Source organism: Chiloscyllium punctatum, chromosome 42, assembly GCF_047496795.1.
Source record: "Chiloscyllium punctatum isolate Juve2018m chromosome 42, sChiPun1.3, whole genome shotgun sequence".
Lineage (NCBI taxonomy): Eukaryota > Metazoa > Chordata > Chondrichthyes > Orectolobiformes > Hemiscylliidae > Chiloscyllium > Chiloscyllium punctatum.
Window position 1 is genome coordinate 5061157 of NC_092780.1, and position 72089 is coordinate 5133245.

At 41.7% G+C, this 72089-nt stretch overlaps 1 protein-coding gene across 1 annotated transcript; it reads right to left on the reverse strand.

Annotated features, from left to right (window-relative positions):
• Positions 1–2333: 2333 nt before the first annotated feature.
• Positions 2334–42806, reverse strand: LOC140465519 (uncharacterized). The gene is made up of 13 exons (XM_072561059.1): positions 42726–42806; positions 41654–41784; positions 38581–38737; positions 36036–36179; positions 30417–30502; positions 27403–27628; positions 26235–26416; positions 23399–23587; positions 20797–20962; positions 14837–15940; positions 10179–10662; positions 7635–7887; positions 2334–2343 (listed from the first exon to the last, which is right to left on the reverse strand). Exons 1-13 carry the CDS (start codon positions 42744–42746, stop codon positions 2334–2336), a joined length of 3153 nt encoding a protein of 1050 aa, XP_072417160.1. The 5' UTR covers positions 42747–42806.
• Between the last annotated feature and the right edge of the window lie 29283 nt (positions 42807–72089).

The window sequence follows — 72089 nt, forward strand, 5'->3', positions numbered from 1 at the left end:
TAAAATGACGCGACCAGAACTGCACACAGTACTCCAAATGTGGCCTTACCAAGGTCCTGTACAGCTGCAACATCACCTCATGACTCTTGAATTCAATCCCTCTGCTAATGAACGCTAATACACCATAGGCCTTCTTACAAGCTCTATCCACCTGAGTGTCAACTTTCAAAGATTTATGAACATAGACCCCAAGATCCCTTTGCTCCTTCACCTTACTAAGAACCCTACCGTTTACCCTGTATTCCGCATTCTTATTTGTCCTTCCAAAATGGACAACCTCACACTTGACAGGGTTGAACTCCATCTGCCACTCCCCAGCCCAGCTCTGCATCATATCGAAGTCCCTTTGCAGCCGACAACAGCCCTCCTCACTATCCACAACTCCACCAATCTTCATATCGTCTGCAAATTTACTGACCCACCCTTTGACTCTCTCTTCCAAGTCATTAATAAACATTACAAACAGCAGAGGACCCAGAACTGATCCCTGCGGAACTCCACTTGTAACTGGGCTCCAGGCTGAATATTTACCATCTACCACCACTCTCTGACTTCGACCGGTTAGCCAGTTCTCTATCCAACTGGCCAAATTTCCCACTATCCTAATGCCTCCTGACTTTCCGCATAAGCCTACTATGGGGAACCTTGTCAAATGCCTTACTAAAATCCATGTACACTACATCCACTGTTCTTCCCTCATCCACATGCTTGGTCACCTCCTCAAAGAATTCAATAAGACTTGTAAGGCAAGACCTACCCCTCACAAATCCGTGCTGGCTGTCCCTAATCAAGCAGTGTCTTTCCAGATACTCATAAATCCTATCCCTCAATACCCTTTGGGTAGTGCAAGCAGTGTATTCCAGACCTTAATTACTCAGAGTGATAAATATTGGCAAGGTTGCCAGAATGAATGACTTCTGCTCTTTTTCAAAATTAACAGAACTATTAAATCCCTCTGAGACAGTACAGAGAGTTATATTTTAATATATAATCCAAAAAGCTGAACCTCTAACAGTACATCACTAGACTCAGAATCTTCACCCTCGTCACATGTGCCTTGCATGGCAGTTGAACTCAACCTGCAGACTAGACAAGAGCACCCTCTCACCCATACCTGCACAGTCAAATACACTGCTGACACCTCTTATCATCCACATGTTGGAAAAGTCTAGTCGGGCAACATCCCATAAAAGGGAGAAAGATAAAACGAGAGAGAAAGAAAGAAAAAGAAAGACAATGTGAGTGGAAAGAAGAAAACTATGTTTAAAAAAAACATACATGATTCGGCAGAAATGTGACAGTACATTAGGCAGTGATCAGAGCCCTGTGTGCGCACAAAACTTACATTCTCAGTTAATTACAAAGGTCTTAACTGGTGCAGGTTCCTGGGTTCTGTTATTTGATCCTTTCAGAACTTCCCTCCGACTGTTTGCATTAAGGGCTACATAAAGATGTACAATAAAGATAATACTTCACAGGTAAAGCAGAGATTTACTTCAGTAGTCGGACTCCTTTCAAACTATCCTGCTGTCTGGAACTATACTTCAATCATTGTTTGATTTTCTCAGACTGAAATCAAGCCTACAGTTAGTTTGGCATGGGAATGAGTTTGCATTGCCTCTCTGATCAATAGTGCCTATTAAATGACTCCATTCTCATCTTCAACAAACCTTGGAGCTTGTATTGATGCCAAGCCAGATTGCCACTGGCCATATTAACAGCAGACGGTCTAGTATTTTGTATCGTGTTATGGTAATTTCTTAAATGGTAACAGTTTTGGAGACAGTTGGATGCTAAACTAAGCTCCAGGAAAAAATACATTCTTATCAAGTTTTAACCATACTGACAAAAAGGGCAATTACTCATCTAGAAAGCAAACTAACACAATTTATTAAATAATAACAATATAAACTTAACATTCCAGTGTTCGAGGCATGACACCATGCACAAATTCAAATATCTGTCTTTCCAATGGATCACAGAATTTTTCTTGTTTTTCTTAGCTCATTGAACCTGGTACCTTGACTCAATATATCCTGTGATATGTTAAAGTTGTTAGCTAAGCTAAAATATGTATCTACTTTAAATGCTGAAGCTTCTAATCTACTGTAATATCTGAAGTTACATATTGTACAGCTGCCTACTGCTGAGTCTCTTTCTCTGCCTCTCTTCCTCTCAGCTAAAAGCAACTCGCTAATAAAGACTGACTTTACAGGAAAGCCACACACACCGACCAGATACTCAACTATAGGAGCAATCATCCCAACACCCACAAACGAAGCTGCATCAGGACATTATTTAAACAAGCCACAACATACTGCTGCACCCAGGAACTACGAGAAGCTGTGGAAAAACACATATATAACGTATTCAAAAACAATGGGTACCCAATAAGCACAGTCCACCGATTCCTACACAACAGGCCTAAACAAGAATTCTAGCCCAGAAACTCTAGCCACACTGCCATGCATTAAAGACATCTCGAAGATGACCACGAGACTACTCCGGCCCCTAGGCATCATGGTAGCCCACAAACCTACTACCACACTGAACCAGCTCCTGATGAATTTAAAGGATCCCATACCAACAACCAGTAGAACAAATATCATACACAACATACCCTGCAAAGACTGCAACAAACAATACATTGGATGATGGAGCAGGAAACTAGTCACCAGGATACATGCACCAAAAGACATGACCAACTGTCATTAGTATCCATACACACCAATGAAGAGGGACACAAGTTCAACAATACATCCATCCTGGGACAGGCTAAAAAAATACATGCACGGGAATTCCTCGAGGCCTGACATTCAAACTGGAACAGCTTGAGCACAAACTCTTGGCTGCCCAGCCCAGCATTAGAGAATGCTGCATAGTCTTTGGGTGGTCTTTTGCAAGTGATGTTAAACCAATGCTCTTGTTACTACATCAAAGACGACCAGGCAGGTTGTCCCTGTTGTCCTGGCCAATATGTACCTCCCTCTCAACCAACATCCCTAAAACTGACCATCAGATGTTTGTGGATCCTATGGTGTACAATTTGACTACCACTTTACCAACTGCACAACAGTGGCCACACTTCAGAAAGCATTTCAATTGACTACGAAGCACTTCGCAGTGATTTAACAAATCTCTGCTGGCAAAGCAAGGAGACTAGAACTGTTCAAAGGTAACCTGAGTTAAATAAAAGGTCAGTTAGGTGCACACCTAATCATTATCCATTGAACACTGGCATAAGTCCTTTAAGAGTTGAATTTCACTATGCCCTTGATGTTTCAAGTGAACAGGGCACAAATTGGCTCCTGACCAGGTGACCATGGCTTGTGTGGGGCCAATACAGCACAGAAACCTCTGGACTGCAACATTTAAGCCTCAACAAATCTCTATCTCTCTTGTTCTTTCTGTCAATTGTAGAGGTACCAAAAAGTTTCCATTAAGAGCCAACAATTTCAATTCGCCTTTCTTTGCAAATCCCTTGATCAATATTGCTCTTAGGGCTAAAGGGATCAAAGGGTATGGGTGAAAGTGAGAACAGGGGACTGAGGTGGATGATAGCTAGGATCAGTGAATGGTGGAGCAGGTTCAAAGGGCCAAATGGCCTACTCTTGCTCCTATTTTCTGTGTTTCCAAGAATAAGGGGAAATCACCTTCAGAGATTTTGAAAGGGGCAAATCTTCAACCAGTAAATGAAAGACGACACCAGTGTGCAAAAAACCTTGTGTCAATAGCAAAGGACTAAAAGGAATTGGAAGAAACCAAACTTTGACTACTGTGGGGTCTGGACTGGTGCTGTCAAACCATGTTTCTTTCAGTTTCCTTTCTTTTCCCACCCTTAGTATCTATGTCTTTTCTGTCTTTGTATATGTGTCTGTATGTGAAGTGTAGAGTTTAAGTTAGAGCTATCACAACAAATTATAAGTTGGCAATTTATATTTCCCTAATTGTCAAAATTATGTAGACCTAGTGAGCATTTTCTTTTAAGCAGGTTTTATCAGCCAGGTAAATTGTGGACTTTGGATAGTTTGATTAAAACTTTTCACATTTGTGATAACTCCAGAAATATTAGCTTTTGATTTCCAATGTTACCCAAGTGATTCTGACACTAGTGCAATAGAAAGGATTCTTCTCCCAAGTTTTGCACATCATTATGATGTACGAGTTTTACTGATTTGCCAATAGTGAATCTGGACAAACTGCAAGTCTGACATAACGTGTGCGAATATGTGCGTGTGCACACACACATGCTCATAAACTCTCTTACTCAGACAAACACATACACACATTCATGTATACATGCTTACATATACACAAACATGTTTGTTTCTAACAGAATGAGCTGGATGATCTGGAAATTCCAAAAGACTTTATCATCCTTATAGTTAAACATACTACTGTACAGTCTGAAGCCTTTGTAAAAAAGCTGACTGTGCACTGCTGTTTTACAGTGACAGGACAACAAGCATGATGACATATTAAAAGCTTTTCAATGTATCATAATTTATATCATATGGGTGCAACATAACCATCCCCATGTGCCTTTGAGGTATTTCTGAAGTGTACTAGTTATGAGTTTGCCAATAGAAAATTCTGACTAGTGAGAATGTGACTACATCAACATCTTTTTGGTTACATTTCCTAATTTTAGTAGAAACCAACTTACACAAATGCAGGTAAATGTACTTCATGTGTATTTATTTAACAAACATCTGTTATCATTCAGTAACCAAGGATGTAAATTCACTCACAATGATCAATAAACACTTGTGTACTCTGATTTTCATCTTACTTTTTTTAAACCAAATGCACACAAAAGGGTTAAAGTTCACATGCATATAACAGTTCAGATGTGATTATTGACATCACGGCCCAATGACTGAGTCTATTACACATTTCTTATTTACTAATCAGAAATGCAATTTTCTACATCTGGAAAGGTACATGTGGTGAGTGGCTAATGTATTGGACAATACTGCTTTATAACCCACACTCATTGTGTCAAGTCTGTTATTTTCCTAGCCAAGGATTTTCTGTGCTAATTGTGAAAATGCAGTTGAGGAGGGTGTGAGGGTGGTCAGACTTGCAGGAATATAATAGGAAGGAGGGTAGAAGAATTCTCAGCAAGAGGAGTACACAGGTGCACTGTGAGGTCTTCTTTGCTGTGAAGTTGAATGAAAGCTTTTGTCACATCAAAATAACTTTCTACGCAATGTATTTTAATAGCTAAATTCAGTGAACTCAGAGCTCAACATTTAGCTGGACTGGCAAGCCATGGCTGAAGGTTTCTACTGGTCTGCTAATGTGTCGCATGATGGTCTAGAAGTTAGACTAGGCACAGCTTTTGGATCAATGCAAATGGTTGTCAAGCCTCACTGAATTTAGTTGTGCTCCCAATATGCAGACATTGTTATAGGGTAGAATTGGCAACTTTGCAGATTTGGTCTGGAGTCACTGACAATTAAAGACCTAACACAGTGCAGTCAAGTAGATGTTTCATTTTCTTTGAAGATTTTTGGTCAATGTATCATAAATGGTTGAATTTTAACACCAGACAACAGATACGCTGGCATCAGGTCAGATGTTCCAGTCCAAGAGCAATGATTGAGTGACAAGGGCCGAGTAGTCTTGCTTGGGATCTAGATAGCAATACAACAATAGGCATTAACTTGACTTTAAATGGGGAAGGTGGTACTTTGTGATTGATCCATTATTGCCTGCTGCCATTTCTGAAAATAAGCACCAGCATGAGAAAAAACAATTTTGAAAGTCAGTTGTGGCTCAGTGGACAGTACTCTTGCTTCTCACTCAGTTGATCATGGGCTCAAGTCCCATTCCAAAGGCATAAGCATATAATCCAGACTGATATTCTGAGTACTGGGAGGTGCAGTGAATAGCATCCCTGCCTCCGAGCTAAAAGTTCTGAGCTTGAATGCTACCTCAGGACTTGATGGCTGAAGAAGATACATTCAAAATGGTGGCCAAGCATGTTGGACCTTCAACTATTGCAATCCATAGCTCCAAAAGACAACATGCATGCAGCCAGAGTCACCCAGACTACTGAATGAACTCTAATGCATTATCACTGAGGCAGTCTCTAAATAACTGTGCTTATACAGAATCTTAAAATATCCTACAGATATTTGAAAGTGCTCCACAGTCAACGAATAATCTTTAAAGTGTAGGCAGAAGTAGTTTAACAGTAGAGTAATGTTATTGGCACTTACTATTCTACACACACATAATAATCTCAAGGGGGTATCTGTGAAACTCATAATGAGCAAGTGCCTTCAGGTGAGAACAGGAGAAAATGGATGTGAGGAGGAAGGTAAATTGCAATGTCTGGGAGGCATAAACTGGTTCATAACTGAAGATGTGAACCAAAATGAGTAATGTTAAGTATTTTGCAAACAAACAAATTAATGTAACAATGTGGTATTTTATAATCTTTAAATATATTTAATACCTTTTGTAACAAGATACATTTCTAAAAGCACAGGGTGATGATGAATAAATGCCACTCACTAAATCAATTTGTTATACAGTTTATGGTCTTTAAATTAAAGCAAGTTGCAGTGGGTTTGAAGTTGTGGAGGATGACTCTCAAGGGTGAAACATTGCAGGGCAGAAACAATTGAATATTGCAGAAATGATGGATAACCCAATGAAGTAAATCTCTCACAGCTCAACGTCAAAATGGTCTGATTATCTCCTGGAGAAAAGAAAGGAAGCTTCCATTGTTACAGAGAATAGGGGGATTTATCCAGCTATATTTAAAACATCACTTAAACTCATTTTAGAGGGCAAACAGCCTGTTTTTACACCTGATCCAAAATGACCTATTTTTCGCAAAGTTTTTGAACAGCGTAAAGAAAGCAATTTTCCCTTTTCTTTCTCAGTCATACACACAATCCCGGGCTTTTCTTCTTGCGCTTTCACCAGTCTTTTCTCGCCCGCACGCACTCACCCTTCTCCTCTCTCTCTCTCACACACACACTCAGCCCTCTCCTCCCTCCCTCTCATGCACTCATCCCTCTCCTCCCTCTCTCATGCACTATCCCTCTCCTCTCTCTTACGCAGCACCCCTCTTTTCTATCACGTACTCATCCCTCTCCTCTGTATCACACACACATCCCTCTCTCTTCACTCTCTCACATTCACACCCCCTCTCCCTCTTTCAGACACACACCCTCTCCTCTCCCACTTAGGCCTGACCCCATCTCTCTTTCTTTCACACGCCCTTCACTCTCTCTCCTTCTCACACATCCCCTTTTCATTCTCAATAGCAAACAAACATCGACTACTTCAATCTCTCATAGATATTTATACTGCCTTAATCTCTCTCACAGCTTCAAATAACATGCCTACCATGTTCTCACGTCTTGGCCTGAAGACAATAAATCAGACTAGGTTACAATCTCATCTGCATTGGCAATCTCTTTATAATTAACCTGGTGTTCAGAGTTCATGGATCAGGGTAGACAGTATCAGTAGACTATTGGGCTATAGAGGCATCATAGTTCAATATTTTCTTCCCCTCACTATGTGCCTTCCAGCAAGGCTGTCTGCAATGTGCTCTCCAGACCACTACCAAGAGGTTATTAAAAAGTGCATATGACCAGCAGTGCACTTACCTGCCAATATTATTTAGATCCTTTTGTCTTATCGTAGGTTTGGTAAAATGAGCACATCCAAGTCTCTGAATTGTGGGGGCCTTAAAGGACACCACACACAAGTTCCGTCTGCTCCTGTCCTCAATAACCTTTTCTGGATTAACAAATGTGCTATGAAATGTTTCAGTAACTTGGTTTCTCTGCAGCTCGCAATGGTTTGTAAAGCAAGATTTCACATCATTACTTCGTAATCGGCCCATGCAGAAGATCCTATCTATAGAACAAGGAAAGATTGTTGCTTAACAAAGTTGACAATCTAATGCTTCTTGATTTATAGAGTTCTGGATTTACAGAGTTTTAATAAAATGTGCTTCTTTGCAGCAAATATGCCAGAATTCACTATGCCAAAATGCCATGGTACAAACGATCATCTAACAAGATGAAAGTCTGCCACATAATCAAATTAAAGTTTAACGCAAGTCAGCAGAGTAAATGTTTCTCTATTCCATTCCTAAACAATGTGTCTAAAACCACACTTCAGAACAGCATTCCCCAATTGTATCAGAGGGTCAATGTATTTCTTCCATTAGCTATTAATACACTTATTCTGGCTGAGAATTACAGGTGGAATTTCTGCTGCGTGAACATGGCCATTTCAAACAGTTTTGAGGGATTAAAAATTATTCTGTATCACAACAATAGATTTAGTGAACATAGAAAACTTTCAACTCATCTGTTAGACATTTTCAGCCCAGATGCCAAAACTCCAACACATCCACCCAATTTTTAGTTTAATAGGCAATGGAAGAAAGTGTTTGATTCACTTATTTGAAAAGCAAGATTAAGTAATGACCATGAATCCATAACATTCATTGGCTATGGATCCACCATTACCATCTGCACCTGAAAATGTCAAGGATGGTTCTCTAATCTCCCAATTTACTTTGTCAGAACTTCAATGAAATTTTTACAAAGAATATTGCTGAAAAATGGTAATGTTCTCTTGAAGCTTGTTATCTTGCTTTTCCAAGAAAACCCAAGTAAAGAGAATCAATACTTTATACTTTATGAAAAGAGAATGCTTATTAGTTGGCAAGTAAATTCTGATTGGTAGAGACAATGTCAAGCAGTTAGATGATGCATGACAGTCAATTGTCATGCTTTGTTTCAAATTAACCCAAACGAGTGTGTCCATTTATTAAGTACTGCCCTGACCAATAAAGCAGAGAACAGCCATCACCTTTACTGGTTAAGTTGAAACAGGCACAACGCGTGTTCATGTTTTTTCTTTCTGCATATAGCAGGTTCCTGTACATTTAGATCCGTAGCTTCCAATATGCACAAGTGTGCACATGGTAATTAAATAATTGTTATTTTCTGCAGAAATACCCGCACAGCAGTGAGACTGGAGAAAGGTAAATAAATAAAAGTGACAGTTAAGTAAGTGATGGTTAAAAGTTACTTAACTGCGTAATGAAGAGGCTATGTACATGCTGTTCAGTGTAGGAAAGGTTTTGGACCGACGGCGGCAACAAATGTTGGAATGTTGACAGCAGGGTGACAGCAGGCAAGAGGTCCTGTCTGGGAGTCTCCAGGAATGTGTCCAAGCAGAATTAGTAGCCCTGCTGCAACTAACCTAATTCCTGATATCTCCTGTTCCTATATCTATCACACTCAGAGTTAAGTAACTTGAGAGTTCAGTTTAGGAGCAGCAAAGGACTATAAGCATTGTACATCAGAGAGCAAGAAAAAGAAAGAGTATTAATGACAATAAAATATTTTACCTACAAATTTAAAGCTAAGCCTGGGAGAAAAATCAATAGGTCATACTGGGTATGTCAATTTGAGAATTATGATAAACAGGGAATCTATGTGCTGAAATATTTAGACGAATGAGACATGAGCTCATGGCAATGTACAAAATTATTAGAGGGCTTAACAGGGTTGATGTGGTGATGCTATTCCTGCCTGGCTGAGGTTTCTAGAATGAGGGACACCATCTCAGGATAAGGAGTTACCTATTTAGGATTGAGATGAAGATAAATTTCTTCACACAGTGTTGTAAATGTTTGGAATTCTCTGTTAAGGTTGTTGAGTATCTTCAAGACAGATATTGCTAGAATTTGGACAATTAAAGTCCAAGGATATGGATTTAGGATAGGAAAGTTGAGCAGGCGAAACAGCCATTTGAGGTACTCCAACCCTTATTTCTTATTTTCTTATTAACTCACTTTTTTTCTGTTTTCTCAGGAAACCAACTGGCTGATAAAATATTAATGGGGTCTGACTATTAAAATCAACAGGAGCTCTGACAAGAAACACCATCTGGCCTCTCTCAAATCCTTTTCCATTTGAGCTCAAATCCTATTTGCATCCCTGCACTGGGAATGCATCTTTGGATTAAAGCATGGCTTCCACTTGTTGTACTGAGTCCTAACTGAGCAGGCCAGGTGGCAACAGACTCACCAACAATTTATTGACTATTCTGTAATGTATGTTTTTAAAAAAATGAAGTTCCATTTCTCTTCAGCTCAAAAACAAGTTATACATTTTTATCACACTTACTTGCGTTCCGTTTCCAACAGCTGCAATTGGAATTGTGTTGATCTCTTGCTGCATTGGGAATTTCCTCCATCATATAGGGACTTTGGTTTAAGGCCTCTGTAGTGTCTGTCTGCACAAAGTAATTTACATCACTTGGAGGACACACCTGATTGCGATTGCGTTTCAGAGCCATAGACACCCTCTTGATCATTTGTGATGTAAAGTAATGATTGCCTACAAGGCCTTTTCTAGCCTTAAGTCCCACTTTTGGAAAGACCTGGGTCTCAGGCTGGTTTTGGTTGGGGAATTGTAATTGGTAGGTAGGTGGGTACTGGATGTTCGGATGGACCTGGGCCTGCAGTTGGAATTGACTTGAACTCCCAATTTGTTCCATGCTTTTTACTGATGTGATGCTACACGTGTCCTTGGGCCTGAGCTCCTCTTCACTGCCCTGTGATGACGTACTCTGGGTGTCCAGTTCTTCAGGGATCTCCAACTGGGTATTCTGATGAGAAAGTCAACATTTGAGGTTATCAACAGGACAGAAGCAATGAGCTGACAAAGCTGGAACACTTTATAACAATAACATCAAATGTATTGCACATTATCAATTACTATCAGCTATAACCATAGAAATCTCCTTATTGTAACAGTGTCGAATGGAGTGGCAGTGTGAGCAGTTTTACAATCAAGGCATTGCCACTACACAATTTACACTGTGCCCCATGCTACCTGGATTATAAGTAACATGACAAATGCAGTATATTACAGTATTCCAGTGTGTAAAGATACAACATATCACTGTACCGCACAAGACCATCGTGCTTATAAAAACATTTGATTAAATTTCATGCTGCACAGACATATTATGCCCATTATATAAGTAGATAATTTTTAACTATTTATCAAAGAGTTGAAAACACTTAGTGGATTGAGGCCAAGGTCCTGGTCAATTCAATCCCTGTTTACCGACTGACTGTGTGGAGTTTGCACATTCTCCCCGTGTCTGCGTGGGTTTCCTCCGGGTGCTCTGGTTTCCTCCCACAGTCCAAAGATGTGCAGGTCAGGTGAATTGGCTATGCTAAATTGCCCGTAGTGTTAGGTAAGGGGTAAATGTAGGGGTATGGATGGGTTGCGCTTCGGCGGGTTGGTGTGGACTTGTTGGACTGAAGGGCCTGTTTCCACACTGTAATCTAATCTAATCTAATCTACCAAAATGTGTACTAGCTCTGACTGAGGTCAATTAAGTCAATAGGGAGTGCAGAACTAATGTGGGAACATTTTTGACAGTGATTGCTCTCTTAGGAGAGAGGCATGTTGATCAGTGGCCACTGGACAACCTCTCTCATTTTAGAAATGCATAATAATCCAGCAAAGGAGGAGGACCATTCAGTCCATCAAGTCTGTAGCAATCCTGACTTCATCAGAATGGCGAAGAATCATACTGGACTCAAAAACATTAACTTTGCTTTTCTCTCCAAAGATACTGCCAGACCTGCTGAGTTTCTAAAGCATTTTCTCTTCTCTTATGTTACATTGGTTCTTTTGCTAATTGTGCTTAATTCTGTGTTCTTTGGTTATTTACCTGTCAGCACTGAGAACAGTTTCTCTTATATATTCTATTTAACTACTTCATGATTTTAAACACTTCCATTGAATCTCTTTTTACTCCTTTCTATGGAACAGCACTAACTCTTGCAGTCTATTCCTCATTAGACTTTTGAGAATGAAAAATTTATCATTATTTAGTTTGTTGCACAAGTTCAATATATAAAAGGAAATAGAAAGGAAGACATAATCGAGTACCTATTTATGTCTGTGTCCAAAGCCCATAAAATTAAGTTACACTGAGAGGGAATTACAGTATTAAACATTACCGGTGGCTCAGTGGTTAGCATTGCTGCCTCACAACTCCAGGGACATGGGTTCAATTCCAGCCTTGGGTGACTGTCTGTGTGGAGTTTGGACATTTTCCCTGTGTCTGCATGGGTTTCCTCTGGATACTCTGGTTTCCCCCCACAATCCAAAGGTATATAGGTTAGATGTGCTAAATTGCCCATTGTGTTCAGGAATACAAAGTTAAAAATCACACAACATCAGGCTATAATCCAACTGGTTTATTTAGAAGCACAAGTTTTCAGAGCACTGCTCCTATATCATGTGGCTCTGAAAGCTAGTGCTTCCAAATAAACCTGTTGGACTATATAACCTGGTGTTGTGTGACTTTTTACTTTGTACGCTCCAGTCCAACACTGGCACCTCCAAATCGTGTTCAAGGATGTGTAGGTTAGATGCATTAGTGAGGGGTAAATGTAGAGTAAGAGGGTAGGGGAATCGGTCTGGGTGGGTGGGTTACTCTTCGCAGGGTGGGTGTGGACCTGTTGGGCCAAATGGCCTGTTTCCACACTGTAGGGATTCTAAGATTCTGTGATTTATAGTTGATATACATCAAGTTATGTTATATGTACAGCACATGAGAAGGCTACTTGGCCCATACAGACTGTATCAGCACTTGACCTGTCCACCTAACTTTGTTTAGCAATTTCAGTATACAATGTGTGATTTTGTAGGTGCTCATATTTGTATCATATCCAAATAAGGTCTTTGAAAAGAGAGTTTGGTTTGAAATCTGCATAGTGGTAGAATTCAGATCATTTAGACTCTAGATGGGTGAGAATTTCATATCAGCAGACTTGAAAAAGGACTCATTAAATTATCTTCACAATCCACGAAAAGAAACTGAAATGTGTCAGTTAAGTAAATACTTAGAGTTGAGCTAGAGTGCAATTTTTCTAAAACCCTGACAAGGAAAAAGTTGAAATGTCATTTTTCTGCAGATTTGAGGAACAACCTCATTGCCTTCGTTGTAGAATTACAGAATCCCTACAGTGTGGAAACAGGCCCTTCGGCCCAACAAGTCCACACCGACCATCTGAACAGTAACCCACCCAGACCCATTCTCCGACCCTATTACTCTACATTTACCCCAGATTAGTGCACCATATATAATCCCTGAACACAATGGGCAATTTAGCATGGCCAATTTACCAAAAATGCACATCTTTGGATTAGATTAAATTAAATTAGATTACTTACAGTGTGGAAACAGGCCCTTCGGCCCAACAAGTCCACACCGCCCCGCCGAAGCACAACCCACCCATACCCCTACATTTACCCCTTCCTAACACTATGGGCAATTTAGCATGGCCAATTCACCTAACCTGCACATCTTTGGACTGTGGGAGGAAACCGGAGCACCCGGAGGAAACCCACGCAGACACGGGGAGAATGTGCAAACTCCACACAGTCAGTCGGCTGAGGCAGGAATTGAACCCGGGTCCCTGGTGCTGTGAGGCAAAAGTGCAACCACTGTGCCACCGTGCCGCCCCATTTCAATCTTTCAATAGCTTGGTTTTAGTTTTCATTTATTGTGTTTTTGTTTAACAAAGTTCTCTTCTGTTGTTAAAGAAAATCTGCAACCTTATTTGACTATGCTTTAGTGACTAATCATCACATTAACCATGTCCAGTTGTATCATCAGCTAGAATTATAACAATATTGACAAAAAAATTATTCAGAACGAGCTGTCAGATTAATTTGATTTGTCAGAAAGTGAAATGCAGTATAACACAACAACAAAACACTGAATATTTGATGGATTATAAGCTGGAAGATGCCATTCGCTATTCGAATAAAAGGAAAATACTGTGGCTGCTAGTAATCTAAAATACAGCACCCCCTCAAAATGCAAGAAGCTAACAGCATGTCTGGCAGCAACTGCAGAGACAGAAACAGAATTTAGGTTTCAGAGCTTCTAATCAATTTATTAACTGTTTCATCTCTCTCGCCCCCACTGAGGATCTCCCAGCATTTTGTTTCCATTCATTATTTAACACTTGATTCAATACTGAAAAATCAAATGATGTAGAAAAAGGAAACATAATAGACTTGGAATAAAATGCTTGTTCCTTAATAAATGGTCAGGATACTAATAGTCAATAAAATACAACACAGGAGGTGGTCATTCGGCCTATCAAGTCCAAGCAGCTCTTTTCTGCTAGCACCTGTAAGTCTACTTTTCACTTAAGCACTCACTCAACTTCCTTACAAAATCATCTGATCTATTCAGACCATTGTAGGCAATATGTTCCAGATCAAAACCACCTGCTGCAGAAAAACAAAAGTCCTTCTGCATTTCTTGTCCAAAATCTTAATTAGGTCAGTGTCCCCCCAATGTCAAAAGCACCAGCTAAAGGGAGCAGCTTTCAACTCTATCAGAGCTCTTGTCAATTTCTATTACTCCAAGGAGAAAAGCCCCAGATTTTCCAATCTAACCTTGCAACTAAAATCCCTCATCTCTTAAACCATCTGAATATAGGCCATGCTTTGCTCTCTCTCAAGCCTTCTCAACCATTACAGTCTTCAAAACCATGATGACCAGAACACAATGCAATATTCAGATCATATGACTGTTAGATTGCTCTTTCAAAAATCATTCAATTAACTAATGTCATTTAGGGAAAGAAATTGTCATTTTTACCTAGTTTGGCCAACAATTGACTGCAGACCCACAGCAATGGTTGACCTTTATCCACCCTCTGAAATGGCCCTAGCAGGTTATTTGGTTGTATCAAGCCAGCACAGAAACAAGATCTTGGTGAAATATCCTTGATACTTACACAGGATGCAATCTCCATAGATGAATTGGGCACGAATTCGATCCATTGCTGTGTTTCTTCTTTGATCTCTGTATCTAATTTGTTCTCCATCTGGAACTGGCTTTCTGCTTGGTCCTCTGGCTCAACGCAGGCTTCTGTTTGAGATTCAGCATCTGACATGAGCTCTTGCTCTTCATCATGTGTCTCACTCTGCCATGTCTCGGCTTTTGGCTGGATTGCTGTTTGTGCCTCTGGCTCAAACTGGACCTGATCCCAGGCTTCTGTTTGAGCCTGGTCTTGTGCCTCCTGTTGTGCTTGGTCCCAAACCTCTGAGAGAACTGGGTCTAGGCCCTGAGGCTGAGCTTGCTCTGGGGCCTGGTCCTTTGTTTGAACCTGGTCTTGAGCCTCCTGCTGAACATGTCCTTGGCCCTCCTGAGCCTGGTCCCAGTTGTCTGGCTGTACCTGATGCCAAGTTTCTGGCTGAACCTGTTCTGGGGCCTCGCGATGTGCCTGGTCTGAGGCCTGTAGTTGAATCTGATCCTGGACCTCTGTCTGTGCCTGGTTGCAGGTCTCTGCTTCAACCTGGTCCTCAGCCTCTTCATGAGCCTGGTTCAGAGGTACTACTTGAGCCTGACCCAGATCCTCTGTTTGATCCTGGTCCTGGGCCTCATGCTGTACCTGCTGAACGGCCGCCTGAATCTGGACCATGGCTTCTGACCAAGCCTTGCTCTGAGTCTCCTCTGAAGCCATTGGTTGAGCATGGCCCTCAGGTTGAGATTCTGACTGAGTTCGGGGCTCCATTTCAACTTCTTGCAGAGTCTCTGATTGGGCCTCAGGCTGAGGTTCAGTGATTGCCTCAGTTTCAGACTTGACCAGGATTTCTAACTGGTCTAGGGTCTGGTCCAAATCCTTTGCCTGTATTTGAATGTGGCTGTTGTTTTCTGGGGTTCTATCAGGGCTGTCCACGGTCGCCGCACACAGTATATCAACTTGCTCCATGACATTTAGTCCTGGATCAACATCAGTACTGTCTGGAGGTGTTTCTTCAGTCTTCTCCACATTCATATTCTCAATCTCACTCATTCCCTGGATTGGGCACCTCTCTGTTTCTGGAACAGGGCTGGTCTGTGAAGAGACATACCCAGCTTTAAAGATCGAATTTTAAAAGGTAGATTTTCTTTGCCAAATATTAATAAATAATAATCTGCAGGTATTGCCGGATGAACTCTATGCATGAAAAATGACCATCATCATTGGTTCCTTCCTCAAGGAAAGATGTAATGAGCTTGGAGAGACTATACATAAGACTGCCTGGAATATCAGGGCTGAAATTGTAAAGAAAACTTAGATTTATCTCAATAATTTAACGCAGATAATTCAACTATATTACTATTCCTGGTACCTGAACAGCTCTAATAGGATGACACTGCCAAAGAACTCAGCACGGTGGGCCAAATAGCTCTCTCAATGCTGTATCATTCTATGATTCTATGACCACATTAAAAGGATTTCCTATCCCTCAGCTCAGACCAATCAAACACAACATTTCTCCATACATCTGTTGCTGAGTTGTGAAGCAAAGTTGAGAGTTCGGCTTCCCTCATGGGTGGGCCTCCTAATGAATGTTAAATGACAGTAACAGGGCTCATCTATTCCTCACTGCATTTGTACACATTCAAACAGAACTCACTGACAAGCCAGGAGGAACTAGAGACCCTGCTGACTGTGTCCGTCCTCTAGCTCAGGTTACCGGCAGTAGGAATTGCCTTTGAAATTCAGAACACTTCAGAGGCTTCGAAATCCCCCCAATGCCAAAACGTATTCATTAGCCAATGAGCAAATTAAAATAAAGTTCTCTTTGTGATTGGAATAAGTTGTCTCAAAACTGGGTTCACTTCAGTTCATTGTTAAATTTTGTACATGTTTCTCCAAGCTGATTACAAGTGAAAGATAGTAAATGTGGGCTCAAACTTAACTCCTGGGCTTGGACCATGGAGTGCAAATAGCAGAACATCTATCCCTCAACCAATACTACAAAAAAAAGCAGGTTACCTGCTAATTACCTCATTGATGTTTGTGGGATCTTGTTCTTAAACTAATTGCAGTGCTTTATTTCCATTATAATCTCCTCCTCTGGGTGGAGACTGCCTGGCTGCTGGACTCCCATGACAGCTTGCAGGGATCCATGAGCAATGTCCTTAGCACATGGTTCCAGGAAAGGGGAGAGGTGATGTGTTGGAAGGTAAGATGATTCTGGGAGTCAGAGGAAGCCCAAAGAATCCATTCCAATTTCCGCTGGAGCTTGCCTTCCAAATAAAATTCTACACATTATACTATCCACAAGATGCGCTACTGCCAGGATTCCTTTTTCAACACCTTCTAAGCCTGCACCTTTTTACCATGTGGAAAGCACAAGGACAACAGATGAATGGAAACAGCACCACAATGTGGAACTATATTGTCATTCTATTGCTGTAACTGTATCAAAAGCCTTGCGCTCCCATCTTAACAGTATTGGGTATGTCACAAGTTCAGACCATGAACTCCGTCATCTATTTTAATGTTAAAAATCACAACACCAGGTTATAGTCCAACAGGTTTAATTGGAAGCACACTAGCTTTCGGAGCGATGCTCCTTCATCAGGTGATAGTGGAGGGCTCGATCGTAACACAGAATTTATAGCAAAAGTTTACAGTGTGATGTAACTGAAATTATATATTGAAAAATTGATTGTCTGTTAAGCCTTTCATCTGTTAGAATACAGTGATAGTTTCACTTCTTTCATGTGTAAGTCACAAAACCTTTTTTTTAAAGTTGCATTCTCGGGTTAGCTGTTAACAATGGTGATAGCTAGACAATATGTTGAAGGTGTTGGCCCCCTGTGTTCTCTGTCTATGACCTGATGTTTAGATTGATTCTAATCTAAAAAGCGAGATAACAGAGTTTTACATCAATTCATGCAGTTTTTGAGCAAAGTACAATGTAACTCTGCAAGTACAAATTCACCCCACAAAATATATGTGTGCATGTGGGTCTTTGTCTGTGTCTGTCTGGGTTGGGGATTGTGAGTGTGAGAAAGTGTATGTGTGTGTGTGTGTGTGTGTGTGTGTAGTGAGTGCAGAGTGTCTTAAGTCTGTGAGGGGGTGCATGTGAGAGTGTGGGAGTGTGTGTGTCTATAAGGGTGTGTGTGGGTGTCTGTGTGCACCTGTGTCCGTGTGTGTGTGTCCGTGTGTGTGTGTGTGTGTGTGTCCGTGTGTAATGCAATGGTGATCACCTGTAATGTGACATGAATCCAAGGTCCCGGTTGAGGCCCTCCCTATGGGTACCGAACTTAGCTATCAGCCTCTGCTCGGCCACTTTTCTCTGCTGCCTGTCCCGAAGTCTACCTTGGAGGATGGTCACCCGAAGGTCCGAGGCTGAATGTCCTGGACCACTGAACCTTGGGTTCATGTCACATTACAGGTGATCACCATTGCACTACACACACACAGATATTCCTACACACACACACACACACACACACACACACACACAGACGCGCACACACGCCCTTATAGACACACACACTCCCACACTCACATGCACCACCTCACAGACTTAAGACACTCTGCACTCACTACACGCACACATACACACACACACTTTCTCACACTCAACCCTCACCCCAGACAGACACACACACAGACAGACAAAGACCCACATGCACACATATTTTGTGGGGTGAATTTGTACTTGCAGAGTTACATTGTACTTTGCTCAAAAACTGCATGAATTGATGTAAAACTCTGTTATCTCACTTTTTAGATTAGAATCAATCTAAACATCATGGCAAAGACAGAGAACACAGGGGGCCAACACATTCAACATATTGTCTAGCTATCACCATTGTTAACAGCTAACCTGAGAATGCAACTTTAAAAAAAAGATTTTGTGATTTACACATGAAAGAAGTGAAACTATCACTGTATTCTAACGGATGAAAGGCTTAACAGACAATGAATTTTTCAATGTATAATTTCAGTTACATCACACTGTAAACTTTTGCTATAAATTCTGTGTTACGATCGAGCCCTCCACTATCACCTGATGAAGGAGCATCGCTCCAAAAGCTAGTGTGCTTCCAATTAAACCTGTTGGACTATAACCTGGCGTTGTGTGATTTCTAAGTTTGTACACCCCAGTCCAAAACCGGCATCTCCAAATCTATTTTGATAGATTTTACCTCCAAGAGTCTATAATGTTTTCAGGTTTTGGCTTTCAACAGAGGTGACCTTTATTCTGCTATCAACATCTACTATTAATACCTAACACTGATCAACTTTGCCCCTTCCCTACAACCGTTATTACTCCCTTTGCCCTTTGTTTTTGCGACATCTTTAATCTCCAATCTCCCTTGTCTTCTAATCTTTCCCTGACCTTTCTTTCTGTTCCATCTGCTTCTTCCAACCTTTCCAAAAGAATAAACCCATCCATTTTCCACCTCTCTTCAATTTCAAAGAGGAGGCGTATTGGATTGAAACATTTCTCTCTCTATAGATGCTGCTAGATCTGCTGAGTTTCGTCAGCATTCTGCTTTTATTTCAGATGTTCTGCATCTACAGTATGTTGCCTTTGCTGTATTATTGCGGGCAGAGTTGTACCAGTTGAACTGTAACAGTTCAAGAAGCTGGCTCATCACCATCAGCATTTGGCCAAGTAAGCAACGACAGTCTCATCCCACAAATGAATTTTTAAAAAAGATATTGTTCAATGATTCTATGACCATATTAAAAGGATTTCCTATCCCTCAGGTCAGGGATTTTTAAAAATGGAAAATTTGTCCCTCTTCTGGCCCTGGTTCCTGACAGACTTGATCCCCATGAGGAGACCAATGTTCTCACTCACACAGACTTCACATTGAATGAGTAAATTGCGGCCCATTGACTATCACTTTTTATTAAAAATAAACAGGACTCTGCTGAAGAGACTTTGGGCAGGTGTCTTTGTGACTGAAATTTGCCACCACATCTACTCAGCCAAGTGCTGAGTCAGTCCTTCATTCCATTTAAACTGATCACTGCTTAGATGGAAATGAATTAATATCAAAATTAAAAGATTAGAAAAATGAATTCTTTCCGTTTTGAGAACCCAGGGTCAAGAGGAAATACCTGCAGGTTAGGTGCACAGGATAGCTATCCACACTTCCCTGATGAGGTTCATTTCCTCTAATTCTTGAACAGTAACCAGTCACTCTGCTGTCATAGTGGCACACATTCCTGTTGATGCACCAACTCTCCAAGAGCTATTGTGTGCAGCAGCAGTTTCATTCTTATAGTTTCTATTGCCAGTGAAACCTGAGTAGGACAACCCAAACCCAATTCTTAGTGGAGAGAGAAAATTACTTTGATGATCTGGGTATGGCTTGAATCCAGATTCTAAATGGTAATCTCTAACATAGAGCATGATACAGTATTTTGCATCAATGAATTCAGTATAGAATGTGAAGTAACATTGGTGCATTCTGGATGCCAAGAGTTAAATAGACCTTATCATGATCTTTGTCATTCCAAAGAACTCTACAACCAATGAGGTACTTTCTGAAGTGTCACTTTGTAACAGGAACTGAAGCAGCCCATTCGCACAAAGCAAGTTCCAAAAACACTAATGTGATAATAATCACTATACTACTATGCAGGAATGTTGGTTGAGGGTTAAATGTTGAGCAAAGCAACTTCCCTACTCTTCTTCAGTTCTGCTGACAGACAGGACAGGATCTCCGTGTATCATCTCATCCAAAAGATGGCACCTCTGACACTCCCTTTCAGAGTATCAGCCTAGATTTTAGTCCTCAAGTCTCTGGAGTGGGAATTGAACCCTCAATGTCCTGACATAGGGATGAGATCCTATCCACTGAACCACTGCTGAGACCCAGCATGGTTTATTAATAAACTGAGATTTGTCCCATCACAAAACAGTGAGTCAGGAAAAGTGACGTAATTACAGCAATGGGGGGTGGTGGTGTAGGCAGTTTCTGCTTCATCAAGGCTGTCAATGAGAGATTCTTCTGGTTCTGAGACTCTCCCCGTAGGTTTCTCTCTGGATACTTCCGCCCTTTCAGCAGTAATTCCTTCTGTTCCTGCTTCTGCCGAATCTCTTGACGCATCTGCCTGGAGAGACAAGATGTGGGAATTGCTCAGTAAGAATATTTTACCTCATGTCTCAGTCCACCCCTCAAATTTTCTACCCTGTTATCATCATGAAAGGAGACACTGTTCTTGCTCTGGGCATGGGCAGCCAGAATTTTGCTCACCCCATTATCATGGCTGAGGCCACTTTGCTTAGTGAGTGTTGGGTGGTCTGTTTGAGAGGAGAAGGGGTGGAGGGGCAAACAAAGCATCTGAACAGATCCCAATACTACACACATCCAAGATCTATATTCCCACACTTCTCACAATGGGCATGGATAGAGATTACTAAGTTATTCCCTTTTCCCTAGTACATGAAGCCTTTTCCCTGGGGTCAGGGAGTCCAGAACTTAGAGGGCATAAGTTTAGGGTGAGAGGGGAAAGATATAAAAAAGACCGAAGGTGCAACCTTTTCACGCAGAGGGTGGTATGTGTATGGAATGAGCTACCAGAGGAAGTGGTGGAGGCTGGTACAATTGCAACATTCAAAAGGCATTTGGATGGGTATACGAATAGTGTGTTCCTGGAAAAGCACAGCAGGTCAGGCAGCATCCAAGGAACAGGAGAATCGACGTTTCTTCAGGAATGGCTTATGCCCAAAATGTCGATTCTCCTGTTCCTTGGATGCTGACTGACCTGCTGCGCTTTTCCAGCATCACATTTTTCAGCTCTGATCTCCAGCATCTGCAGTCCTCACTTTCTCCTGGGTATATGAATAGGAAGGGTTTGGAGGGATATGGGCCAGGTGATTGCAGGTGGGACTAGATTGGGTTGGGATATCTGGTCGGCATGGACGGTTTGGAATGAAAGGTCTGTTTCCATGCTGTGCATCTATGACTCTATGGCATGAGATGTTTTATCAATGGTAATGTTATCATCTCTGTCCCACCAAATTCAGCAAACTCAGCAGAAAATAAAGGATATGATGGCGCCTGTTCTGGTACACATTCAAGCAGGAGAAAGTGAGGACTGCAGATGCTGGAGATCAGAGCTGAAAATGTGCTGCTGGAAAAGCACAGCAGGTCAGGCAGCATCCAAGGAGCAAGAGAATCGACACTTTGGGCATAGGCCCTTCTTCAGGAATGAAGAAAGTGTGTCCAGCAGGCTAAGATAAAAGGTAGGGAGGAGGGACTTGGGGGAGGGGCGTTTGAAATGCGATAGGTGGAAGGAGGTCAAGGTGAGGGTGATAGGCCGAAGTGGGGTGGGGGCGGAGAGGACAGGAAGAAGATTGCAGGTTAGGAAGGCGGTGCTGAGTTCGAGGGATTTGACTTAGACAAGGTGGGGGGAGGGGAAATGAGGAAACTGGAGAAATCTGAGTTTATCCCTTGTGGTTGGAGGGTTCCTAGGCGGAAGATGAGGCGCTCTTCCTCCAACCGTCGTGTTGCTATGGTCTGGCGATGCAGGAGTCCAAGGACCTGCATGTCCTTGGTGGAGTGGGAGGGGGAGTTGAAGTGTTGAGCCACGGGGTGGTTGGGTTGGTTGGTCGGGCGTCCCAGAGGTGTTCTCTGAAACGTTCCGCAAGAAGGCGGCCTGTCTCCCCAACATAAAGGAAGCCACATCGGGTGCAGCGGATGCAATAAATGATGTGTGTGGAGGTGCAGGTGAATTCCATATCCGCCACAAATTCACCTGCACCTCCACACACATCATTTATTGCATCCGCTGCACCCGATGTGGCTTCCTTTATATTGGGGAGACGGGCCGCCTACTTGCGGAACGTTTCAGAGAACACCTCTGGGACACCCGACCAACCAACCCAACCACCCCGTGGCTCAACACTTCAACTCCCCCTCCCATTCCACCAAGGACATGCAGGTCCTTGGACTCCTGCATCGCCAGAACATAGCAACACGACGGTTGGAGGAAGAGCACCTCATCTTCCGCCTAGGAACCCTCCAACCACAAGGGATAAACTCAGATTTCTCCAGTTTCCTCATTTCCCCTCCCCCCACCTTGTCTAAGTCAAATCCCTCGAACTCAGCACCGCCTTCCTAACCTGCAATCTTCTTCCTGATCTCTCCGCCCCCACCCCACTCCGGCCTATCACCCTCACCTTGACCTCCTTCCACCTATCGCATTTCAAACGCCCCTCCCCCAAGTCCCTCCTCCCTACCTTCTATCTTAGCCTGCTGGACACACTTTCTTCATTCCTGAAGAAGGGCTTATGCCCGAAACGTCGATTCTCCTGCTCCTTGGATGCTGCCTGACCTGCTGCGCTTTTCCAGCAACACATTTTCAGCTACACATTCAAGCAACCCATTATTCTTTCTCAATCAAAAATGACTCAACTCCAGGAGCCTAAATAACATACAAGGAGAGCAGCAAATAGAGCAGTGGACTGCCAGTGAAGGGGCAGTGAAAGATATCCAGTGAACTGCAGAAATGAAGAAGACAGCCACAAATCAATATAAAATTTACCTGGCACATTCTTCCCGAGCCTTGGAGGCAATAGTTTCCTGGAAAAGCGAATGTTTGTATTTCAAGAATTTATCATATTTTTCTGAGCCAGGAACGGGATAAATTCTTCTGAAGTTTCCCATGTTTTCATCTTCATACTTTTCCATCTGCTCCACCCAGGCAGCCTGATTGCTTTTTATTTCATCAGCTCTAATTTGAAGAAAAAGGTATCAATTATTCCTTCTGTTTTCTACACTTGAGACAGATCTTGACCTTTTCATTCTTAAATTGCCCAGTCTTTAACTCTTTCATCCCTTCTCTAAGACAGTCAGAATTTCACAAGAGACCTCTACAGCCAAAGAAGTGGTGAGAATGTGGAAATCGCAATGACAAGGAGTTATTGAGGTTAGTAGCAGGGACACATTTATGGGGAATCTGGAGAATCAAAGGAAGGAAAATGAATAGAAGAATTTGTTAAAGGTTTGATGCAATCACAGTTCATTCTCTGGTACATTGATTACATCATTAGTGCTGCTTCACTCTGGTTTAGAATTGGAAAAAAAAATTCATTGATTTTGCTTTCAATTTCCACCTCACTCTCATCTTCACCTGCTCTATGGCTGACTCCTCCCTTCTTTTCCTTGATATCTGTTTCCATTTCTGGGGATAGGCTGGCCACCAATATCCCCTACAAATCTGCCGACTCCCACAGTTATCTCCATTATACAATCCCAAACCCTGCTTCCTGTGAAGACTCTATTCCATTCTCCCAGCTCCTCCAGCTCTGTCACTTCTGTTCCAATGATGCCAACTTCGACAAGTGGACCTCTAAAATGTCCACCTTCTTCCTTAACCAAGGATTCCCTAACACTGTAGTTGACAGGGCCCCCTGCCTATTTCCTGTGCTTTAACCCTCACTCCCCCTTCCCTCCACAACAGTCATAGGGTCCCTCTCATGCTCACCTAACATCCCACCAACATCCACATCCAAAGTGTCATTAGCTGCCATTTCTGCTATCTCCAGTGAGATGCTACCATCAGATATACATCCCCTTCCCCTCCCTTGTCAGCATTTTGCAGGGACCATTCCCTTTCAGATGACCTGGTTCACTCCTCCTCCATTGCTAACACCTCCATACGCCCCATGGCATCTTCCCTTGCAACTGGAGAAGATGTATCACCTGCCTGTTTACTTCCTCCTCCTCACTTTCCAAGGTTCCATACATACCTTCCAGATAAAGCAGTGATTTACCTGCACTTCACTCAATCTAATCCACTGTATTTGCTGCTCACATTGTGGTCTGCTCTACACTGGGGAGAAGAAGTGCAGACTGGGTGAGTGCAAAAATGAGCTTCCTGTTGCCTGCCATTTCAATTCGGCGGGTTCCCTGGCCAATACCTCTGTGTCAGACTTGCTACAGTGCTCCAGTGAAGTTCAATGCAATTCAGTTTCCACTTGGGAACCCTGCAACCTCTGGATTTAATATCAAGTTCAATAATTTTAGGACTTGATCACCTTCTCCCATGTCTTTACCTCAACCCCCACACACCAGACCTTGTCATCACATGGGCTGCTACCACAAAAAAACCCATTGTCAGCCAACAACAGTTCCCATTAGCAGCTATCCTTTCTCCCAGACTGACCTTTACCCATTCCTTTGTCTGCCTAACTGTTTATATTTCTCTGGGCTCCATCTCCACGCATTGTTTACTGTTTCCCACCCCACCTTCCCTAGTGCATTACCAACCCTTTCCTAACTACAATCAGTCTGAGGAAGGGTCACTGGACCTGAAGCATTGACTCTGCTTTCTCTCCACGGATGCTGCCAGACCTGCTAAGATTTTCCAGCAATTTCTGTTTCAGAGCCTTATCATCTGTTCCACAATTCACTTAGACGTGGTCGACCTGTATCTCAACATTATATATGCATCTTCACTGCATATTCCTTGACGTACTTACCAAACAAATAGTTCAGTCTTGAAGGCTCCAGCATATGTTAACAATGAGTTGTGCAATAAAAATGCTTCCTAAATTTGTTTCAGCTTAGCTCTGACATTAAGGTTGTGTCCATAGTTCTTAAATTTCTCTTCTGGTGTGAAGTAATGTTCAAAGAGCAGTCGGCCAAAAGTACATATCACTGAATTCTTTCACACCAATAGACAGGTAACAATGGACTGGGTTATGGTCGCCAAATCAGATGAGATGCATTCTGGGAGGTGTCATCATATAGCCTCAATTGTAGACACATGACACTCACACTGATTGCCACTGTATACACGAAGTCCTGGTTAAACCACATCCTGAGCCTGTGCTCAATTCTGGGCATCATTTTCAAGGGCGTGTATTTGCCGTGATAGATTTACCAAAATGATGCCTGAATTCCAGGGGTTAAATTACAAAGAGAGATTACACAACAAGGTTGTAATCATTGTAATTCAGAAGGTGATGGGGGGTGATTAATCAAAACCTTAAGATATAAAGATTAAGGGAGTTGTTAGAGTAGCTGAATACAAACTATTTCGTTGGTTGGAGAATATTGGGCCAGAGACAGTCTAAAAGCTTACAGCCCTTTCAGCTGTAATTTGAAAATATTTCTATTTGTAAAACATGAGTGTTTTGGAACTTGGCCACAAGTGCAATTAATTTTAATATCCAAAATTGACAACTGATCTAAATTATTCATTTTATTCATCAGTTATTTTGAGTTATAGAGCAAAGGCAGATGTATGGACTTGGGTCACAGAGTAGCCACAGTGTCTTTGAATGGCAGAAAAAGCTAAAGGGCTTATTCCTGTTTCTATATTTCTATTTGTTAATTGAATTATTTCACACACTGCCTCTCCAACGCACTGTTACCTGTCCTCACGAGACTTGTAGATATGAAGAAGTCGCTCATTTGTTCGACGTCTCTCTTCTTCTAGAACTTTACGCCGGTCACAAGCACCGAGATTTATCATGCAAAAAGTATCGTAAAGAAGGTTATCTTTCACTTCTTGGTCAAGTTTGGAGTCAGTAGTAAAACTTGGAGAATGATTAACCTGTAATAGTCACAATAAAATTTACTCAAGAATAAATAGCAGAGAATTGCAGCTTGTAAGGAATACATCCTGCTAAAAGTAACTGACTGTTAAAGGGGCACTTGCCAAATAAGTTGTCACCAACACCTAGAAACACAACAAGCAGATAACAGTACAAAGAAGACAGGTTTAAGTGGCAAAAGAGTCAGAGGGCAGGTGTGAGGAATTACATTTTAAAATCAAATGAGTTGAGATGTGCTGGTTGGATGGACAATGGAAGCAAATTCAATCCCATAAAACAAAAAGAAAAGTGTTTTGAAGAAGGGTCACTGGACACAAAACACTAACTCTGCTTTCTCTCGTGGGCGGCACGGTGGCACAGTGGTTAGCACTGCTGCCTCACAGCACCAGAGACCCGGGTTCAATTCCCGCCTCAGGTGACTGACTGTGTGGAGTTTGCACGTTCTCCCCATGTCGGCGTGGGTTTGCTCCGGTTTCCTCCCACAGTCCAAAGATGTGCAGGTCAGGTAAATTGGCCACGCTAAATTGCCCGTGTTAGGTAAGGGGTAAATGTAGGGGTATGGGTAGGTTGTGCTTCGGCGGGGCGATGTGGACTTGTTGGGCCGAAGGGCCTGTTTCCACACTGTTGAGTAATCTAATCTAATTCACAAAGATGCTGCCAGACTTGGAGATCTTCCAGCAATTTCTGATTTTGTTTTTGAAGAAGGGTCACTGGACTTAAAATGTAACTCTGTTTCTCTCTCCATAAATGCTACCGGACCTGCCAAGTTCCTCCAGCAACTTTTGTTTTTGAAGCAAATTCAACTTTAGCTTCAGAAAAATACTTGAGAGAAAATTTGCTGGGCACCGGTAAATAGGATAGGAAAGAGGAACAAATCAGATTATTCTTTCAATGAATTGTAGAGGCATAACTGGCTAAATACCTCCTTCTCTTCTGTATGATTCTACCTTTTGTGAAAATTGATGAAACATCACAACTATCGTACCTCCAGCAGCCAGGGTTTCAAAGACTGGTCCAGAAGGATATCAAAGCCAAGGATCTCAAAGCAAGCACTGCCAGAAATATGGTTTGGGAAGCATGTGAGGTAGTTGTGTTTCAGAACTGGATACGCAGCCAGGATAGTTTTGATGATCACATCTTCAATGCTGCTCCACAGTCTCTCCAAATCATAGGCATTGTTCTCCATATACTTGTTAAAGAAAGAAAGCTTTCTGAAAGAAATAGATGTTACAGTTTGGTCAGCTCCCAACTTTCATAAATTATTTATGCATCAGATGGCCTTATCTAACTTGTAGCATCACTTAAAACAATGCAACACTGTCCACAGTCAATGATGGATTCATAATAACAGAATGAATTGGTAAACGAGGCAGTCACATTTTTATTTTTTCTCCTTGCTCAATTCTGAAGAAAAGTCATATTGGACTCAAAGTTAACACTTTCTCTCTCGACAGATGCTGCCAATGTGCTGGGTTTCTCCAGCAATTTTGATTTTTATTACAGATTGCCAGCAGCCACAGTATTTTGCAATAACAAAGGCAACTGTCAAAGCAATCATTAATGCTTATTGTTTCTTTTATTACTCTTCCAAATCCTTGCTCAGACATGAGCACTAACTAGTAACCCTCTTGGCACTCCCCATAATCCATAGAAAAGCCCAGAGGGGGACAATTTTAAACTGAAGTTTTTTTACCGTACAGGTTATAAATTATTCAGGCTCATTTGCAATAGTAACTTGAGACCTGAGAAGAAATCAGTGACATTGTTCCTATCAAGCCATAGCTTTTGGGAATGGGTTATAAACTCAGAAGGAAACCAGATACATAAATGTCACTTTGTTTTCTTTCTAGAACTCCCTTGTGGATCAGGAGTTATCCTTTGGTTTCCATGTGGAAAGCCTACACTGCCGTGTCTCTCCCTCCTCCTTCTCCCAGCTGCGATGCCTGGCCTGCTCCCTTGGGGGCAAACCACATGGCCATAGGATTACCAACTCTGGCTAGTTTTGTCGCTGGAAGTTTTATTGCTTTTCAGCAATGCCCACACCCTCATTGCTCCCACATTTGTTCAATATTTCCATTCTTGTAATGCAACACCTCCCCACAGTAATCAAGAATTCAACAAACTCTCTGGTATCCAAAAGAATGACTTCGGACTGTCAAATGACCGCTTTCTTTACTTTCAATATTTTTATAACTAATACAATAAAATGTTCAGTGAAAAAGAAATTAATGGCCCTGGGTTTTCTTGCAGCAGCAATGACAGCTTAATCTTTAGCTCTTGGAGATTTCACAATAATGTGACTGTGTTGATGACTTTTCACTATGGTCCCCAGATGGCAGTATCCTACAGACTGATGTTAATGGCCAGACAACTGCTTACTGATGACCTCCTCGCTGTTTTGATCAAGCAATCGGCCAGCAACATGTCAATGTTTTTAAATGAACGAGGCCTTCCTACTGCCACCTCTGTCAGTTGGCTGCTCATGAACTTTCAGTTCCCTCAACCTGGAGTGTCAGTCACTATTCGATCATTAAAATCAATACAGCAGAACTTTTCCTTTCAGGGTTGATACGCTAATTTCCGACGATCAGCCACATTTGGATTGTTTGTGTTGACTCACTATTTGATCTTGTCCCTCATTTTACGTCAAACAGATAAAGGGAGGGCTTGTGGCAACCGAAGCATCAGGAGCCTAGGGCCTAAGCACCCAAGTCCATGTCAAACTTGGCTCCACCTCTCAGCTTTTATGTATGGCTGAATTTGCCCTTCATAGCTTTTTTATTATTCATTTATGGGACGTGAGCATTTACTGCACATCTCTAGTTGACCTTGAGAAGGTGGTGGTGAGCTGCTTTCTTGAAATATTGCAGCCTATGGATGTTTTTGTGGAATATCTGAATGAGACAATCCATCAAGTTGAATATTGGACTGCCACTCTGATGCGACTAAGACTGTCTGCTTATTCAAACTTCATTTACTGGGATCCATTGATTTCCGTCAGAACTGCAAGATAGCGCACATCACCAGGAGTTATGAAACAGTAGCCCCTTCTTCATATAAAGCCCTTTTTCATGTGAACTGTTCAGACAGTAACTTAAATTTCATAAAGGGATTGATTAGATTCGCTACCGTGTGGAAACAGGCCCTCTGCCCAACCGACCCTCCAAAGAGTAACCCACCCAGACCCATTTCCTTCTGACTAATGCATCTAACCAAGGGCAATTTAGCATGGCCAAATCACCTGACTTGCACATCTTTGGACTGTGGGAGGAAACTGGAGCACCCGGAGGAAACCCACGCAGACACGGGGAGAATGTGCAAACTCCACACAGACATTTGCCCGAGGCTAGAATCGAACCTGGGATCCTGGCGCTGTGAGGCAGCAGTGCTAACCACTGAGCCACCATGCCGCCCCACGATTGACCCTAGTCTGGATTGAAACAGGAGAAAATTGGAGAATGTAGGTCACGAGAACTCATTAGGGCCGCTGAGGTTTCGGTTAGGATTGGGTTTAAAGGCTTGCAGGTGACCAGGGTACATACAGTGTGAGGGGCTTAACACCCATAATTACATCTGCACCAAAATCTCATGCCAAGCACCTTCCACAGGCAGGTTGGGAGTGCAGGCAGGATGAGGGGAGTGGGGGACGTGGGGTGGCGTAAGCTTTAAAATTTGAATGGGCAACTCACCTCAGGTTGATATAGACCTCCTCACAGCCAGCTGAACAGAGGCCTGGAAGCCAGTTGCCTGATAGCCATCTTGGCTTGGGGATGGCTAGTGGCAAAGACAAACCTAAAAAGGGGAAAAGAATAAAATGTCTTAAAAAAAAGAGGGGGAACAGGAGGAGGTAATGAGCTACTGTGATAATGGAATAAGGGCTGCACTATCTCTCCTGCTGCACTGATCACCATCCACACCTACTGCACTTTTACTAAGGCCAGGCTCATTCTACCCTGTGAGAAAGCAACAAATATTTACTCTGCTGTTGTGCTGTCTCACCTTTTACTACCTTTGTTTTCATCTCGGACGAAGTTCTTGCTATGCTTGTTGATCGAGTAGTTGGTGAGGTGCATACAGATATCCTCCTGTAAGCAATTGAAGGACAGGGTCGTCAGCATCAATTAGCAGCTACATTGGAGTGCAGCCACGCAATTACTAATAACACATTTGTGACAGTTTCACTCTGAGAAGAGGGATAAACAAACACTGTAACCTGGCCCCATGTAACTGGGTAATAAACAATAGTTAGAAATAAAGATCAAGCTTGTGTTTTTGTAGCACTTTGTGTGACCTCAGCACATCCCAAAACACCTTATAGCTTATCATGCACTATGTGAAGTCAGTGCTCTAAGTAAGGGAAACGCAACATCCAATTTGTGCACAGCAATCTCCCAAAAGGAACAACAAGGTAATGATTGGGTAAACTGTTTTAGCGACATTGATTAAGGAATAATATTGATGTGGACACCAGAAAAACTCCCATGCTTTACTTTGAATAGTGGCATGGGGTCCTTTACACCTATCAAAGAATTGGGTAGGTTCTTACAAACTTCCAACAGTGTAGCAGCCCCTCAGTACTGTACTGGAAATGTCAACCTCAATTATGACAAAATTTTGGGATTGTAACTCAAAGGCTTACACTCTTGAGTGAGTGTAATATTTACTGACTGAGTCATAGTTGACATCTAGAGTACTGCAAAACTAGTGCATTTTCAATGGCCAGACCTGTGAATACCTCACCCAACTAGACATTCTTCCATCTCAGAGTAGACAGGTTGGTTTTCCATGAGGTGCATCATGGCCAAGCACAATCCTGTTCCCACACAACGTACCAACACAGTAGAATGGGAATTCTGAATCTGAGACACCAGTCCAGAAATTTTGGTTGATTTTTGTTGGTAATTCTCCCTAGCATGGAAAAAGACATTTCTTTTGCTCTCATCTTTCAAAAATGAGAATGAAAGATGGAATTAATTGGATATTAATGAGACTGTTTTAGCCTAACCCACCCATCAGAATGATGATAAATTGGGTGCAATGCTGGTTTTATCCCCCTGCAATCCCTCTATCCATTGAATTCAAGGAAGACGAACATTGGGCCTGCCACCGCAGGAACTATAAAACCTGCACCCACACCTCCTCCCTCACCTCTATCCAAGGCCCTAAAGGAGCCTTCCACATCCGTCAAAGTTTTACTTGCACATCCACTAATATCATTTATTGTATCCGTTGCTCCCGATGCGATCTCCTCAACATTGGGGAGACTGGACGCCTCCTAGCAGAGCGCTTTAGGGAACATCTCCAGGACACCCGCACCAATCAACCACACCGCCCCGTGGCCCAACATTTCAACTCCCCCTCCCACTCTGCCGAGGACATGGAGGTCCTGGGCCTCCTTCACCGCCGCTCCCTCACCACCAGACGCCTGGAGGAAGAACGCCTCATCTTCCGCCTTGGAACACTTCAACCCCAGGGCATCAATGTGGACTTCAACAGTTTTCTCATTTCCCCTTCCCCCACCTCACCCTAGTCCTAAACTTCCAGCTCAGTAACTGTCCCCTTGATTTGTCCGGACTTGTCCTACCTTCCTATCTTCTCTTCCACCTATCCACTCCACCCTCTCCTCCCTGACCTATCACCTTCATCCCCTCCCCTACTCACCCATTGTACTCTATGCTACTTTCTCCCCACCCCCACCCTCCTCTAGCTTATCTCTCCACGCTTCAGGCTCACTGCCTTTATTCCTGATGAAAGGCTTTTGCCCGAAACGTCGATTTCGAAGCTACTTGGATGCTGCCTGAACTGCTGTGCTCTTCCAGCACCACTAATCCAGAGGCTGTTCAGTTGCCCACTCTAGCTGATAATACCCCCAAAGCTTTCATCAGAATGACTGCACTAACCGGTTAAACAGTATTTTCACCCAAATTGAAAATTTTCACTGTCCATAATCAAACACATTCAAGGAAAATTATTTTTTTAAATGTATTTGAACATGCCAGCATTCTTTTCACAGTCGTTTCCAAGCGATCCACATTTATCCTGGAGATAAGCTTAGAGGGATGGCAATGAAGAAGTAAATGGATGTATTACAACAATCATGTTGTAACTGTACAGGACATTGGTTAGGCTGCTTTTGGAATACTACATTCAGTTCTGGTCTCCCTGCTATGGGAAAGATGTTGTAACACTTGAAAGGGTTCAGAAAAGATTTACAAGGATGTTGCCAGGGCTGGCAGGTTTAAGCTATTGGGAGACACTGAATAGGCTCAGGCTATTTTCCATGGAGCATCAGAGGCTGAGGGATGAATTTATAGAGGTTTATAAAATCATGAGGGGCGTGGACAGAGTGAATAACCAAGGTCTTTTCCATGGGGTGAGGGAGTCCAAAACTAGAGGGTATAGGTTTAAGGGGAGAGGGGAAAGATTTAAGAGAGACCTAAAGGGCAACTCTTTCATGCAGAGGATGGTGAGTGAATGAAATGAGCTGCCAGAGGAAATGGTGGAGGCTGGTACAATTACAACTTTTAAAAGGCATCTGGATGGGTATATGAATAAGAAGGGTTTAAAGGGATATGTGCCAAATTCTGGCAAATGGGACCAGGTTAATATAGAAATGTGGTCGGCATGAATGAGTCGGACAGAAGGGTCTTTTGCCATCCTGTACATCTCTATGACTCTAATCACACATCCCTATCAGGTGAAAGAATACAGCAGGAAAGGTGACCCAAACAAGACAAAAAAAGAAATGAAGGATAGTATTAGATCCAAAGAGGAGTCACCAAATTGTAGAAAAAAGTGGCAAGCTTGAGAACTGAAAGTAGTTTAGAATTCAACAAAGTTGCAGTGAGAGGTTGATTAAGAAGGGAAAAATAGAATGAGAATAAACTTGCAGGGAACATAAAAGTGGACTGTAAGAAGGTTCTGCAGGTATGTGAAATGAAAAAAAAATCAAACAAATGTAGGCACCTTACAGTCTGAAACTGGAGAATTGATAACTTAGAATACTGTGAATGGCTTTGGTCTTCTTGTCTAAAGAAAGATACACTAGTTTGAAGGCAGGAAGGTAGGTTACTAGGTTAATCCCAGGTATGGAGGGATTTTCTTATGAGGGAAGGTTAAGTAGGTTGGACCTTACTCATTGACTTTTGGAAGAATGAGGAGTGACTTTACTGATTCTTAAGGGGCTTGACAGGGTAGATGTGAAGATATTATTTCTCCTTTTCGGAGTATCTAGGACCAGAGGATATAATCTCAGAGTAAGAAGTCACCCATTTAAGACAGATGTGAAGAAATTTCTTCTCTTAGGGAACTGTGAATCTGTGGAGCTCTTTACCAAAGGGTTGTGAAGAATATTCAATGTTATGATAGACAGTATTTTAATAGACAGTATCCAAATCAAGCCTGCCAATTCCAACAGTTACCTCACATACACCTCCTCGACACCTTGCTTCCTGCAAGGATTCCATTCCATTCTCCAGGTTTCTCTCTGTTACATCTGTTCTGATGATGCCACTATTTTCCTTGACCAAGGATTCCCCTCACTCACATCACAATGACCATCTGCTGTGCTGACCCATTTTGCACCCTTCTACCCTCACCCCTTCCCCTCTTTCTCAGAACACCAATAGGGTTCCCTTTGTCCTTACTTATCACCCCACTGGCCCTTTCATTCAAAGGGATCATCCTTCACCATTTCCAAGCATCCAATAAATTGCCATCATCAAAACATTCCGCCCCTTCCTTCCACTGCCGGCATTCTGGAACAATCATTCCTTCTGATATATATTGGTCTATTCCTCAATGATACCACAACACTCCTTGACCCCCATGGCACATCTTCTGCATTGGCATGGTAAAGTAACTCCATTCACCTCCTCCCTCTCACAGTCAAAGTCCTCAAACACTCCAGTTTAAGCCGCGTTTTACTTGTATTCTTTTCCCAAACTAGCCCACTGTACTCCACGGCTCACAATGCAGTCTCTTTTGTGTTGGCAAGACCTGACAAAGATAGGGTGACCACTTTGCAGAACATCTCTGCTTGTTAGAAAGAATTACCCTCACCTCCCAGTTGTGAATTCAATAAATCACCTTGCTGTCATGCTAACACTTCTTGCAGCAATTCCAACAAAGCAAACACAAGCTTGATAAACAACCTAATTTTCTGCTTAGGCCTACACTAGATTTACACTTTATATATCAAGATTTCAACATTGAATTTCAGAAACTGGTCATATAATGTCTGTTCTCCACTTTTCTGACATACTCTGCCCCCATCTGCTAAAGTTTGGTCTTGTTTTCTTCACTCTTAGCAGGGAGGACCCATCCTCTTCTTTTCACACCTTAATTCATACCCATTTTTACATCTCTTCTCTCTTAGTTCCATTAAAAACCCTTTGCTTGTTTTGCACTTGGTCTCTGTTACCTTGATGTGCTTGTATAGCATGATATGTCTATAAAGCATGTAAGATAACATATTTCACCATACCTGGGTACATGTGACAGTAATAAATAAATCAATATTTTAACAGTGCCAGACAGACTGGATAAGGGCTATTGTTTCCCCTGGCCAGGGAGTTCAAAATAAGGAGCCATAGTCTCAGGATACACAGTAGGCCATTTTGGACGGAGATTACTCAGTGAAAATGTAAGCATCACTTATATAATCAACAAACAGCTACATTTCTCTAGGTTATCGCGTATTGGAAGACAGGTGAGAGAATGGGAATATGGTAAATTAGATTAGATTACTTACAGTGTGGAAACAGGCCCTTCGGCACGATTGCACAGTGGTTAGCATTACTGCCTCACAGCGCCAGAGACCTGGGTTCAATTCCTGCATCAGGCAGCTGTCTGTGTGAAGTTTGCACATTCTCCCTGTGTCTGCATGGGTTTCCTCCGGGTGCTCTGGTTTCCTCCCACAGTCCAAAAATGTGCAGGATAGGTGAATTGGCCATGCTAAATTGCCCATAGTGTTAGGTGAAAAGGTAAATGTAGGGGAATGGGTTTGGGTGAGTTGCTCTTCGGAGGGTCTGTGTGGACTTTTTGGGCCGAAGGGCCTGTTGCCACACTGTAAGTAATCTAATAAAAAAAAAGTCACACTGACCCTCCGAAGAGCAACACACCCAGACCCATTCCCCTACATTTACCCCTTCACCTAACACTATGGACAATTTAGCATGGCCAATTCACCTAACCTGCACATCTCTAGACTGTGGGAGGAAATCGGAGCACCCAGAGTAAACCCACGCAGACACGGGGAGAATGTGCAAATTCCACACAGATAGTTGCCCGAGGCGGGTCTCTGGCGCTGTGAGGCAGCAGTGCTAACCCCTGTGCCACCGTGCCGCCTGACATGGTGTTGACATAAAAGAACAACCATGATCATGTTGAATGATAGAGCTGGCTTTTGGGTCAAATAGCCTACTCCTGTTCCTATTTTCTACTTCTAAGAGTTTTTGGAAGTGAAAAGCCAATATATCACCAGAACTCTTGAGATTGCGCTTGATAAATTTGGTTAAAATCATCCCCTCAGGAAAATGGCCAACTATATTTCTTTTAAAGCAAGCTAAATGCACTTCAATGCCTTGTAGCTTTAAGCAATAAGCCAGAGTTACTTACTACATTCCTGTCTGTAGGTTCAGAATACTTTGTGGTGGCAAAACGGATCAGGCCCTCATCGTAGAAATATATCCGGAGAGGGTCACAAGAAGTAATCAAGACATAGAGTCTGAGATCAAACTTGAACCCATCCAAGATGAATGGCTGCACAGGAAGTAGACAGTGTATGTTAACAATTAAACCATTACTGTTGGCTCTTTGAAAGGGATGAATTCATGGCTAATGTTCCCTCCAAATTTTATCTGGTGCACACAACTGCTTTGTTGAACTGCCGCTGGACATTCCAAATTAATGAAGAGTTGGCACACGTCGGCATGTTAGAGAGAACATTGGCACAATGCAGATACAGTAGCCAGAGTGATCAACACTTATAAGACAAGGAACACCTTAACCATAGAACTAGTTGGGAGAGGTAGAAAGTCGTTGTTGGTGGTGGAAGATTTGTGGTATTGGCAATCCTAATTCTCCCCAGGTACCAATGGCACAGTGCATATGGTCACCAAAAAGAATCCCAGGTTCAGTTGGCCACCAGCTATTTTAGAAATAAGAGGCAAAAGGCATCCCTTAAGTGACACAAGATGAAGTCAAAATAAGGGCAAATCCATTAAAATATAGGACAGTGTCAGCCACCCTGATGTCAATAACTTATGTTCCTTCTGCGCTTGGCCCCTTTCATGCATACACTGAGTGCACTGGGATATGTCACAAAGGGATACTATCCTTTCAAGTGTGAGGCCTGGACAGTAAACAAAGGCTGGTTATATAACTGCACAGGCCGAGCCATTTTGGTTGGAATTCAATTACCTTATCTCCTAATTTTGTTAATGTGTTTTACTTTTAAAATTACTATCAAATTAGGTCTAATTTTACCTTTGGACGTTGTCCAAGTCTTTCTGCATTTGGGCAGGGACTGCTTCACTATCAGAGGAGTCACAAATTGTGCTGAACATTGTGCAATCATTAGCAAACATTTCTAATTCTGATCTTATGATGGAGGAAAGGTTAACGATAAAGCAGCTGAAAAAGGTTGAGCAAAGTACACTACCCTGACCCTGAATGGACTCCCATGGCACAATGGTAGTACCCCTACCTCTGGTCCAGAACGCTTAACTCCTGCCTGCTCCAGAGGTTGACAACACATACCTGAACTGATTAATTAAAAATATCTCCCTTGACCCTAAAGAATTACTGCAGCGATATCCAAGGATGGAAATGGTTGGTCTCCAACAATAACCAACTTCCTATGTGCTAGGTATGATTCCAACCAGCAGAGAATCACTCTCACCTTCCTTCTCAAAGGTTCACCTCTTTTTACCCATGTCGAGAGTGTGCTGCTGGAAAAGCACAGCGGGTCAGGTAGCATTCGAGGAGCAGGAGAATCGACATTTCAGGCATATGCCCTTCGTTAGGAATGAGGCTTGTGGGTCAGAGCTGAGGGGTAAATGGGCTTTTTACCCATGTTTGGACCAATTCTGTAACAAAGTCAGGAGCTAAATAGCACTCACAGAACCCAAACTAAGTGTCAGTGAACAAGTTATTGCTTCGCAGTGTTGCTTAATAGCACTGTTGATGGCTCTTTCCATCACTTTACTGATGATTGAACATCAACTGATGGGGTTCTTTGAATCAGGTTTAAACCCCATGTTTAGTAGTAATAGTAGAAGGGGTGATATGCCAGACCATGAACTTACAGATTCTGTTTGAATTGAATTCTGCTGATGTACTTCATGGATGCCCAGTTTAAATTACTAAATCTGTTTGAAATCTAACCATCTAGCATTGTAGCAGTGATGCACAACATGAAGGAGGGTACCTTTAATGTGAAGCAAGGACTTTGTCTTCACATGAACTGTGAAGTAGTTACTCTTACTGATTTGGTCATGGACAGAAGCATCTGTGATAGGTGGGTCAGTGAGGTGAACGTCAAGTAGATTTTAAATAATTTACACCCTCTCCATCTGCCTCAGAGCCAGCCTAGTAGCTATGTCCTTTAACACTCAGTCAGTAATACTGCTACTGAGCCATTGAAAACCCTACTAAGACTTTTTTCACCCATTTTAAGTAAACTTATAGTGTTCTTCCTTCATGATTGTATAGTGGAGATGTCACTGCATTCATAATTCAGAGGCCCAGGCAAAGGCACTGACAAACCTCAGCACCGTTGCTAGAGAAATAGGAATTCAGCTAATAAATCATAAACTGGTTTCAGTGACCATGAACATGTTAACTGTCATTAATTGCTGCAAGAACCCACCTTCTTTAATAATATCCTTTTGGGATATTATTGTTGCCCAGTCTGGCCCACATTTGACTCAAAACTCATAGAAGACGTGGTTGCTTTTAACTGCCCTCTCAAAAGGCTTAGCAAGACACAGTTCAAGGGCAATTAGGGATGGGTAACAAAAGCTGGCCTTGCCAGTGACATCCTCATCCATTCAAAGAAATATAGTCAATGACATTCAGTTAAGAATTATCTTTTACGAATGTCTATAGATTCACATAAATATAATAATGGTGTATTTACTGGTATAGCAGAGCAAGATACCTTTGGAATGTACACCTGGCAAACCATGTCTTCCCCTGGTTTAACTTCGCTCGTGTTCCTGGTTAGAAAAATACCACGCCCCTGACATTCAGAATCTGGTTTGCAAATGAAGGTCTTTGATTTCCTTGCTCTGCTGTAGGCCATAAACTCATGATAACTGTAGAAAGAATGTGTTTAAGTGAAATAGAGAATGACACAAAATAAAAAATGTTGCATTTCTGCAATGTTTTTTTACAAGCTCAAAACTTTCAACAATACTTGACAGCCAATCAAGCACTGCTAGATTGTAGTCACTATCACCCACATAGGAAATTTAGAGGTAAGTTGTGCACAGCAAGGAGATGATGGGACTCTCATCAGGCCATGATTATTACAGCACTCTTCTTGACATTAGTATCTGGGGGGGGGGGGGCTCTGTTCAGTTATTGGAATCTCCCGGTGCGTTAAATACATGTAAAATAGTCTGGATCAAATAAAAATGGCTTTGGTTTATTTGGATAAAGTCAATGTTTCTTTAACATGCTACGTATAGAACCTAACTACGTTTGTGACTATGTGTATGTATAAAGATATTGCACTGGGATTGTCAGTCAGGATCTCTTTTGCAGGTTCATTGTGGGTTGGGGGGGGGGGGGGGGGGGGGGGGAGTGGGAGGAACGTGTGGATGATGTGGTCTGGAACTCATGGTATGAAATGATAGCCATGGCAGAAGCCCTCATCGCACTCACAAATACCTGGATAGACACTACAAGTGCCACAACCTAGAATACAATGAGCAATGAACCAGAATATGATTAAGCTGGATGGTTCTTCCTTTGCAACTGCAGACACAATGAGTCAAATGGTCTTCTGCACCATTGATTCTTTATCATTGTTTGTCCTTTGGAGGGTTTGGTAGGATTCAAATGGGTAACTGCTAAGTCTTATTTGCACTCAGAAGACTCTGTTGCAGATGATTGTATTTTCTACATTTCTATATAAAAAGAAAAGGAATCTATGCACAGTAATCCCACCCAATTCTATTTGCTTGCCAGCACCAAATTCAGAACTGTTGTTCTCCTTTCTAGTGCTCATCACACTGCATTTTTCTGGGAAAAAAAAAGATTTTGGAAATCTGTCTGTGAATAGATTTTAATATTTTTGCTTTGTGAATAGATTGTTGTAAAATAGTCCATTTGCTGTTTCTCTTGACTAGCACGTTGGTCTCAGGAGACACTCTGAACATTTACAGAAGATTTCACTCTTAAAACTTCAAACTTTGATACCTGAAAGGACAAATAGTTTCCATCTCTACTGAAAATCAAAATAACCCCACTGATCTCAGGAACCTGGGTATAGATTCTACTACAATGGATGGGAAGAGAGTAGCTCAGGTTAGTCAAAATAGAGTGATTAGGTTGTTCCAAGCTTAGATTTAAAACAACAACTTTCATCCATATAGAATCACACAATAAAATGTTGCAAGCAGTCTGTGAGAGCCTTATCAAACAAAATTGGACACCAAGCAGCAAAAGGCAATACCAGGGCAGATAACCAAAAGCTTCGTCAGACATGGGCTTTAAGAAGCAGCCTAAAAGGAGGAAAGGGTTTAGCGAAGGAGTCAAAAACTCTACAGATCATGGGAGAATAGAAAATCCAGGAGTACAATGATTTTGAGGACTTGTTAAAATACGACTTGTTAAAAAAACAAGATAATCAGAGGGTTAGATAGGGGGGACAGGGAGAGCCTTTTTCCAAGTATGGGGACAGCAAACACGAGGGGACACAACTTTAAAGTGAGGGAATAAGGTATAAGACAGATGTCAGAGGTAGTTTCTTTACTCAGAGAGTAGTAAGGAATGCTTTGCCTACAACGGTAGTAGATTCGCCAAGTTTAAGTGCATTTAAGTCCTCATTGGACAGGCATATGGACGTACATGAAATAGTGTAGGTGGGATTAATATGACAGGGCAGCGCAACATCGAGAGCCGAAAGGCCTGTACTACGCTGTAATGTTCTATGTTCTATGTAACGAGGGGCTGATTTGAATGTTAGTGCAATGGGACTAGAAGTCGAAGAGGAGTTTGTGGTACACTGCATGTTTAGCTAGAGACGAATTAAAGGAGGAGCATTGTTATATTCCAAATGGCAGGTAAAATATAGAACTTGAGACAATCTTTATACACTTCTATAAATATTTATTTTTGGAGTTAACAACTAGCATACGCTTCCAAACTCAATGATCACAGCTTCAGTGTATGTCCTTTTATAGGGACACAGGTGAATGGATCGCTTATACTCACCAACTGCATAAAACTAATGTACAATTAAAACAGTGCAGGGTGAATCAATAACAAAGGGCAAGAAAAGTAAGCATGAATATGAGGATCTCGAGACCAGAGATGAGGAGAGATTATTACCAAGTAAGACGACATCTCTTGCCTTGTGAACAGTGCAAGTTTGATTCTAGAATGTATCCAGATTTGGGAAGATTTTACAAATCTTAGGCATTATGGTGTTTAATAATGGTTGGAAAGCTCATGTACTTCACTAAGAGATGAAAGTGAAGTGGATTGATGGGACTTAATTTTCTATCTTTTCCATACTTTTCAAGTCGAGGGACACTCAGCATGGCGAACGGAAAATTTCCTGCTTCTGGCACCCAATGCTGCTATCTGGGCAACACCTGACATCTAATCTGGGAATGAGCAAAACTCCCCTAGCTTTCTGGAATGTTACTGAGTTGTAAACATGGAATGGAACACAATTGCACCAGTGTAACAATGTGAACTTCAGGTTCACCAATACATTATAAATGGTCTTTCTGAGGATTGCAAATCGTTTGGTTAGAGAATCCTTTCTAAAATGAACTAAAAACTCAAACACCCTAAACATATAGGATCTTTACCACAGGCAGAGGAGATTATTATTCCATCTGAACTTGAACTGAAGCCCCGGAGATAGAGGTCCAGTTTCTAACCCAATCCATTGCCCAGTGTTTGTTTCCATGTTGCGTTCTGTAAGTTTAGCTTTAATCTAATATTATTATTAATATAACAGCTGTTTCACTCCCCTGGCCCTTCCATGAACTTACTCAGATGGCAGACACCATGTTTTTGGGAAAATGTTGTAATCCTTTGGGTAAAGCTTTAACATCCTATTTAAGTTGCGAGCCAGCAAATCCTTCCTGCAGATCTCATTCATTCCAGGGAAATGATTAATTTTCTGCAGAAAAAAGATGCAATCAGTTCTCATTGCCTGTTCACAGGTTGTGCAGCAACACCTGTCATTTATAGTGCCTCTATTTTTCTGGATGCGCTGACTAATGCAAATATACAGTCCTACAGCTACTGGTCACTCTTGTGTACCTCATCGGTGACTCCACTCCTTAACTATATCTCTTGCAATTAATTACCATGGGAGGCTTCATAATCTATTTTAACACCTAACATTTTCAACAGAAATCAGTCCATTACAATCAAGAGCGAATATTTTGTTTTCCCTTCTTCATCTGAATCTAAAGATGCTGCAGTTAATTTAGTACCACTGGTGTGATGGCTGAAATCAACTGATTGGAATCTTACAGATATTTCATGACTCTGTGGTAAGTGTTTGTATTTTGTTAATGCCTTTCAGGACTACAGAATATCCCAAATTGGTCCAGTTGAATACCTGTCACTGATATAATGTAGGAAATACTACTGTTAATTTATGTATACCAAGATCCCACAAACAGCAATGTTCTAATGACTATATAACCTGCTTATTTGGTGTGCTGGTTGAAGATAAACTATTCAACAGAGCACTGGGGCAACAGCTCCACTTTTCTCCAAATAGTGCCTTACATCATTTACATGCATCTGACAGGGACTAGGCTTAACATCTCATCCTAAAGGCAGCACCTCCAATAGTGCAGCATTCCTTGCTATTGGCATTGGAAGTGTCCACCTGGATTGTGTGCTCAAGTCACTGGAGCGAAATTTGAATCCATTACATTCTGCCTCAAGAAGCAAAGTGGAGCTACAGTTGACAACTCAACATTATACTATTGTTCTGTTTATCAACTGAATCTCCACTTACATAAATGTGTGAGATTTCCCTGGTTCTGGTATAGAATCTAGGAAAATTATAAATTTATCCTTGGCAGGTCAACAATGGTTAATTACCTGGTAGCGTTTTAGTTCCATGGCTTTGTCCAATGAGACTGAGTAGTCAGTCCAGAACAGAGTCCATTCCTCGTCATCACCCACCTCTTTCAACCCAAACTGAATGGCTGCACGCCGAACTATGAGAAACGAAAAGCAGATCAACTAATATCTTTAAATCTAAGACTGTTAGGTTTATTGTTAGCTGAAGGTGTTAAAGGGTATAAAGCCAAAGCAAGAGAATTTGATTAAGATACAAATCAGCCATCATCTCAAAGAATGGTTGTGGGGCAAAACAGCTCTTTCCCCTTCTTAAACCACGAGTTCAATATTAAAAGTTCTTCACCATTTAGTCTTTCCATAAGTGAAGTAAGTAACTTATAGAACAATTTCCTAAGGGTAGCTTTCAATTTAAGTTACATCTCTAGTGAGTTTATTGGTTCTTCCTATTTTGGAAAAGGAGTAAGATTGACCTAGTCAACTTTCCAATTGAATACAGATAATAGTTTAATATCATGCTTGCTGATACATTTGCAACTTAAGGGAGCATCATGGTGAAATAAAAACAGCAAGCTATGGAGAAAACTCAGCAGGTCTGGCAGCACCTGTAGAGAGAAAAACAGACTTACAGTTTCAAGTCCAACTTGAACACAAAAACATAGACAATTGGAGGAGTTGGCTACTCAAACTCTTGAGCTTGCTCCATAGTTCATTGTGATCACAGCTGATCATCCAACACAATACTGGATTAGTGGTGCTGGAAGAGCACAGCAGTTCAGGCAGCATCCAACGAGCAGCGAAATCGACGTTTCGGGCAAAAGCCCTTCACCAGGAATAAAGGCAGTGAGCCTGAAGCATGGAGAGTTAAGCTAGAGGAGTGTGGGGGTGGGGAGAGAGTAGCATAGAGTACAATAGGTGAGTGGGGGAGGAGATGAAGGTGATAGGTCAAGGAGGAGAGGGTGGAGTGGATAGGTGGAAAAGAAGATAGGCAGGTCGGACAAGTCAAGGAGACCGTAACTGAGCTGGAAGTTTGAAACTAGGATGAGGTGGGGGAAGGGGAAATGAGGAAGCTGTTGAAGTCCACATTGATGCCCTGGGGTTGAAGTGTTCCGAGGCGGAAGATGAGGCGTTCTTCCTCCAGGCGTCTGGTGGTGAGGGAGCGGCGGTGAAGGAGGCCCAGGACCTCCATGTCCTCGGCAGAGTGGGAGGGGGAGTTGAAATGTTGGGCCACGGGGCGGTTTGGTTGAGTGGTGTGGGTGTCTCGGAGATGTTCCCTAAAGCGCTCTGCTAGGAGGCACCCAGTCTCCCCAATGTAGAGGAGACCACATCGGGAGCAACGGATACAATAAATGATATTGGTGGATGTGCAGGTGAAACTTTGATGGATGTGGAAGGCCCCTTTAGGGCCTTGGATAGAGGCGAGGGAGGTGGTGTGGGCACAGGTTTTACATTTCCTGCGGTGGCAGGGGAAAGTGCCAGGATGGGAGCGTGGGTCGTAGGGGGGTGTGGACCTGACCAGGTAGTCACGGAGGGAACGGTCTTTGTGGAAGGCGGAAAGGGGTGGGGAGGGAAATATATCCCTGGTGGTGGGGTCTTTTTGGAGGTGGCAGAAATGTCGGTGGATGATTTGGTTGATGCGAAGGTTTGTGGGGTGGAAGGTGAGCACCAGGGGCGTTCTGTCCTTGTTACGGTTGGAGGGGTGGGGTCTGAGGGCGGAGGTGCGGGATGTGGACGAGATGCGTTGGAGGGCATCTTTAACCACGTGGGAAGGGAAATTGCGGTCTCTAAAGAAGGAGGCCATCTGGTGTGTCCTATGGTGGAACTGGTCCTCCTGGGAGCAGATACGGCGGAGGCGGAGAAATTGGGAATACGGGATGGCATTTTTGCAAGAGATAGGGTGGGAAGAGGTGTAATCCAGGTAGCTATGGGAGTCGGTGGGTTTGTAAAAAATGTCAGTGTCAAGTCGGTCGTCACTAATGGAGATGGAGAGGTCCAGGAAGGGGAGCGAGGTGTCAGAGATAGTCCAGGTAAATTTAAGGTCAGGGTGGAATGTGTTGGTGAAGTTGATGAATTGCTCAACCTCCTCGCGGGAGCACGAGGTGGTGCCAATGCAGTCATCAATGTAGCGCAGGAAGAGGTGGGGAGTGGTGCCGGTGTAATTACAGAAGATCAACTGTTCTACATAGCCAACAAAGAGACAGGCATAGCTGGGGCCCATACGTGTGCCCATGGCTACGCCTTTGGTCTGGAGGAAGTGGGAGGATTCAAAGGGGAAATTGTTAAGGGTGAGGACCAGTTCGGACAAACGAATGAGTGTGTCAGTGGAAGGGTACTGTTGGGGACGTCTGGAGAGGAAAAAACAGAGGGCTTGGAGGCCCTGGTCATGGCGAATGGAGGTGTAGAGGGATTGGATATCCATGGTGAATATAAGGCATTGGGGGCCGGGGAAACGGAAGTCTTGGAGGAGGTGGAGGGCGTGGGTGGTGTCTTGAACGTATGTGGGGAGTTCCTGGACTAGGGGGGATAGGACAGTGCCTGGACTAGGGGGGATAGGACAGTGCCTGGACTAGGGGGGATAGGACAGTGCCTGGACTAGGGGGGATAGGACAGTGCCTGGACTAGGGGGGATAGGGCAGTGCCCAGGCACTGTCCTATCCCCCCTAGTCCAGGAACTCCCCACATACGTTCGAGACACCACCCACGCCCTCCACCTCCTCCAAGACTTCCGTTTCCCCGGCCCCCAACGCCTTATCTTCATCATGGATATCCAATCCCTCTACACCTCCATCCGCCATGACCAGGGTCTCCAAGCCCTCTGTTTTTTCCTCTCCCGACCTCCCCAACAGTACCCTTCCACTGACACACTCATTCGTTTGTCCGAACTGGTCCTCACCCTTAACAATTTCCCCTTTGAATCCTCATTTCCCCTTCCCCCACCGCATCCTAGTTTCAAACTTCCAGCTCAGTTACGGTCTCCTTGACTTGTCCGACCTGCCTATCTTCTTTTCCACCTATCCACTCCACCCTCTCCTCCTTGACCTATCACCTTCATCTCCTCCCCCACTCACCCATTGTACTCTATGCTACTCTCTCCCCACCCCCACACTCCTCTAGCTTAACTCTCCATGCTTCAGGCTCACTGCCTTTATTCCTGGTGAAGGGCTTTTGCCCGAAACGTCGATTTCGCTGCTCGTTGGATGCTGCCTGAACTGCTGTGCTCTTCCAGCACCACTAATCCAGTATTTGGTTTTCAGCATCTGCAGTCATTGTTTTTACCATCCAACACAATAGCTTGTTCTTGGCTTTTCCACCATATCCCTTCATCCCTTTAGCTCTAAGTGCTATAGCGAACTCCTTCTTGAAATCATACAATGTTTTGTTCATGATTGCCCCCTGTGGTAGTGAATTCCACTGGCTAATTGCTCTCATGATGAAGAAATTTCTCCTCATCTCAATCCAAAATAGTTTCTCTGCTTCCTTAGATTATGATCCCAGATTTTGAACTAACATCTTTCCTGTCAAGTCCTGTTAGAATGTGATAGGTTTTCATGATATCTCCCATCATTCTTCTGAACTCCAACAAATATAATCCTGACTGATTCAACCTCACCTCATACATCATCCCTGCCATCCCAGGAATCTGCCGTTAAAGCTTTATTGCACTCCATCTAAAGAAAAAGCATCCTTACTCAGATAGGGAGACCAAAACTGCTCACAATATTCTAGGTGTGGTCTCACTAAGGCTCTTTATAATTGCAGCAAGATGTACCTACTCCTGTACCCGAATCCTTTCGCTATGAAGACTAACATATCATTTGCCTTCTTTACCACCTGCTGTACCTGCATGCTTACCTTCTGCGATTGGAGTACAAAGACACCCAGATCTCATTGAACATTCCCCCCTCTCAACTTATAGCTATACAGATAATAACCTGCCTTCCTGTTTTGTTCTAGTCAAGTGGATTCCACATTATTCTGCATCTGCCATGCATTTGCTCACTCGCTCAGCTGATCCAGATCAAACTGCAGTGATTGGAACTAGGTGGACCTTGTTGACTATGAGGTCCTTGACTGGTGTTTTTAACCCAGGGCAATCAGGAAAGTCCTTGTTGACCAATAGAAATGGGGGATTTAGAAGCTCCTCAGTCCAGGACACTGACTCTGAGCTGACTGGCTACAGCCAGTGTATAATGCACAAGTAAAGAAAGGGTGACTTGGTACCAGGATACCAGTCTCTGTGCAGTTATTTCACACACACTGCATTTTTGCATCTGCCTCACAGGTCACCCTCCCACCCAACTAGATATCGTCTGCAAATTTAGACGCAGCTCTGGCTCTATATGGTGCTGACAGACCTGCTGAGTTTCTCCAGCACTTTTAGTTTTCTTTACAGATCTCCTGCAGCCAGTATTTTACTATTTTTGTGGAATTACTGTGAAATCGAAGCAATCACTGAGCAGTAACAACAACAAGTCAAAGTCCAACTTTTTTTTAACAGAATGCTGTATGCATCCATGGCAAGGCCAGCATTACTTATCTTCTGTAATGACCTTTAAGACAGTGATGGTGAGCTGCCTTACTGAAACAACCCCGTGGTTTGGTGGGCACATCAGATGGCAGTTAAAAGTCAATTATGTATCAGCCATACTGAGCGAGGATAGCAGATTACATCCTTAAAAGACTTTAGTGAACCACATGGATTTTACATGGTCACCTTTAAGGATACCATATTTTAATTCCATATGTATTTAAGTTATTTATTTGAATTTAAGTTCCTCAGCTGCCCTAAAGTGATTTGAACTGAAAACTCTGCATTAATAGCCTAGAAGCCTGACCTACTCAACTGAATTTTACCCTCCCATGGCGTTGGAATGGATATAAAATTGCACGTAATGCCATGTGCACTTTTCCTAATTCCCATTTGCTCCTTCAGCCTCACAGTAACTTTACCTGTGGCAAGGAAGGCAACAGACTTTGAGCCAATAAATGCCCTTAAGTATCCAACTGAAATGACCACCTCAAGGTTTCTTCCTGCTCCAAAACACATTTTCATGAAGTAGTTTGAGATTGGATCCTCACCGTCTCCTTCACTGAAGTTTGGCCGTCACATTGGTTTTCTGGTGAATGCACCATAGCCCCCACACCCTTTAGTCCTCTCTAGTGACACTGCAAAAAGCGCTCACTTCCCTCCCCATCAACCCTCCACTCCCAATCTAACTTCCATCTGGCTCCAGTGATGATCTTTGCTGGTGATTGGATGTAGTTCCAAAAATGGCCACTACTCCCAGCTGGAGCAGAGCTGGGTTTGCTGCCCACCTTTTCAGCTCAACAACATAACCTCTATGCTACCCAGCTTATGTTATTCAATGATCAGGCATTTGAAATGGATAAACATCACACTCAATGGGACTTTAATACAGATACTTTCAGTGTTTGCCCCATGTGGACCTCCATTATTTAATCCAGGGCCTCTGTTGAATTAACTATCTCATCCTGAGGGGCATATGGGAGGAGGACAATACATTTCCTGTTCTTGAATTGGGGGAAAAGGGAAATGGGGCTGTGTGTGGATTAGAGGAATCAGGAAATTAATCAAACAGTTCTCATTCGTGATCAGAAGCTCATAACTCAGAAGCGGCTTGGAGATAAATTGAATGCAACTATAAACTCAGCTCTGACTGTGCCCTCTCCATGACACAATCTTCCACTAACTCATCATCCTTATGGAATCTAAAATTATCGAAAAGTGCAGCTTAAGAGAAGATCATATAGCCCAAACTGGGAGTTTGAAAGGGCCAGCTAAATAACTTCCTGTTACTTTTCCACAGCTGTCTAATTTTTTTCCCTTTAAGTATTTATTAAATTCCATTTCAGAGGTTTTTATTATGAATCTACTTCCACTGTCCTAGCATGCGGTTGGGTCCAGACTGGAATGAGTGGCTATACCAAAAAAAAAATTCTCATCTCATTAATGTTCCTTTTATCAATTACCTTATATCTGTTTCCATTGGTCACCATTATCTGTGTCACTGCTTTCAGGAGAATACTAATGAATGAAGCAAGACACTACAGATTCTCACTTATTTTTATGTGACCTTTTATCCATTGGTTAATTATGAGAAAGCCTTGTTTCCTACCTCTAACCCTTCACCTAAAACATCACCTTACTGCCAACCTGACTACAATCCTTGGTCATTCAGTACATGCATGAATTCAAACAAAAGAGCTTCCAGGTGAACATGGCTCAGTTTTGAAAAAAGACTTTTACCCAACTAGCTGTCAAGAGCATGACAAACCATTAATTGAGCTGGACTTTCTTGAACAATGTTTGCTGACACCAGTGGTTGCCAACTGCACATGCACACAATATTAAGCTCATTTTTAAAAGTAAATGGAAAGAATTTTACCTTAACACATTATTTCACTTACCTGATACACATTTATAATATTGTATGCATTAATTGGTATTTGTCACTAGGTTTATGAAAGATGATGTTGCTAATTCTACTGTCCCTTGGTATCAGCAAGTGCAGCCTGTTTTTCTAAGCAAAGTCCCAGTTATGAGGCCAGGGTACAAATTTGAAATTGTGGGGCTGGGGCATTTCCAATAAGGAGGAAACTGAAGACACCACTGTAGAGGCTTTTGAGTTGCAGATACTCACCACTGGACTGCTTGCAGTTTGTAAGATTGATCCATATTCATCTGAAAGAGGAAAGATACAAAGAGACAGACACATGCACAAGGAGCTTTGGTTCAATAAAGAAAACTGCTTTCATTATCTCTCTCCTACCCTCAGGTATCATAATTCTAGGGATACTGAAATGAAGTTAGACAAATGAACAGGTTTTCCTTTAATTTCCAGTCTGTGATGAGTCAGTCAACACCTGACAAGGTGACTACAGGAGAATGGAGCAAGTAATTTAAATCTCTTTTCCTCCAAAGGATACTAGAAGATGAGAGATTGGATTCTGTCCCAATAGCCAATTCCTGTGCTGTTGTGGAAGCAGAAGGGGAGTTTTTGATTTTAGCTTCATTTGTATAATATATAATTAAAAGTACCTGATAATTGGATTCTAATAGATCACAACTCTCTACATTGACACATATAGAACACAGTTGCTGTTGTGACGAGGATGAATTCTGGTGTGCGACTCCACTCACTCACCCCATTTGGCCCGTGTCTTTTGTCTCTTTCCTTTTCTTCATTACTTTCCTCTCCTTCATTCCATTTTCACTCTCTTTTCCATCCTACATTTCCTGCCTCATATATAAAAATCACTACAATCCCAAGCCACTAGTTCAGTTCCTTCATCAAAATTACTTTTACTTTTTCCTTTTAAAACCAAGACTTTATTGTCCAATATCTCACTCCAACTCATCACTGTTCAATTCCTTACTTCCTTCTACCTTCTCTACTCTCCACCAACCTACAGACTTTAAACCCTGTGATTAGTATTGCTCAGCCACCGATGAATTGAATGAAAGGATTGATTTTCTAAAACAAAGAATTGAGGATGTTGAAGCTCTGAAACAGAAGCAGAAATTGTTGGAGAAACTCAGTCAATCTGTCAGAACTGAAGAATGGTCACAGGACTTGAAATGCTAACCATTTCTCTCTCCACAGAACCTACCAGACCTGCGGAGTTTCTCCAGAAACCTGATTGTGGGGATGCCTCACAGTATGAGCTATTGATCATTAGATTAACCAAGATGCATGAAAGTGATTTGAAAGCAGTAATCATTTTCAGGCAGAGCTCAAATGAAGATGTAACAGAGTTCGAATGACAAATTAATTATTTTTTTCAAATCCTTTATATATATACACTTCACATTTCCAAGCATCTCACAACCAAGGCCTTCATGAAGAATACTGACTGGTTATGTCAGGAACTGTGACTTTCAATAAATCACACATTTGCTAACATCCTTCCCTCACAACTGTCAATGTCCTTGTCTTTTTTTTAAACTTTGTTCCTACGGCTGTTCTTTAAACTATTCACTGATCCCTCAAGATTCCATCATTCCAAAAGATTTATTACTTTTGCTCTTCCAACATTCTCCTCTTGTGAGAATTGGTGGTTACAGGGACAAAGGTACAGCTATTCCTTCACCAGAGTCATATGCCTCTGGATACCTCATCTCTTTTGTTATAATGCAGGTGACTGATTTTGTACATTAATTGCAAACCTGACTTGCTGTCTCAGATTGAGAGAAACATTTCTAAGTTTTCCTTGAAGGTTTTGCATTGTTTGTGTAAGAAATGGTTTGGAGACTTGGAGAGTCTGAGGTGAGGGGCAGAGACTGGATGCACCTAATTTTTCTCTCACTTCCACAGGTCTTCCTTTGTAAATGTTCAAAATGTTACTACAGTCACAACTGGTAAAAAGTCTATTGTTTATTAATAAATAATACTGTCCTTCCTCCCAAAACCTATCTCAGTTTGCTGAACACTAAGTGAACATTCTGTAGGTTACCACTAATCAGAAACTAAATTGGGCCAGTAATAGAAATACCGGGGCAACAAAAGCAGGTCAGAGGTGAGTAACTCACTTCCCGACAGCCCAAAGCCTGTCCACCATCTCCAGGAACAAGGCAGGAATGTGCTCCAACACCACTCCAGTTGTAAATATGCAACATGGACTGCACTGGCTCAAAATGGCTACTAACCATTAGGGCAATTAGCAATGAGCAATTAAAGCTGGCCTAGCCACAACCAGTAAAGGAAACATTTTTTTAAACTACCTTCTCCTATTCTATGGGAGCTCATATGTTCCTGGTAAAGGATGACATGATTCAGTTCAGAATGCACTGTCGATGGGGAATGTTTCCGGTGAGTGGATCCCAAGGTCAGCCTTTCCGATGAGAAATGAGTACAACAACAACAACAACACTGAAAATGTTTGACACCAATTGGTGCAAAACAGCCAATGGTGTCTCATTCACCACTTCCAACGTTAACTTTCTTCACCACCGATGGGTGCTCAGTAGCAGAATGGTTCACTGTTTCAACTCGACAAAGCTCCTTCCAAACTCATGCACTTCACCACCTTGAGGGAAAAAGGCAGTAGATATATTGAAACACCACAATCTGAAGCTCCCCTCCATGCCAGAAACCTCTATCCTGACTTGATAATACATCACTGTTCCTTCACTGTCACTAGGTCAAATGCTGAAAAGTTCCTCCCCAACACCACTCCAGTTGTAAATATGCAACATGGACTGCACTGGCTCAAAATGGCTACTAACCATTAGGGCAATTAGCAATGAGCAATTAAAGCTGGCCTAGCCACAACCAGTAAAGGAAACATTTTTTTAAACTACCTTCTCCTATTCTATGGGAGCTCATATGTCCTGGTAAAGGATGACATGATTCAGTTCAGAATGCACTGTCGATGGGGAATGTTTCCGGTGAGTGGATCCCAAGGTCAGCCTTTCCGATGAGAAATGCTCAGAGGGATTTCATCAAACGACTGGTGCCAACTTACCCCCGCCCAAGTATTGGTTACCAATATGTCTATCTTTGTGATGTACTGCCTTTCCACACCAACCCTGGGCACTGCATTTCAGGCAGGATGTAAAGTTTGAGGCCTGAGATATGATACAGATGAGGTTTACCAGGATAAGACAGAATATGAGACACAACAGCTTTGCAGAGAAGGAGAAACTGTGATTGCTGTTCTTTGAGCGGGGAAGATTAAGGAGAGATTTAATAGAGGTGTTCAAAACTACACAGAAAAGAAATGTATCTGCATTGCTTCAGAAATAATTAGAGAATTCTCTAGCTTGCACTGGAGATTGCATTAATCAATAAAGACTGAAATCATTTTTACCTACAAATGTTTCCCCACCCCATAACTATGTTGAAAGAAGTGCACCACATAGATTTTCCAGCCATTCATTATATGAAGGGTCATCAATAGGCCATTCAACATTGTCCACTTCATAGCTGGGTGAAGGTCCTGTTTCTCAGTCCATGTTTATAATTACAATTATTTTGAAATCATCTATTCTCAAATGTTATGACACATTTCGGGGACAAGCTGAAATTGAACTTGTTGGACCAGGGGCACTACCACTGTGCCACTCAAGTTCATACTGTTATGGCATCCACAGAAGGAATGGAAAATTGGCTCAACCATTTTCCACCCCTTTTTCTCTCACACACGCATGCAGTTTAATACCAATGCCCCTAGGTTTCGGGTCGCCAATTCAACATACACTAGGACTTTTGAAATCTGTCTGCCATAAAGGGCAGCATAGTGGTTAACACTGCTGCCTCACAGCACCAGGGTCCCAGGTTCGATTCCAGCCTTGGGCAACTGTGTGTGGAGTTTGCACATTCTCCCTGTGTCTGTGTGGGTTTTCCCCCACATTCCAAAGATGTGCAGGTCAGGTGAATTGGTCATGCTAAATTGTTCATAGTTGTTAGGTACATTAGTCAGAAGTGGGGTGGGTTAGTCTTCAGAGGGCTGGTGTGGACTTGTTGCCTCACAGGGCCTGTTTCCACACTGTAGGGAATCTAATCTATAGGTTGTGTTAAATTTGACAATTGCCATCTGGAATAGAAACAAAAGATCAAGTTTGCTTTTTGTTCAGTAGTTACCTCTTTTTCTTCATCATCTTAACTCGTGCTCTGTGAAGGTCATCTGCACACATGTTACGCCTGTTGCCAGTTGTTGGAACCTCTGGGGGGACCTCAGAGTCCTTCTCCTTGTCATCCTCTATATCATTGAGAGTCACTGTTCCTGTGCTCCCCTTTTGCAGGCCATCTTTTGAAGATCCCTGAGGCAACCCCCTCAGAGGATCTTTCATTCTGCTAAAACATAAACAAAAAGTCCAATGACACTCATTTCTTCTGAACTGCTTGCTGGAGATTCAGTGAGAAATGAATGGGGCCTTAGTGTTCAGTTAGTCCCTAAATTCCTGTCAAGAGCCACAATCCCATTGCCTGTTGTATTCGAAGACGATTCTTCAGGCCACCCAGGCTGCCAACACATTAACCCCAACAGGCTCACTTAGGAAAACACAGAATGAAAAGGGACAAGCCTCACACTCCTGGAATCTTGAACTGGTGCCTTCAACAGTAAAAGCCACAAAGGGAAAGGATTGGGAAAGAGAGAAAAGGGGAAACATAGAAATAAAATAAACAGTGGGCAGGTTAAAAAAAACTTAAGGAAAGAGATGCAAACAATGCAGGACTGGAACTTCCTAAATTCAGCAGCTGCTGAGGCGTAAAAGGGTGAATCCAACACAATCAGGTCAGGACAAAATTGACAGTTGAATCAAATAGAATGTTAGACTTGTTTTTTTTTCAAGTGATTCCTACACTTCCAGTCACCTAGCGATCTTCACCTCAATATTCCATTGTCAAAGGATTGGAACATGAAGATGGTACCAAATCATAACACAGCACAGAGAATCCCATGTCAAGGTGATAGCTGCAATTAGTTATTCATTGATTAGTCTGTCAGTACAGGGAAAACTCCCGCTTTTTAAAAAAAAACTGACCTCAAGGGGCAGAAACAGGTTTAAAGGTACTGTCAGAGTCAATGAGCTGGAATCCAAAATAGATTCAGTTCTTGGCTTGGGACAGACAAGATGCAGAAAACTTTCCCAAAGTTTCAAGCACATGTCAGGGAGAAAACAACATGCTTTTATATAGCAACTTTTGTTATGGACCAGATCAAACATAGGCCGAGACCCTAAAGTTTTCTTCTTTCAAGGCAAGTGTAAGGTGCTGTGTTCCAGATGTAATTTGATTGGTTACACTATTTGGCTTTAAGCAAAACATGCTTCATTTGTATGCTTTTTTAAATCATTTATATAAGTGATTGGATGTGAACATGGGAAGTATAGTTAATAAGTTTACAGGTGGCATCAAAATTGGCGGTGTAGTGGATAGCGAAGAAGGTTATCTCAGAGTACAACGGGACTTTGATCAGATGGGCCGATGGGCCGAGGAGTGGCAGATGGAGTTTGTTTTGATCAATGTGAGGTGCTGCATTTTGGAAAAGCAAATTTGGATAGGACTTACACACTTAATGGTAAGGTCCTGGACAGTGTTGCTGAAAAAAGACCTTGGAGTGCAGATTCATGATCCCTTGAAAGTGGAGTCACAGGTAGATAGGATAGTGAAGGCGGCTTTGGTACGTTTTCCTTCATCGGTCAGTGCATTGAATATAGGAATTGGGAGGTACAGGACATTGGTTAGGCTACATTTGGAAAACTGTGTTCAATTCTGGTCTGCCTGTTATAGGAAGGACGTTGTGAAACTTGAAAGGGTTGAGAAAAGATTTACAAGCATTTTGCTAGGGTTGAAGGGTTTGAGCTATAGGGCTAGGCTGGGGCTGTTTTCCCTGGAGTGTCAGTGGTTGAGGGATGACCTTACAGAGATTTATAAAATCATGAGGGGCATGGATAGGGTAATTAGACAAGGTCTTTTCCCTGGGTTGGGGGAAGAGCAGAACTAGAGGGCATGGGGTTAAGGTGAGAGGGGAAAGATTTAAAAGGTACCTAAAGAGTAACGTTTTCATCCAGAAGGTGGTGAGTGTGTGGAATGAGGTGTCAGAGGAAGTGGTGGAGGCTGGTACAATTACAACATTTAACAAACATCTGGATAGGTATATGAATAGGAAGGGTGTAGAGGGATATGAGCCAAGTGCTGAAAATGGGACTAGACTAAGTAATCCAGGATATCTGGTCAGCATGGACGGGTTGGACTGAAGAGTCTGTTTCTGTGCTGTGCATCTCTATGACGCAGTTCATATACAAGCAAAGGAAAGAAGAACTGGTCTATCTTCAACCTTTTTGGAAAACATAACAGAATCAGAGATCATTTAATTATTAAATAGCAACTATTTCAATATAGCAACACCCTTGGCAAGGCCAAAGTCAGTAAAACAGATGGTCTCACATGTGATTCTGGCAGAGAACCCAAGCTTTTAGCTGTAGCAAAGACAGAGAGAAGTAGCAGCTTTCCAAAAAAACCCCGACAACTGCTAGAAGTTAAATTAAAACTCTGATTCTGTGGAAGCCTGACTCCACCCATTCAGGCTGCTTCTATTGTTCAAACTTTAAAAAGAACCCATCAAGGCCTCACAAGCTGCTTACTTTATTAGCTCTTAACAGATTGCTCACCGCCTCTGTATCAACCTCTCTTCACTTAAAAAAAAGGGCAAAATATGCCTCTTAAAGCCAAGAAAAAAACTTAAAGAACTGCAGATGCTGAAAATCTGAAACAAAAACAGAAATTGCTGGAAAAACTAAGTGAGTTTGGCAACATCTGTGGGGAGAAATCAAAGTTAAATGTTTTGGGTCTGGTGACCCTTCCTCAGAACTTACAGAACTTCACCTTGAGTTGGCTCTGCCATTTTATACGATCATGACTAGTCGCATCTCAGCCTGAACTCCACTTTTGTGCCCACTCCCTTCAACTCATTGCTAACTAAAAATGTTTATCTGCTCCTTAAGTTTACTCAATATCCTGACATTCATTGGATTCTGGGGAAGCGAATTCCACAGATTTGCGACCCTTTGACAGAAGTAATTTCTTTTCAGCTCTATTTTAAATCTGCTAAACCCTTATCCTAAATCCCTTATTTAAAACCCTTATCCTAAAAGTATGACCTCTCATTCTCAATTGCCCCACATGAAGAAATCTTCATTCCTAATGATTACTGCATGGTCACACCCATCTGAAAAGGCACAGGGGACTTTGGTTTTACATCTCACCTGAAAAGCACCTTGAACTTCCTCCGCACTGCATAGAAAGTCATATATTATGTACGATATGTTCAATTCTGAATGACAGCATCCTATTCATTTTCTTGATTACATATTGTACCTGCACACTAACTTTGTGACTCGTGCACAATACAATCTAAATCCCTTTGCTCTTTGAAATTCCATGGTTGTTTTCCATTTTAAGTCATACTCTACTTTTACAATCTTCCTTCCAAAATGAACAACTTCACATTTTCCCACATTATATCCTTCCGCCAGATTTTTGCACACTCACTCAATTTATCTATATCTGTCTGCAACCTCATGTCTTTGTCACAACATACTTTCCTGTCTATCAGAATATACTCTGCAAATTTAGAAAGCATGCCTTTTTTCCCCTCATCTAAAGTCATTGATATAAATCATAAACTGCTGAGTCCCCAGCAGATCCATGTTGCCCTCAGCTCATCACATCCTGCTCCTCATACAAAAAGAGTGTGGCACTGGAAAAGCACAGCAGGACAGTTAGCATCCGAGGAGCTGGAGAATCAATGTTTCGGGCATAAGCCCTTCCTGATGAAGGACCTATGCCTGAAACGTCAATTCACCTGCTCCTCAGACGCTACCTGACCTGCTGTGCCGTTCTAATGCTACACTCTGATCTCGAGCATCTGCAGTCCTCACTTTCTCCTAGTCATACAAAAATCCAATTACACATTCTCTGTTTTCTGGCTGACAGCCAAATTTCTATCCATGCTTATAAGCTACCTTGATACCATAAGATTTTATTTTCCACAATAACCTTTGACATGGCACCTCACCAAAACTTGGAATTGAAGTGCAATAGATCCACAGGGTCCTCTTAACCACAATGCATGTTAATCCTTTAATAACTGTAATTGGTTAAATATGATCTCTCTTTGATAAAACCATAATGGCTCTTCTCAATTACTTTGAGTTTTTCTAAGTGCCCCTTTGACTGATCTCTATAATCTCCTTATTCATTGATTCTAACACCTTCCAGAACTCAGCCTATTGTTTCCTGTTTTATGCCTCACCCCCCTTTTTCTTGAATAGAGTGATTATATTTGCTAGTTTACAGTTGTCGTGATTGTAATGAGGTCAGTAAGCTAGATGCCATAGAATATGAGTTTCCTGTTTGGAGTTGTTAATCTGGTCCAATCAGGGAGCCTACAGTTCAGTTTGCTAAGTACTAATTCACTCATGATTCTAATTTCTGTAATTCCTCTCTTCCTTCCACCTCCTGATTTATAGCTGTTATTGGATTTTCATTTGTATTCTCTATAGTGAATGCATCTCCTTATTACATTCGCGCTCTCAAGAGGACCAACTCCACTTTACTCACCCTTTTTCCTTTTTAAAATAATGGTAGATATTTTTACTATCCATTTTCACATTTCTATCTAGCTTCCTTTCATACTCTGATTTCTTCCGCCTGATTACCTTTAAATCATTCTCTGTCATTCTTTATAGTCTGATCTATCAACTCACCTGCCACTCATCTATGTGCAATTATATGCTTTTTTTCCTTAATTTTAATATACTTAGTTAGTTGACCACAGATGGCCAATCCTCCCTTTGGAATGTTTCTTTGTAGTAGTATTATACTTATTCTGCATAGTTTGATTTATCCCCTTTAAAGTTTACCACTGTGTTTTGATTGATCTTTCTCCCAGCCTATATTAGTTCACTTCTGCTAGCTCAGGTTTCATGTCCACATAGTTGCCTTTATTTAGGTTTACAGTACCAGTCTTTGACTCAATCTTCTCCCTTTCATCAGTGGATATAAAATTCAAATCATATTGTGTTCACTGCAACCTAGGAATGCCTCAAGTCTGAGGTCATTAATATATCCTGTCACATTACAAATGTACAGTTTGCAGCAGTGAGGCATTTAGAAATGAATAAAGGGGTATATTAATTCTAAAAACTTATTTCCAGAGAGGACTATGGATATACTCTGCACCCCTTGCTTAATTCTGTTGCAGAAATATTGACTTTTGACACTTTATTTACTGTTTTTTGGACCCTGCTTTAAACCTACCTTGTGATCCAAAAATAACTTCTACTGGAAAGGTTGCAGATATTTTTATTATGAAAATAAAAGCCAATACAGGGACTTCAGTGCAGCTTTATGGGGCCCAGATCCTTTAATTGGGAAACCAACTCATATATCAAGTTGGCTTGTGAACTGAAACTTCTTGCAAACCACAGCTATGACATTCCCTACCTGCTGTGCGCCCTACACTTAAAGAAAGACTGCTCGCATTCACAATCAATGTTTGCCCCAGACTCCAAAATAACCAGGCTTTCAGTAGGCAATTATTTGGTTTGAGGGCTTGCTAAATTCAAGATTACTTAAAAAGAACATAATGCAAAATTCTTCTCGAGCTTAAGAGGGCAGGAGTAAATCAAGGCTAAAATAATGTCTTGAATCTGAATTCTGATTAATTGTCCTGTGTGTATCAGAGGGTAATTTTAATTAAACTCACTCAAATCAGAATCAGACAGGGAATAAAACCTGGCTAATCTGATCCCATTAGTTTACTGCCTGGTGAATCTGGTGAAAATGATTCCTCCAAACCCCAGGTGAGTGCATTCATTATGGAATTTTGAACAAGAATTAAATTGTTAATACGCAGTTTTTACAACCTTATTTTTCTCAAAGTTCACTGAGACATTTTTGAATACAATCTTATGTAAAGATTATTTTCTAAGGTATTGATTGCAGTTGTGATGAAGAGAGTAGTTAATCAGCATTCTGTGCATTTCAAATGTCGTTTTTTTGAATATCCATGTGATGCTAGAAATTACTGACATCATCAACAATGGCTCCCAAAACACAACATATTAATTTTCTACTTTGTCTATTTTATATCGCAGGTTTTGTAACCATTCCAAAACACTGCACAGCCAATGAAGCGTTTCTGAAATGTACTCAGTGTTGTAATGTAAGAAACGCTACAACCACTTAGAAACAGCAATGTGATAATGAAACAGATAATGAATCTGTAATTCACAGAAGCAGCTAAACATTTTAAAGTCGAATCTCCCTGAGACAGAAGCAATTTTAGTCACCCCGGTTTCTGAAATCTGATTCCTCGGGTTTAGACAGGAGGATAGGAATAAATCTATTGCAGGTCTTTGGTGAACCAAGATATCCTTTTGGAGCGGAACATCCCATGTATGCCATATTAACATGGAAATGAACTGCGAGAGTTAGGGAGGTCCCTTTGACTAATTTCTCTCTTCATATTTGCTCGCAGAAACAGAATGTTAGCAGTTCATTTTGGGAACAGACAGAGACAGTTGCATCTTACTTCTATTACTGTTTGCACTTCATTAAGCAAAAGAGAAAAGCATTGGCCCTTGCCTACACCTTAAGTTGAGAAAATACTAACTTTATTGTTCACACATAGAATGTGAAAAGGTAGGAGCTTAAACTCAATTTGAAGGCAGAGCTCACAAAAGAAAAAAAAAGCGACTAGAAGATTTACTTATTTTGGAGAGAAAGAAATCTCCAGTAATCCACATGTTGAAAATAAGCAGTCAGGTTGAAGAACAAAAATAAAGTCTGCCAGCAGTTGTAAGAAGCTGAGACCAAGAGAAGAGAGCTATTAAAAACCAGTGTTGTTTATACTTATTTGTTAAGTCCACTATTTAAACTATTGCAAAGAATTTGAGATTGAAGATTGGGCTTGAGCTGAGAAATCCTATATTTTACAAGACAGCTCTGGAAAAGCTAGGAGTTGATCCCAAAAAGTGAGGAACCTCTACAATATGAAGGTAACAGAATCAAAGTCATAGAGAAAAAAGCTGATCAGAAACAACCAGCTAAGTAATTATAAGACATATTGAAGCTGTTAGGTGCGGGAGGCAATGACAGAGTTGCATTATTGCTAGACTATTAATCTACAGACCCAGGTAGTGTTCTAGGATTTTGGGTCCAATTCCGCCATGGTGAAATTTGAATTCAGTAAAAACCTGGATATAAGGGTCTAATGAGACCCATGAAACTGTTGTTGATTCTTGGAATAAACCCATTTGGGGAACCTTATCTGGCCTACATGTGACTCCAGACCCATAGTATTGTGGTTGGTGCTTAATTGTTCTCTGGGCAACTAACAATAGGCAATAAATGCCAGCCGAGCCAGCAATACCTTATACTGTGACTGAATTAGAAACAAAGCAACTTTGCTCCAGGAATAAAGTATTTCTCCCAGAATACTAATAAAAATGTGTAATTATTGTTGAGCAATTGTTCTGTAAATATTGTTTTTAAGGAAACCCCATTGTATAAAATTTGCAGTATAGAAACAAACCATTCAGCAAAACAGATATTTACTTTCTACGAAAAAATAGATACTTAGTACGGCTATCTAACTCAGCTACAATACCTTAAGGATTCAAAGGGTCCATCTGGGATACTTTTTTAGAACACAGTGTGATGGGCCGCTTACCCCAAGGTCACCCTTGTTTGTTTTCTGGTAACTGGCACAGCCAGATGAGCACCACGGCAAAACCCACTCTCTTGAGGTACAGGTAATGAATCAACCAAGACGAGTGGGAGGGTGGGGAGTCAAAAGACAGGTACTGACATCATTAACTTATAATTTTGTGGTTTTCTTATATCAGTCCTGGATTGATAGAGCAAGCTTCCACACCACTATTTAATGTGTAACTCCACTTTGCTCCCTGTTTGTCACAAACACAGACAAAATTGGGAAAGATACCTGCCAAGAGATGCAGAAAGTACTGTAAGGAAGTCGCTAAAGCTCACTCATCCCACTAACCCTTCAAGATTCAACAATAATCCAGTACATAGTATCACCTTGAATGAGCTACCTGCCTCCTGACACGAGCACTGTCACTCTTACTTGTACACATAAAAATTTGTGAAGAACTCTCTTGGTAACCCCAAGAATATAGTGAAAGGAGAAGGCCTGTAGTATATGAAGTGAATGCAGCCCATATCTCCGTTCCTGATGTCACTGGAGCAGAACTTTATGATGTCACAGTAAGATGATATCAAACAAACCACGGACAACACACCAATGGACATAAACAACAACATAAAGACCGTCACACGAGCAACTCCTTTACTATAGGTTGGTAATTGAAACCAGTAGTCTTTCTCAGTCTTACCTCATTTTCCCTACAAATAAGAATAAAAAAAGCCAATCCAGCATCTTAATTTACATTACCTTCCTGGGCTTTTCCTTTGACAAAGTACTTTTCTCTTATGATCCTTTTATTTTGCCAAATATGGCCACAAATTAAATGCATTGTCAATAAATCTAAAGAAACCGGCATGAAATTGACGATTTTTGAAGGCCTATAATTCACTATGCAATCTGATCTCTTTGATATGAACAACTACATTACAGGAAAATCAGAAAATTGGATCGATGCACATCAGACAACTAATCTCAAATAATATGCAGAGTTTTCCCCTCCCTGACCAAACAAGTGGCAAGTAGCAGAAAACAATGAGGCGGTTAGCCCTGCAGAGATACCTGCCGCCTTTCTGTCACTTAACCCAATTAACTTCTGGGCAAGAACATTCATTAGAGATTTTCTCAACTTGTTTTCAATTAAGGCCCTTAAGTAGGCAATTTTTGACCTCTTAAAATCCTCAACTGACTACCTCCTGGATTAATTGCCTATCCAGCAGGGGCAAAATGTTCCTATTTTCCAATGTAGAAATAAGGCAACATTCTACTTGGACATAGCAGTCTCCACTGGCCCAAATCTGGAAGCAAACAGAAGCAGGAATGGCAGGAAAGAGGGTAATATCTGAAAATCACCCCCCCCCCCCAAACACACACACACACACACACACCTTGCTCTAGTCTCTAATCCCAGTTTCCCATGATCCCTACCCTTCAACAAGAAGGTTTTATTGTCTCAGGATTCTGCAAGTAATAGGACTCATTCGACTGTGTTTAGAACACTAGCCTCTGATTGCGCCCCAGATCTTCAGAAGCTGCTGGCCAATGGTGGAAGCCTGCTAAAGGCCTAGAAGCTTGTCTATGCTCTGCCTGTCAGGTCTTAATGAGCTGAGTCACATGTGATAGCTCATTTATCTTGAGGATAGGGGTGTCATGTCAGTCACCACCTAACGTTCTCCCTGCCACCACGCCCACTCTCCACAAATTGGCTAAAAACAGGAAAATTGTGCCCAATGTTTCCTGGTTACATGCATTATTACTTGGGAATGAGATCCTCTACTCTTTGTGACAGCAAAGTGGAAGTTCTGGAATAGACTTTCTCAAGTCTCTTCTTTTAAAACAAAAATGATCTTGCAGTTTCCATCATTTTGTACTTTTTTAACTAGAGTCTGTGGATCAGCTCTCATCGGCCTGTTGCCTTTCTCCTGTCTGAGCCCAGACACTGAGTATTGACATTTGGTAGAACTAATAAAGTTGACTGGGTGAAAACGTCTCCACTAGTTGCAAAGTCAAGGTCTCAGAGGGCTATTAATAAAATTGAGTCCTTCCAGAAGAGGCGCTATATAGGATAAGGAGCAAGGGGCATTAGTATATTTTCATCGCCTCAGTCCAAAGTCACTGAGGTTAATTGCAATTTCCACCAGTCATTGCCCTCAATGAGATCAGCTAACTCAGCATGGATAGGCTGTTTTAAAATAATCACACAGTTTTCATATGCAACCGTGCAATTTAAATCTTCAGTTTCTAGATTGCTGATTTGGTATCATTCCACCAGGATACTCCATACCCAATGTCTCGAGGGGCTGATGCTGTGGCGGGTTTGGAGACATACGAGAATTTTTTTTAGTTGATGTTCTGACTATGACAGATACATAAAACAAACCAAGGACAGTTGCACAAAATTAGAAACTAGAGGTAACGCTGTGGAATGAGATAGTGTGATCAACAACATCAAAGAGAAGTCATGGAGATGTTGGGTCTATGGACAGAAGTGGCGTGTGTGACCTTGATTCAGGTGTTTCAGTGCTGCATCGGGTGTACGTGGAAAGCTGACTAGTGGACAGGTTGGCACAAGTCCAGGAGGTGCCAACATGTTGAAACTTCCTTGAAGAGGAAAGCAAGTTAGCAAGGACAGAAGATTGGGTGTTTTGTATAGGACCAATGTTGTCTTGCAAAAGGGAATATTGTATAAATGCAAAATTTATTTTTTATACTATGTCTTTATAAACTTGGGATGAAGGAATGAGGAGGTGTATTCACCATTGTAACGGTGTTGAGAGAGGTGTTCTGTCATATTAAATTGACAGAAAGAGATTCAATTAAAAATTTGTTTGAAAAGCCTCATCTCAGCTTTTCGCTCTCTACTGCACTGCTGACTCAGAATCAGACAGATCAAAAGGCTTATTCAGAAATTAATAAACCAATTTCAGAAAAAGCTTACTTTATAGAACACCTGACATAACTCCTGGATATTCCAAAACACATTTCAAGGACACCCATGAAATACAACATAACAATCAACAGGTAAGTCGTTTAGTGACAAACAGAAAACTGCTGCAAGAACTCAGGCCAGGCAGCATCTGTGGAGAGAAAGCAGGGGTCAACATATTCTGAAGAAGGATCACTGGATCTAAAACGTTGACCCTGATGTTTCTCCAGCAATTTCTGGTTTTGTTTCTGATTTTCAGCATCCAATTACAGGTTTTTTTTTGTTAAGCAGTTTAGTGATCTTGGTTGAAGGATAAATGTTTTAAAGGAGGAGACATGGGAGCTTTGAACCAAGGTCTCAGACACAGTGTCCTCTGGGAGCCTGAATGTGTTTCTTATAGCTGAACACATATATCTACAGCATCTTTTAGAAATCAGCCATAATAGAAATGAACAGAAAATGTAATTAACAGTGAAAAATGACACTTTTTATAGTGCATGCCATTCTTTTCATTACAGTTTCAGTTTTTAATTTATGGACCTGTTTTATTACGCTCTCTAAAATAAGCTTGTAAACGTTCCACATGTTTTGTCAACGTAATCTTGATAGTATTAGAAACGGAATTTCTTAAAGGCAACCAAGATTTATCTTTTTTAAAAATGCCATACAGATCGACAGTGAACCATATTTGATCCACAGGCTGTACTGGTGATCACAGTGGTGAACAGCACTCAGAGTGCAGGAGGGGTTGAGCAAAGCAGAATGAAATTCAGTCAGGATTTTCACTCCTGATCACTAACTGGTGAAGCCACAGCAAGAGCATATTGAGTAAGCAGAACATTAAATGTGGATGCGATACCTTCCATGGTTGGACTGCCTTCCCATCCATACTATCTGAGCTTATCAGGAATACTGCTTAGGCATAAGACACAGGGCAGGTGGCAGAATCTACAGCCATGCTCAAGCAATGAACATCTTCAGTGGATTAAATTATCACAAAAATAGAAAGAAGATGACAAAAGCCTTGGAAAATGAACAGATGGCAGTGCCTGTTGGATGCTGTAGAGCTTTTGGCAGAGTAACTCAGTTTCCTGCATTGATCGATATATCCTGAGTATCCATTTGTAGGAATAAAACAAAACAGTTCTGAAGAAGGTTCGCTGGACCCGAAATGTTAACTCTGTTTTCTCTCCACAGGTGTTGCCAAACCTTTCTCCTGTAATTTCTGTTTTTGTATTGATTTGCAGGATTTGCATTGGGGCAAGAGTGGGGATGGATGATAGACTCAAATCTACTATTGCAGCATGAGGTATGAAGGCCATCGTGTTGAAGTAAAAAGCTGAGGGCCTTTGCAATCTTTGTCTTGAGATCATAAACACACTGGTTCTAAATTTTAAAAATGTCAGAAAGAAATATAACTATAGAGCACCTTTAATAACCTTGAGATATCCCAAAGTAAATTTCACTTAGTGCAACATATTCAAAGGATATTCAGCATTGTAGGAAACACAGCACCAATTTGTACATAGCAAAATCTCACAAGCTGTAATGTAATAACAACCAGATAAACCATGTTTGGTAATGTTGGTGAAGAGATAAATGTTATTCAGCACAGAGTAAACGTTCTTCCTCTTCCAAAAATAATCTTTTTATGTGCACTTGAGAGGCAGGTCAGGCCAACAGTTTAACATCTCATCCAAAAGTTGGCATATCCATAGTGCATCAGTCCCTCAGTTTTGCACTGGAATTATTAGACTCGAAGGTGCCCTCAGGTCTCTGCACCAAGACTTGAACCCACAATGTTTACGAGGGTTATTGTATTCTGACCCATCTTCAACAATGCTTTGTACAACCCATGCTTTGTAAAACTAAGCAGCAGCCTGCCCAGCTTGGGTCCCAGAGTATTTCAGATTATCTGCACTGATGGTCCTGACCATGCCCAGTTACACTTGCAGGTATGACAAACTGCTGTAGGAGCAAGATCACACAAGCATTTTCCAACAGGAAGTCACTTGAGAGTGATTTAGGATGGGAATCCTGTTTGAATAATCCTCTTCTTATGGCCAGGACCATTTGCAAGATCCCCTCGAACTTCTGATACATGTTAGGCTCCAACTTGACAACTCATTTCCTTTGCAGGTGAGATGGAATTGTGTTATTAAGCAAGCTTCAAATGTGCAAGCCGAGCCTGGAAAAATACATTCCAAAGTCCCGACTGGAATGAATGAAGTTTTTATTGTGGTTTCGGAACTGGTTGTCCATAGGAATATTTTGCAACCACACTCAATTCTGCAGCCCCAGCCTGGGTGCAGTCACAGGCTTTTGTCAAGACATTCTCCACAGTTCTACTGCCAAGACACACAGGAGCCAAAGGTTCTGATTCAACAGGCTCAGTTTATTCAGCTGTCTCACCATGTTTACTAATTTTTCAACATATACCATGAAGTTTGCTCAATGGCAAATCTGTGTTTGGAATCATACAGGCAAGGACAGCCCAGTTCCAGTAAGACAGCAGGCATGCTGTCAAAAACTTCCAATCCTCAAGATAGTGAGTGAAGGAAGTTTGGGGAGTAGGCGTTGTGGGAATTCTAACCAAGCTCCCAACCCGAATTCTGTCCAGTTAAAGTGTATACACATGGACATCAGCTTAGGGCTCAACTACAACTGTCTCCATGATCAAACTGCTTGCAAGCACTCAGAGAGGTGGTTCAGAAATTGAGAATTTTACCCTTGAAGAATATCCACTTAGTATGAGAGCACTGCTTGGGTCTAAGAACCATATACAACCAGGGTCATTTGCAACAAAAAATTGCATTGATATAGTGCATTTAATTTATCAAATATCGCCAAAATGCTCCAAGGAAACATCAAATAAACTTTGTCAACAATCCATATAAGGAAGCATGAGGAGAGTTGATGAAAAGCATTGTCAGCAAGGTAGGTTTTAAGGAATGACTCAAAGAGGAGAAGTTTAGTCATGTTTCTGTAATGTAGTGATTATAAATTTTGCCTGACACACAAACGTCCCCATTCCAAAATAGGCAAAAACATAGTTAAAGCGTGGCTATCAACATATGGGGAGTGGGTGGATTGCCCTTCTTTGCAACTGGCAAAATCAGTTGATTTTGGGGCTGTTGTGGTATGGTGGTAATGTCACTACATCTGGGCCAGAAGGCTGGGGTTCAGGCTCCACCTGCTCCAAGATAAACTAGTTGATTAAAAATATCTAAAGAAGACATAGGACTGTGGAATTGAGGCCACATTCAGATCAGCTCTGATCTTAACAAATGGTGGAACATAGAAATATAGAAAATAGGTGCAGGCCATTTCAGCGTGCATCACCATTCAATAGGTTCATGGTTGATTTTGTGATCTCAGTATCCCATTCCCAGCCTCTCCCCATTCCCCCATATCCCTTTAGCTGCAAGGGCCATGTCTAGCTCCCTCTTGAATACATCTAATGTACTGGCCCAAACAGCTGCCTGAGGGAGAGAATTCCACAGGTTCACAACTCTCTGAGTGAAGACATTCTTCCTCATCTCAGTCCTGAATGGCTTACCCCTTATTCTTAGACTGTGACCCCTTGTTCTGGACTTTCCCAACATCAGGAACATTCTTCCCACATCTAGCCTGTCCAGTACCATCAGGATTTTGTATGTTTCTATGAGATCCCCCTCATTCTTCTAAATTTCAGTGAATATAAGCCTAGTTGACACAGTCTTTCCTTACATCAGTCCTGCCTTCCCAGGAATCAGTCTGGTGAACCTTCACTGGACTCCCTCAATAGCAAAAATGTCTTTCCTCAGACTAGGACACCAAAACAGGCTAGAAGTAGCCAAATGGTATGTTTCTGCTCATTATTCATAGGTTCATACTTATGTTCATATATGAGTTTGACAGGGAATTCCAGAGATAAGGGTCCAAGCAGCTGTAAGTGAATACACAAGGCCAGCTCTGGAGGAGCACATATTTCCTGCAGTCTAGAGGAGATTAAAGAGATCAGAAGGAGCAAAACCATGGGGAGACTGAACAGATGGATAAAGACTTTAAGTTCATAATGTTGGTAAACCAGGAGCTTATGCAGGTCAGTGAGCACAGATGAGACACGCGAAAAGGACTGGATTTTAGTTATTATACGGACAGCAGAGTTTCGTTGGGATCCTTTGAGAGAAGAGGGAGATGTCATCACTGGAGCTCCTGTATTTGTCCTCCAATGTAAAGTAGGGGGCTGAACCCCAACCTTGGATTTGGGCTACTTATGGTTACTCTAATTGGCTGTAGTAGTGTCAACCTTTGCAAACTGGATAAGTTAAGGAATAACTCAAAGTCCTTTCGCTGGTACCCCTACTAAAGTTCCACTTGCTTACTTCTTTCATCTGTGCAAAGCCAGTGGTACATTCTGGAACATACTTCGCTGTTGACAATGAATACAGACTTAGTTAGAGACAAAAAACTGCAGATGCTGGAATCCAAGGTATACAAGCAAGAGGCTGGAAGAACATAGCAAGCCAGGCAGCATCAGGAGGTGGAGAAGTCAACACTTTAGGTGAAACCCTGAAGAAGGTTACACCCGAAACATTGACCTATCTTCCTCCTAATGCTGCCTAACTTGCCGTGTTCTCCCAGCCTCCTGCTTGTCAACAGTAAATACAAAGCATTGAAAAGTCACAGGCAGCACCAACTATTGTCACAGTAGACATCAGGCCGACATCAGGTGGATATCACTTGCACATCGGAAAATTTCAGGTTGAAGTGCCACTCCAGAGGCTTGGGCACATAATCCAGATAGTACAGCAGTATCCACACTGTTGTGAGAGAAACTATCAGCTCAGCCATCATTCAGTTAAGGTGCTAGACCGAACTTCTACCTACCCAGCCTGGTAAATGTAAGCAATTCAATGGTAATATTTTCAAAAGAACAGTGTACTCAGTGTCCTGGCCAATATTTATCCTATAATAAATATTACTAAAACAGGAGAGCAGGCTATTTATTTCTTTGCAGCTTCTGGGAAACTCGCTTTGTCCACATTAACTACAGCATTTTCTTCATTATAGTACCATTCTCTACACTTCAAAAATATTTCAATGGCTCAGATGCACATAGGACATCTGCGGTCAAGATTTGCACTTAGCACTGTTCATATCATTTATTTTAAAATTGAAATACTTATATTGCATTTCTGATAAAACTGTACTCCAAGAGCACATGGATCATCACGTATTGCAAATTTTCTATAAAATGCACCCAAATTTCCTCATTGCCATAGCATTGCCCCTTTAAGGCCAGAAACTTGTAAAAGCTGTAAAACACAGCAGAGTGCCAAGCAGTGAATTTTACCTAACACAAAGCAGACTTTATTGGACAGCTGAAATTTACAGACTGTACACAGGACAAAAGTACAATGTCACAAAGTCACATTAGATCAGTGAAGAAAACACTACAGTTAACAAAAAAGAATTGTCTTTAACACTGAAGTCACGGAAATTTATCAAGGACAAAATTCATACCTGGAATAAAAGCTGATCTTATGGAAAATCTCCAAATCGACCACAGCTTTTAAGTTCCTCTTACTTCAAGATCACTTTTGAGTGACATCAGTGACTTTTAGTGTAAAAAATGGTATGCCTCCATTGCTAAGCCATCACTCAATGGCAAAACTCTCACATCGGATGTCGAAAATTTTGGGATCAAATCATTGAGAAACCTGAACATAATGTAGAAGGACACTTCTAGTATTGAGTGAGTGCTCTTGCAGATGTCATCCTTTGGATAGATGCAAGGATCCCATGGCACTGGTCCCAAGAACAGCATTACTGTTCTCACCTGTATCCTGGATGATATACTTAACTCTCAACCAACATCACTAAAATGGATTAAATGGCCATTATCATGCTGTCACATATGAGAGCTTGCTTTATACAAATTGGCTGCTTCATTTCCTACTTTAGAAAAAGAACTACACTTCCAAACAAATCTATCTAATTAGTTATAAGCACATTGGGAAGTCCTGGTGTTATAAAAGGCATATACACAGTAAATGAAAGTGTTTTTCTTTCATTTTCTTCTCATGTCACTCCTTGATTCTATGTTGACTTAAATGGCTCTCCAGCCAGTTCAAGCCATTATTATAGGTGTCCAAAATCTTCTGTTAGACAGGAGAAACATTCAAGACAATACTCACTTTCCTGCTGTGTAGCTCAGTTGGCTGGATGAAGGATTGGCAGTACAGACTAACAACAACAGCATGATTCAATTCCCACACCAGCTGAGGTTACCATGCTTGTCCCACTTTATCAAATTTGCACCTCGCCTGAGGCGTGGTGATCCCCAGTTACATACGCCATCACCAATCATCTGTCTCTTTTATGAGAGAGCAACCCTATGGTCCTGTGGATGCTGGGACTCAGGTGAAAAATGTCTCAACTGTGATGCTCTGTGCAGTCAAATATCTTACCTATTCTGTCTGTCTGGTCTCACATATGAAGACTGCGATGTTAGCTGGCTGGCATTTGTTAGAGAGAGGTGAAGACAATAGCTTTGTAAGAAGAGAAAGAACATTTATAAAAATCATTATTCAAAAAACCTATTAGAATCTTAACTTATGCAGTACTGCACTATATTATGCATGTGTGTGAAGACCTTAGGAGTAACTAATTGATTGCTCCAGACAAAGCCCTGACTGGGTGCCATTTTGTTTTGTGACTAGCTTTGGCATCCCCCTGCAGGAAAAAGAAATGCTCAGACTATTTTATCCAAATTGAAACCAATTGTTTGCAAGTTGTTCTCAATGACTATTAAGCAGGGAGGGAGATGGGGAGGAGCACGGTCAGACTTAAAGTTTAGAACCAAAAGGAAGAAATTAAACTTAAAACACAAAGAACCAGGGGAATTTAAAAAAAAGAGTATGAGCAGGACAAAAGAGAATGAATTAAGGGAAAGTAGTTAAAAATTAATAGCAATAAATTTAAGGCTAGGAAGTATCATAAATATATTGCACCTGATCTTTGACCGCTTAATGTACCAGCCCAAGGATTGGGATGTGAGTTATGTGGAAAGACTGAAAAAGGAAGGATTGTGCTCCTTAGAGAAGAGATTAAGGCGGGTTTTAATAGAGGCACTAAAAATTATGAAGCATTTTGATCGGGTAAATAAGGAGAAATTTTCAAGTGGCAGGACAGTCAGTAACTAGAGGACATCAATTTAAGATGCTTGCCAAAAGAACAGGAGGGGGAGATGAGAACAGTTTTTCGTAGTGAGCTGTTGCAATCTGGAAATGGAGAGAATGAAAAAGCAGTTGAAGCTGATTTAGTAAAAGTGTTCAAATATGAAAGTAAACAATTAAAAGTAAATTAAATTAAGTTATTTTATTCATTGTAAAACCTATGAAATGTTATCACTGATATAATACTGGAAATGTACTTGTCAATTCGTGCACAGCAAATTCCAATAAACAACATGAAAACTAACCAGTAACCCGTATTATTTTGTGATGTTGATTGAAGGATACATATTAGCCAAAGCATTGAGAGAACTCTCCTGCTTTTCTTCATAGTCATGACGTGGCATCTTTTATGTCCATCTTAGAGGGAAATAGGGCCTGGATCTAGCATCTCATATGAATGACAACTCTCCAGCCATTGCAGTTCCCTTGCTATTTTTTAGCAGTTAATAGACTCCACACATTATTAATTGGAACGCCCAAAACGTCGATTCTCCTGCTCCTTGGATGCTGCCTGACCTGCTGCGCTTTTCCAGCAACATATTTTTCAGCTTCTGTCCAGATGTTAATTAATACAAGGGATGTGGGGCTTTGCTGGCTGGGCAGCATTTGTTGCCAATCCATATCTGGCCCTCGAGGTGGTGGTGAGCTGATTTCTTGAACCACTGCAGTCCCTTTGCCATAGGGACACCCAAAATGCCACTAGGGAAGGAGTTTCAGGACTTGCCCAGTCCCAAAGAAAGAATAGTGACATATTTCCAGGTCAGGATGATGAGTGGTATTTTCCTGAGTGCAAGATGAAAAGTTTCAACAGCATGCCCTCTGTTTCAGCAATACTTTGCAAAATAATTCTTTAAAGGCGCCAATTAGTCATCAGGACTTTGAAAGTTTGCTGCAATGTATTGGACTTTTAAAAGCAGAAATATAGCCAACTGAGAAGTTTGTAATCTTAACTGTGCACTCAATATCTTTTGTTCACAAATTATTACAGACATTGTACAAGCAGACATCTCAAAAGTGGCATCTTCCCACTTCCTGAGA

Excerpts from the sequence above, each read along its gene's own strand:
- LOC140465519 (XM_072561059.1), bottom strand. The coding sequence starts at position 42,746 with ATGGAACTAAAACGCTACCAG. Across the intron at positions 36,180-38,580 it reads GCCAGGTGTACATTCCAAAG|CCATTCATCTTGGATGGGTT; the intron begins GTATCTTGCTCT and ends CTTCCTGTGCAG. Across the intron at positions 7,888-10,178 it reads CTGTTGGAAACGGAACGCAA|ATAGGATCTTCTGCATGGGC; the intron begins GTAAGTGTGATA and ends CTTGTTCTATAG.